The 72,089-nt window shown below is 45.7% G+C and overlaps 1 protein-coding gene and 2 pseudogenes across 1 annotated transcript; all 3 read right to left on the reverse strand.

Moving 5' to 3' along the window:
* Window positions 1-13,269: 13,269 nt before the first annotated feature.
* Window positions 13,270-14,313, reverse strand: LOC147998695 (uncharacterized; annotated as a pseudogene).
* Window positions 14,314-31,623: 17,310 nt separating this feature from the next.
* Window positions 31,624-32,094, reverse strand: LOC147998696 (double homeobox protein 4C-like). The gene has a single exon (XM_087598782.1). The coding sequence runs from the start codon at window positions 32,092-32,094 to the stop codon at window positions 31,624-31,626; it is 471 nt and encodes a 156-aa protein (XP_087454908.1).
* Window positions 32,095-34,470: 2,376 nt separating this feature from the next.
* On the reverse strand, window positions 34,471-35,318 carry LOC147998697 (uncharacterized; annotated as a pseudogene).
* Between the last annotated feature and the right edge of the window lie 36,771 nt (window positions 35,319-72,089).

Here is a 72,089-nt window from a genome sequence, read left to right on the forward strand (position 1 = left end):
TTAGGGTCTGTATGACATCTGTCCAGGATCTTCTGGCCTTCATAGTTTCTGGCAAGAAGTCTGGTGTGATTCTGATAGGTCTGCCTTTATATGTTACTTGACCTTTTTCCCTTACTGCTTTTAATATTCTTTCTTTATTTTGTGCGTTTGGTGTTTTGACTATTATGTGACGGGAGCTGTTTCTTTTCTGGTCCAATCTATTTGGAGTTCTGTAGGCTTCTTGTATGCCTATGGGTATCTCCTTTTTAGGTTAGGGAAGTTTTCTTCTATGATTTTGTTGAAGATATTTACTGGTCCTTTGAGCTGGGAGTCTTCACTCTCTTCTATACCTATTATCCTTAGGTTTGATCTTCTCATTGAGTCCTGGATTTCCTGTATGTTTTGGTCCAGTAGCTTTTTCTGCTTTACATTATCTTTGACAGTTGAGTCAATGATTTCTATGGAATCTTCTGCTCCCGAGATTCTCTCTTCCATCTCTTGTATTCTGTTGGTGAAGCTTGTATCTACAGCTCCTTGTCTTTTCTTTTGATTTTCTGTGTCCAGGGTTGTTTCCATGTGTTCTTTCTTGATTGCTTCTATTTCCATTTTTAATTCCTTCAACTGTTTGATTGTGTTTTCCTGGAATTCTTTCAGGGATTTTTGCGATTCCTCTCTGTAGGCTTCTACTTGTTCTCTAAGGGAGTTCTTTATGTCTTTCTTGAAGTCCTCCAGCATCATGATCAAATATGATTTTGAAACTAGGTCTTGCTTTTCTGGTGTGTTTGGATATTCCGTGTTTGCTTTGGTGGGAGAATTGGACTCCGATGATGCCATGTAGTCCTGGTTTCTGTTGCTTGGGTTCCTGCGCTTGCCTCTCGCCATCAGATTATCTCTAGTGTTACTTTGTTCTGCTATTTCTGACAGTGGCTAGACTGTCCTATAAGCCTGTGTGTCAGGAGTGCTGTAGTCCTGTTTTCCTGTTTTCTTTCAGCCAGTTATGGGGACAGAGTGTTCTGCTTTCGGGCGTGTAGTTTTTCCTCTGTACAGGTCTTCAGCTGTTCCTGTGGGCCTGTGTCTTGAGTTCACCATGCAGGTTTCTTGCAGGGGAAAATTTGGTCCTACCTGTGGTTCCAGGGCTCAAGTTTGCTCGTGGGGTACTGCCTAAGTCCTCCCTGCGGCGGCAGCAACCGGGTAGATCTGTGCTGCTCTTTCCGGGAGCCTCCGTGCACCAGGGTTCCAGATGACGTTTGGTGTTTTCCTCTGGCATCTGGATGTGCACAGAGTGCAGTCTCTTCTGGTTTCCCAGGCGTGTCCGCCTCTCTGAAGGTTCAGCTCTCCCTTCCACGGGATTTGGGTGCAGAGAACTGTTTATCCAGTCTGTTTCCTTCAGGTTCCGGCGGTGTCTCAGGCGCAGGGGTCCTGCCGCTCCCGTGCCCTCCCCTACGGGAACCCAGAGGCCTTATACAGTTTCCTCTTGGTCCAGGGATGTGGACAGGGGTGGGCAGTGTTGGTGGTCTCCTCCGCTCTGCAGCCTCAGGAGTGCCCCTTTTGATGACTTTTAATTGAAAATTGATTTTATTTGTTATTAGAATGGCTACTCCAGCTTGCTTCTTCAGACCATTTGCTTGGAAAGTTCTTTTCCAGCCTTTCACTCTGAGGTAGTGTCTGTCTTTGTCTCTGAGGTGTGTTTCCTGTAGGCAGCAGAATGCAGGGTCCTCGTTGCGTATCCAGTTTGTTAATCTATGTCTTTTTATTGGGGAGTTGAGGCCATTGATGTTGAGAGATATTAAGGAATAGTGATTATTGCTTCCTGTTATATTCATATTTGGATGTGAGGTTATGTTTGTGTGCTTTTCTTCTCTTTGTTTTGTTGCCAAGATGATTAGTTTCTTGCTTCTTCTAGGGTATAGCTTGCCTCCTTATGTTGGGCTTTACCCTTTATTATCCTTTGTAGTGCTGGATTTGTAGAAAGATATTGTGTAAATTTGGTTTTGTCATGGAATATCTTGGTTTCTCCATCTATGTTAATTGAGAGTTTTGCAGGATAAAGTAACCTGGGCTGGCATTTGTGTTCTCTTAGGGTCTGTATGACATCAGTCCAGGATCTTCTGGCCTTCATAGTTTCTGGCAAGAAGTCTGGTGTGATTCTGATAGGTCTGCCTTTATATGTTACTTGACCTTTTTCCCTTACTGCTTTTAATATTCTTTCTTTATTTTGTGTGTTTGGTGTTTTGAAAATTATGTGACGGGAGCTGTTTCTTTTCTGGTCCAATCTATTTGGAGTTCTGTAGGCTTCTTGTATGCCTATGGGTATCTCTTTTTTTTTAGGGTAGGGAAGTTTTCTTCTATGATTTTGTTGAAGATATTTACTGGTCCTTTGAGCTGGGAGTCTTCACTCTCTTCTATACCTATTATCCTTAGGTTTGATCTTCTCATTGAGTACTGGATTTCCTGTATATTTTGGACCAGTACCTTTTTCTGCTTTACATTATCTTTGACAGTTGAGTCAATGATGTCTATGGAATCTTCTGCTCCTGAGATTCTCTCTTCCATCTCTTGTATTCTGTTGGTGAAGCTTGTATCTACAGCTCCTTGTCTCTTCTTTTGGTTTTCTATATCCAGGGTTGTTTCCATGTGTTCTTTCTTGATTGCTTCTATTTCCATTTTTCATTCCTTCAACTGTTTGATTGTGTTTTCCTGGAATTCTTTCAGGGATTTTTGTGTCTCCTCTCTTTGGGCTTCTACTTGTTTATTTATGTTTTCCTGGAATTCTTTCAGGGATTTTTGTGTCTCCTCTCTATGGGCTTCTACTTGTTTATTAATGTTTTCCTGTGTTCCTCTAAGGGAGTTCTTCACATCTTTCTTGAAGTCCTCCAGGATCATGATCAAATATGATTTTGAAACTAGATCTTGCTTTTCTGGTGTGTTTGGATATTCCATGTTTATTTTGTTGGGAGAATTGGGCTCCGATGATGCCATGTAGTCTTGGTTTCTGTTGCTTGGGTTCCTGCACTTGCCTCTTGCCATCAGATTATCTCTAGTGTTACTTTGTTGTGCTATTTCTGACAGTGGCTAGACTGTCCTATAAGCCTGTGTGTCAGGAGTGCTGTAGACCTGTTTTCCTGTTTTCTTTCAGCCAGTTATGGGGACAGAGTGTTCTGCTTTTGGGCGTGTAGTTTTTCCTCTGTACAGGTCTTCAGCTGTTCCTGTGGCCTGTGTCTTGAGTTCACCAGGCAGCTTTCTTGCAGCAGAAAATTTGGTCTTACCTGTGGTCCCGAGGCTCAAGTTCTCTCGTGGGGTGCTGCCCACGGGCTCTCTGCAGCGGCAGCAACCAGGAAGACCTGTGCTGCCCCTTCCAGGAGCTTCAGTGCACCAAGGTTCCAGATGGTCTTTGGCTTTTTCCTCTGGCGTCCGAGATGTGTGTGCAGAGAACAGTCTCTTCTGGTTTCCCAGGCTTGTCTGCCTCTCTGAAGGTTTCACTCTCCCTCACACGGGATTTGGGTGCAGAGAACTGTTTATCCAGTCTCTTTCCTTCAGGTTCCGGCGGTGTCTCAGGCAGCGGTGCTGCCGCTCCTGGGCCCTCCCCCACGGGAGCCCAGAGGCCTTATACAGTTTCCTCTTGGGCCAGGGATGTGGGCAGGGGTGAGCAGTGTTGGTGGTCTCTTCCACTCTGCAGCCTCAGGAGTCCCTCCTTCTCTTTCATTCAGTTATTTATAGATCGTATGTGAAGAAGATGGATTTGAGACTCCTGTTGAAGCTAGGGGAGGAAATAGAATTTATTTATTTCAATATGTTCAGAACCCACAAGAGGATACAACCAGAAAAGTGAAACCATCTAACTTGAGATAGGTAATCATGGAACATGTGAGTAGTAATGTTTTTCAGACTCTTCTAGACACCCCTGCCACTTCCATGTAGAATCTAGGAGTTATCAGTCCTATATTGTCATTTTGGTCGAGATTCCAACGTTACATGCAATGATAGACCTCAAATCTTACCAGCATCCCACCATTCTGCTGTGCAATACATTAGTACACAAGGCTGGGTATAAATCATGGCTGCAAATTTGAAGGACTTTGGGGCAACAATACAGGTGAAAGAGTGAGGCCTCATACCATGCACAATATACAGCTCAAGACTAGAGGGTCTAGAAATATATAACATACAGCAGTGGATAGGGTCTCAGGTAGGTGTACAACAGGACTTGAAATCAAGCAGTATGTTCCAGGCATAAAGAAGGGGATGGAGTGTTTAGGGTGCTAGATAAATAGTAGTGCACAAGGGTATTTTGCAACAAGATTGGAGGGGTCTAATAAAACCTATAGTGGGGGAAGATCCTGATACTGAGATAATTCTATGCAGGATTATCAAAGAGATATTCTGTAGTGTCTTATGAACACAGCAGTGTGTGTTGTGTGACAACTATAGGAGGATGTCTGGTTCCAGGACCACATGACACATAACAATAGCAGTTTATGTGGAACAGTGGTGATGATGTCAATGTTATACAGAGCAATGTGTGTGTGTGTGTGTGTGTGTGTGTGTGTGTGTGTGTGTGTGTGTGTATAACATGCTGACTTGCCTTAACCTGCAGTGAATGTGAAGTCTGGTGTATTGTAGATAGCAGGGCATTTTAGATTACATCAGTGAATTAATTTAGTGTTGTTTATATCCTGATATCAAGAAGTATATCCAAGCTTGGAAAGCAGTTGAATAGACTGTAGTCTGTGTGAATTTAGCTGTGTTTCTATGGAATATGAGCTGTCAAAGCCTGATAACTAGAAATTCATATGTATTTGAAAATACCCACATAAAATGCTAGGTTTCTCACAGCCATATGCATCCAGCACCTGCAATACTACATTCACTAAGTCATAGGCCCTCCATCACAACAAACCACTGCTAACACATAGTGTTCAGTATAAGCTCCATTTGTCATCTCTGGCACCAATGTGGATATATTACATTGTTCCTTGCTGAACAAATGCATCTCACATCTGTAGAACTTCACATGTAATGGAATGTGGGGGACACACTTAGACTGGACCTTCTAGGTCCAGTATTCCCTGCTAGATAAAAGAACATACTGGAAACCACTGGTTGGGACATGTAGGCCCAGACGTAAATAGGTGTCAGTTTTTTCTAGTTGTTCTGTGCCTTAGAGATAAAGCTGCAGATACACTGCAATGGGTCAGGTCATGCTAATGTACCTCCTAAAACCAAGTACTCATACAGGTCTAGGTAGCCAATTTCTCTCTGTCTGCCCCAACTCTAGTTAAAGCCACAAACAAATGACTATCAGGTTATCCTATATGTGCTCCTGTATTCAAAGACTTAGATAAACTTCTAGGTATAAGGTACCTTCCACACAGTAAAACACACACACACACACACACACACACACACACACACACACACACACACACACACAAAGACAACATAGGCATCCCTGGCCTTAGTTCTTCGTACCTACTAGGTAGCCTCTTCTGTCTTACAACAAAAGCCCAAAATGCACATACAATTCTGTGTATAAGATACTGCTACAAGATTTTCCCATCTATCTGAAACCCACATATAAATTATCAATCAGGTGTCAGAACCTTCTAACCCCTTCTTGAATATCATAGCTCTCCAAATTCATACAAGACAAAGGTCAGGTTTTGTTATTTCTTTCCTCCATTTTAAACAAAGCTTCACAGTACGGGCATGGTTCTGTGTTTGTTCCTACACAGTAGCCCATACTCTACATCAAAAAATCTATGATCACATAATAAGCCAGTGTCTAGTCCTACTATGTATCTCCTCAACTACAGTGTACCTCTCACTCACAGATGTGTCTGTTCCAGCTAGGAACATACTTCCCTATTATGGAAGCACATATACAGAAATTCTTATGCAGAAGGAGAGATGCTCTTATTGCAAGCTATCAAGTTGTGCTAGACACAAATTTCCTTGTAAGGACACACATACATACCTAAAGACATGATTACCTTTCTGGTCCTGTTTTGTACAAAGGTTTTCATAGACACACACATACCAACAAACAAACAAGTATACACACATACATATTTACAGGGAGGTATCAGTTACTGCTAGATAGATTCCCATTCAATTAATGTTCCACATTGGCATATAGATGGGGTCTAGGTGTCTATTCCTCTGTATCTAAAAGTCTCATACAATAAATGTCTCTGTCTGCTTCTCTGTAGTGTTTCCTCCATAACAGCCAAAGACACATATAACATATACAGAGTTCAGGTTCAGCTCCTGCTAGTACCCAATTTTCTTACAGGAAATGCCTATATACCATTGCAATCCTAGTTATCCATTCCTGCTTGGTAGTCTCTACTCTACAGCAAAAAAGGTTAAAAATACAAAAAGCAGCGTCCAGTTGTCAAGTCCTGTTAGTTAGCCCCTCTACTATCTGTTCATCCATATTTTATATAAACATCTAATGATCTCTCTCTCTCTTTCTCTCTCTCTCTCTCTCTCTCTCTCTCTCTCTCTCTCTCTCTCTCTGTGTGTGTGTGTGTGTGTGTGTGTGTATGCAGAAAATATAAAATATTTATGGTGTTTTTCTGTGTATGTCTCTGCCACCTGAGTTAGTATAACGTTTTCTTCATGTATCCATTTACTGACAACACTGGATCACAAACTAAGAGGTTTAAATGGCTGAGTGTCTGAAAATAGGCTAAGGATTTGCAGTTAGTGGAGCGTTATAGGACCCATTGTCTTGATTAATGATATGGGAGATACCAGCCCACCTTGAGCGGCTCCAACTCTTAAAGTTGGTCCAGAGTTGTATATTTATATGTAAAGCAACCCAGCCATGAATAGAAAGTGAGAAGCCAGCATTTCCTCTATGTTCTCTGCCTTTCCTCCTGCTTAAATCCCTGGCCCAACATCCATTAATGAAGGCATTGATCACCACAGGTAAGACAAATAAAAATAAAATCTTTAAGCCCCCCATTGATTTTTGTTATGATGTACAGATAAGGACAAACAATACCAGTCTCAATTTGGGAATCCTGTGCTCCAACATATGAGTGCTGGTTTACAGCTATATACTATAGCACTACATATATAAATAGAAATCTGAAGATGAAATAGATGTCCTGGTGAAAAATTAAGGTAAGTCAATTTCTTGGGAGAAAAGATTTACAGGGTGAGTATGCTTCTTTATTTCCATGCATTTTTATTTATGTCCTGATGGTTGTTTTCCCTCCCTTTTCTCCTCTCAATCTTACTTCCAAAATCCCTTCTTACCATGCCTACACACATTCTGTTTCTCTCCACAAAAGGCCAGCTTTCCTATATCAACCTGCCATGACAGGTTTCTGGCACTCCAGACAGAGTCACAGGTGAGCTCCTCCTCATAGCATGGATTTAAAGGTGAACCAGTCAAGGGTTGTTCATTCCCACAATATCTTTACCAACTTTAACCAGCCCATTCTTGTAAGCAAGACAAATTGAGATTGAAGGTTTTATGGCTGGCTTGGTGTTCAATACCTCCACTGCAAATTTTGGCTGGTTACTGGAGATAACCAGTTCAGGGTTTACATACTCATTCCTAAGACTCTTAGACAGAGTTATCCTCATGGATATCTGAGAGTTTCCATTGCCCTAGGATTCAAAATTGTCTCAGAGGTGAGCAAAGCTCCCATTCCAATGGTCTCTTTCAGTACTCTCTCCCTCAGTCCTCCCCACACCTGATCCTTCCTGTTCCCATCCCCAAACCTATACATACGCAGCTCACTTTCCTCATGGACCTGGTCTGTCTATTTTGGTTTCTCTTCTTAGTGAGAATCATGTGTCCCCAGGGGAGTCATCCTTGTTACTTAGGTCCTTTGGGTCTTTGGATAATAATATGGTTATTACTTTAAGGATAATATCCACTTACAAGTGACTAGTACCTTCTTTATTAGTGTTCATTCTTTTGTTGGCAAGTTTCATGTTGGTGTTGTTTTTAACAGTTGACTTATGCATCATTCGGTAAATTTACCATATTCCATTCATCCATCTTTCCATTGAGGGGAAATATAAGTGGTTTCCAGTTTCTGGGTATTATGAATAAAGCTGCTTTGAACAAGGTGAACAAGTGTCCTGATGGTATTGTAGAGTGTTATTTGTGTATATACATAGTAATGGTATACCTGGTCTTGAGGTAAATAAATTCCCAATTTTTTGAGAACATGCCATATTGATTTCCAAAGCGACAAGCACTAACATATATAGGATCCAATTTTTCTTAATATCCATTAGATGGTTTACCAGAGATTATTATCTTATGCGTATTTTGACTCTGTCCTCTTCCTCCAACCATTTTGAATCTTTATGCCCATAAATTTATTGTTTGTTACAAGTGTTCATATTGAAAATTTTGTGAAACAAGTTTCTCCTTATTTTTATTGATATGTGCTATCTCTGACCTTCAAGTTATACCTAATACCAGATGAACTTTGATTGTTTCAATTCCTCATAGCAGTTGTGACTGCTATTATCCGTAAGTCTATTATCCATAAGTTGCTGACTGCTGGACCATTTGCTTTTAACATCACCTCTTTGATTTATCAGCTTTCTGCACAAGGTAGTGTTTCTACACTTAGGTTATTTATAGGAATACTTTCCCATCTTTTTTTTGCTTCAAAATTAAGTGAAAATTCATTTTTAGATGGAGAGGATGCTTGTTACAATAAAAACTTTGATTTAAATATGGAAATGCTCTCAGGTATATTTATTTCCTTCTATTTTAGAAATTTGTAATTATTTGTATTAATGTATTTGTGATATATCACATATTTAATTGGAGTATGAATTATTGATAAGGCATTTTATTCAAAGCAAAATTATACTATGCCCTCAGTATTGTTTTGAAATGTTTCATGTACTTGAGAATTTGGCAGCTTGCTTTGGATACTTTTGAATTTTTTTTACTAAAAGATGCAGAGATAATATTTGTCTCTGATATAGTTGCATCACAATGAATGCAAAATGGAAGATGCAGCAGTACAAGAGTCTATGTCAGAAAATACACAAATAAAGCAGACACAAATGTTGCAGAATACAAGTGTAGTGGTACAGATGCACTTGGGTAGATCTTACAAGGCAATGGACTGTCAACATTTTCTGAGTCTACTTGGAAATAAATATGAACTAAATATCATGAAGATGCATCTATGTATGAACACATGCAGGCTTATGTTTCCCCTGTGAGAATGAAGGAATATCTTCCCCGACTGCACCTTTCTTCCCTTAGGAAAGATATAAGATTCTGACAGATTTGACTGTGAATATATGCAGTTGAATACTTACATAAAAACTTTAATACATACATTTTAAAATCCATCTTGAAGAAATTGAAGGTATTTAAATCACTCTTTTAGCAATGTCTTCCAATCCATTTGCGGTGTTTCTAAAGTCTGATGCTTCATCAAAAAGAGCCTATTAGTATGCAAGAATAAGCAGCACTCACAACAATACACTACCTTTCAAACATTTAATTAGAAGTCTACTTTAGACAAGATAGTTCCTGTCCAGAAGGCTAAAGCTCATACAAGCTTTATAAATAATAGCCAGAAATTGGAAAAAGCCTACATTTCCCCTCAGTGGAAAGATGGATAAAGAAAATGTGCCAAATTTATAGAAAGAAGCATAAGTCAACTGTGAAAAACAACAACAACAAATTTGCCAGCAAAAGAATGGACACAGATAGATAAAGAACATATTAGTCATTTTTAAATGGATATTACCCTTAAAGAAAAGCACAACCATGATTTGTGTGTAGCAGAGAGGGGGCAGACTTCGCCATTTAAGTGTAAATGAATTTGCCATTAAGGGAAGGACTATATTGCTATATGTGATAGGTAGTGCTGTTTGCAGGTGTGTGTTTTACCTATATGGAGGCGATACCAAACCAGTACTCACAACTCCAATCCTAAAGACATATCCCTCAAATACATATATGACTAAGAGTAAGATGTACTAGATAAATCATCCATTACTCTCATCTAGAGTGAGATGCAGCTTGGGAATTGTGTCCATTTGCTACCTTGTATTTCCAGATCCAAAGGACTGGGGCATACTTCTCAACTTGGACTTCAGTCAGCAGCTGAACAGGGAGGGGTGAGGAGGGCCACTGTTGCATGCTTGAATGAGAGGCTGTGTTTAGCCTGGTCTTTTTGACTGTGCTGAGACTATCTGCAGAAAGTGGATGGGTCTCGAGAACTCGAGTTTTCCATGGAAACACAATCCTGGGCACAGGTTGCAAAAGATTTCCTGACACCCTCGTGCTACTTACCACCAGAACTTCCATCCAGATTAAGAGAGAGTGGCTCATGATCCTCCACTTGACCTACTTCCAGCAGTTCATAAAGGAGGAGCTCTGGAGGGACTGAGCGGGTTGCTTGAGTATATGTCTCTGCTTGGCATGGTTCTTCTGGCTGTGCCATTGGGAATGGTGGGATTCTCTGCAGGAGGTGGGCAGTTCACTAGAGCTCGAGTACTCCATGACCATACAACCTACAGCAGCAAGTGGAAACAAGATATCCTGGGCTGCCTCATGATCCCTGCTACTGAGACCTCCAATGCCATATCCTGCACTGCTGAAGCAGGCAGATCTTGATCTAGAGCTCGGACTTGCCGCGCTCTGCTGTTCTGAAACCATATGTGGATCGTGTCCTCAGGCAAACCTATCCTCTCACACAGCTGCTCCATGGTAGCAAAGCCTGCTATCCCCATTGCTTCCAGCTTCCATGCTCCTAAGGATTCGATGCCAGGAGTCCTCAAACTGGAGAATATAGTCAGGACCGCTCCAGAGGAAGCAAAAGCTTCAGCAAATGCCAGGCGTAGGGCTTTGACCCCTGCCCTTAAATACCTCTCTCTCTGCTCCCGGAGCTCCGCCCACTCGAAAGGAGCCGTGGGCTACAGTCGACTCCAGACCCTTGAATCAAGGTCATGCAACGACGCTTTACACCTGCCACACCTCCCACCTGAGAACAGGAGACCCGGAACAAGACCTCAAGAAACCAATCAGACTCAGCAAAGTCTCTCCCAAAGTCTCGCAGTCCATTGCATGCCATTCTGGACACAGAACAAGGAAGCACAATAAATGTCCTAGGATTCAAGAATCCAGCAGACAGATCGTCCAAGGAGGGAGCACCATAGGTCCTTCCTGGCTTTGGGCAGAGTATCCAGGAAATCGTGGAGGTGGTAAGCCGGCTTCAGAAGAGGAAGGCAGAGTGGACTGTGCCTTAGGTGGTATCACTAGCCAAGTTGAATCCGTGCTGATCTCATCCCATCTGGATCCACACAGGTTGGAAAGAGAAGACCCCCCAACTGAGGATCCCAACCACTTGTCCTGAGAACCAAGGATATCACTTCCAGGGGTCATGCAAGTCATGGCACTTCTTTCCTTCTCGTAGGGCTAGGTGGTAGTTGGGAGCAACAGAACTCTATTAAACCGAGAGAAGAGAATAGCACATGCAGAAAGAAAGTCTTTTACACAGGCAAATAGGCCAAAAACCACAATAGTTCATGTAGAGATTCGGGAATGCACATTCATGCATTTCCTGTCAGAACAGTTGGGCCAGATTTTCAGGAATTCTCACCATTAACATGTTAAATGCAAACAAAGGTGCAAACACACACACACACACACACACACACACACACACACACGCAAACACACACACAGACACATACAAATAACACAAATAGAAATAGCACACACACAACAAAGCACACACACGCACACACAAACACACACAGGCACACACAAACACACACACATACACACACAGAGATAACACAAATACAAATAACACACACACAAAACAAGCACACACACACAGACACTCACACATGCACATGCAAACACACACAAATAACAGAAATACAAATAACACACACATACACATACACACTCACACACACACACACACACACACACACAAACACACACGAGCATACACAAAAACCGGGCCAGCAAGTCTGACTTGTGAATGTGGAACAAAAGACCCAAACCTGTGCTGAAAGACCTGTATAAGCCCTATGCTCCTTGAGGCAATGTGGCTGCATGCACCCAAGGACAACTGCCTACCTCTAGGCAATTGCAGTCTTCAGGTGGGTTTGGAGGGACCTCACATTAGGGAATGCAGGGCCGTGCTAGGCTTGGGAAACTCAAGGATAAAAGACGGATACCTGAGAGTGTGGGATACACCTCACTGTGGGAGGAGGAAGGTATTCGGCTTGTCTGATTGAATCAGTGTCAATCCTGGAATGAATTGTTCACGATACTTTGGTTGCACTCCATTTCCAGGATGATGTTCATTTACAGTTTTGTGGCCTTACACACACTCTTCTTTAGGTTGACATTTTCCCTGCTTGTTTGCTTTAGCAAACAGTGCCATGTCTGCATTGAACAATGATCAGCTTTCCTTGTTATTTCCCTTTCAGACCTCTCATCCTGCCTCACTGCCTTCCCAAGTCTTACCACCCTTTGAATTGGAAAGCTCATGCCTAAAGCAAACAGCCAATTCAACCACCCATACAAACACACAAGCAAACAAGCAAGCAAGCAAACAAACAAACAATGCAAACCTTTATTGAATGCAATGGGAAGTAGAACAAAGCAAGACAAAACAAAACAAAAGTAAACTAAACAAATGTGCTAGGAATACATATAAAATGGGTGGTTTGTTAGTCAACTCACAGCTAAGCATAAGGCATTGGTAAGAAGTGCAGCAGTTCTTAGTCCCAAGGAAGAAGTCTTCATAACTCCTTCCTGGTTCAGTGTCCTGAGATGTGTAGCCTATACCTGGTGACCCATGAGATTTCCTGGAGTCTGCTGGAGCCAGTTCAATGGTGTGTTCTGTCAGTTGGGCTTTTCATTAGGCCTCCTTGATGTTTTAGGAGTCCCTGGTGATCTTGCCCTGTGCTCCTTCAGCAGAATCCCATGCTCAGAGCCCGTTTCCTCATCCCAGGGTCCTCATGTAGGCACTGCACATGGAAAACCCACGTGCATTTCCTCCTTCTAGTAAGCAAGATGCCTTCCATCGAAAGCACCCACTGTAATAGGGGTTTTGATGCATTTACTTTTTGGGCTGTCTACATTCTCAAGTGTTGATTGCGGGTGTCTTCTGGATAGGAGCTTCCAGGCTGGGACTCAGAGAATATCCAGCAGAGCCTCATATTCTTCTTGAGAGAGAGGCAGCTCAGGTGTTGCATCCATTTGCTGAACTGCACCTTCCAGATGTACAGGGCCTGGGGAGAGCGTCTCCACTCGAACTTCCATCAGCAGTTGATCCAGGAAGAGTTCCAGAGGGCCCCTGTTGCATCCCTGAGTGAGAGCCTGTTCTTGGCCTTGTCCTTCAGGCTGTGCCCATTGTGGTAGCTGAGACTCTCTGGAGAAATTGGTTGGGTCGCTATAACTTGAGGATTCCTTGGAAACACAGTCCGTGGCAGCCAGTTGCAAGATGGTTTCCTGGACAACCCCGTGCTCCTTGCCACCAGGATTTCCATCCAGATCCACAGGGAATGGCCTGTCACCCTCCACTTGGTCTTCTTCCAGCAGTTCATCAAGGAGGAGTTCCAGAGTTCCTGGCACGTATGCTTGAGTGGCTGTCTGTGATTGGCCTCGTCCTTCGGGCAGTGCCACTTGGGGATGCTGGACTCTTCGTGGAAGTGGGGCTGGTCGCTGGAGCTCGAGTTCTCCATGCCCACACCTCCTGCAGCAGCCATCAATAACAGGTTGTCCGGTGCTGCCTCATCCTTGCCACTGAGACCTCCAGTTGCCACATCCTGCACTTGTGAAGCAGGCACATCTTGATCTGGAGCGCGGGCTTGCCGCGCTCTTCTGTTCTGAAACCATATGTGGATCGTGTCCTCATTCAAACCTGTCCTTTGGCCCAGCTGCTCCCTGGTAGCAAAGCCTGGCAACGGGTTCCTCTCAAAGGCTTGCACTAGGATCCTGCGCTGTTGCAAGTTGAGTCGAGTGCGAGGCCTTTTGCTGTCCGAGGGCATGCTGCTACCTTGTGACCTGGAGCCAAACCCTTCCTCGAGCTCTTGGGAGGCTAGCGGAATGGAGCCTCTGCTGGACCGCTTTGGGCCGTGCCTCACCTCTCCAGTGCGACTTCTTTGGTTCTGAAACCACACTCGGATGCGGGACGCAGGGAGCTGTATTTGCCTGGCCAGTTACTGCCTGTCCCAGAAGCTCGGGTATTTGTTCTTGCTGAAAGCTGATAGCAGGGCCTTCTTTTGCCAGGCCTGCCAAACCGTCTTCCTGCGCCGGGATTCCCGCAGCACACAGCTGCTATCCACATTGCTTCCAGCTTCCATGCTCCTAAGGATTCGATGCCAGGAGTCCTCAAGCTGGAGAATATAGTCAGGACCGCTCCAGATCAAGCGCAAGCTTCAGCAAATGCCACCCTTAGAGCTGGGACCCCTGTCCGTAAATACCTTTGCCTCAGCACCCGGAGCTCTGCCCACTCAAAAGGAGCCGTGGGCTACAGTCGTACTCCAGACCCTTGAATCAAGGTCATGCCACGACCCCTTACACCTGCCACGCCTCCCACCTGAGAACGGGAGACCCGGAACAAGACCTCAAGAAACCTATCAGACTCAGCAAAGTCTCTCCCAAAGTCTCGCAGTCCCTTGCATGCCATTCTGGACACAGAACAAGGAAGCACAATAAATGTCCTAGGAATCAAGAATCCAGCAGACAGATCGTCCAAGGAGGGAGCACCATAGGTCCTTCCTGGCTTTGGGCAGAGTATCCAGGAAATCGTGGAGGTGGTAAGCCGGCTTCAGAAGAGGAAGGCAGAGTGGACTGTGCCTTAGGTGGTATCACTAGCCAAGTTGAATCCGTGCTGATCTCATCCCATCTGGATCCACACAGGTTGGAAAGAGAAGACACCCAACTGAGGATCCCAACCACATGTTCTGAGACCCAAGGACATCACTTCCAGGGGTCATGCAAGTCATGGCACTTCCTTCCTGCTTGTAGGGCTAGGTGGCAGTTGGGAGCAACAGAACAATATTGAACCGAGAGAAGAGAATAGCACATGCAGAAAGAAAGTCTTTTACACAGGCAAATAGGACGAAAACCACAATAGTTCATGTAGAGATACGGGAATGCGTATTCATGTATTTACTGTCAGACCATTTGGGCCAGATTTTCAGGAATTCTCACAATTAACATGTTCCATGAAACACAGGCGCAAACACACACACACACACACACACACACACACAAACAGACACACATATACACACAAATAACACAAATAGAAATAGCACACACACACAACAAAGCACACACACGCACACACAAACACACATACAAACACAGAGATAACACAAATACAAATAACACACACACAAAACAAGCACACACACAGACACTCACACATGCACATGCAAACACACACAAATAACACAAATACAAATAACACACACACACACACACACTCACACACACACACACACACACACACACACACACGAGCATACACAAAAACCGGGCCAGCAAGTCTGACTTGTGAATGTGGAACAAAAGACCCAAAACCTGTGCTGAAATTCCTGTATAAGCCCTATGCTCCTTGAGGCAATGTGGCTGCATGCACCCAAGGACAACTGCCTACCTCTAGGCAATTGCAGTCTTCAGGTGGGTTTGGAGGGACCTCACATTATGGAATGCAGGGCCGTTCTAGGCTTGGGAAACTCAAGGATAAAAGACGGATACCTGAGAGTGTGGGATACACCTCACTGTGGGAGGAGGAAGGTATTCGGCTCGTCTGATTGAATCAGTGTCAATCCTGGAATGAATTGTTCAAGATACTTTGGTTGCACTCCATTTCCAGGATGATGTTCATTTACAGTTTTGTGGCCTTACACACACTCTTCTTTAGGTTGACATTTTCCCTGCTTGTTTGCTTTAGCAAACAGTGCCATGTCTGCATTGAACACTGATCAGCTTTCCTTGTTATTTCCCTTTCAGACCTCTCATCCCACCTCACTGCCTTCCCAAGTCTTACCACACTTTGAATTGGAAAGCTCATGCCTAAACCAAACAGCCAATTCAACCACCCATACAAACACACAAGCAAACAAGCAAGCAAGCAAACAAACAAACAATGCAAAACTTTATTGAATGCAATGGGAAGTAGAACAAAGCAAGACAAAACAAAACAAAAGTAAACTAAACAAATGTGCTAGGAGTACATATAGAATGGGTGGTTTGTTAGTCAACTCACAGCTAAGCATAAGGCATTGGTAAGAAGTGCAGCAGTTCTTAGTCCCAAGGAAGAAGTCTTCATAACTCCTTCCTGGTTCAGTGTCCTGAGATGTGTAGCCTATACCTGGTGACCCATGAGATTTCCTGGAGTCTGCTGGAGCCAGTTCAATGGTGTGTTCTGTCAGTTGGGCTTTTCATTAGGCCTCCTTGATGTTTGAGGAGTCCCTGGTGATCTTGCCCTGTGCTCCTTCAGCAGAATCCCATGCTCAGAGCCCGTTTCCTCATCCCAGGGTCCTCATGTAGGCACTGCACATGGAAAACCCACATGCATTTCCTCCTTCTAGTAAGCAAGATGCCTTCCATCGAAAGCACCCACTGTAATAGGGGTTTTGATGCATATACTTTTTGGGCTGTCTACATTCTCAAGTGTTGATTGCGGGTGTCTTCTGGATAGGAGCTTCCAGGCTGGGACTCAGAGAATATCCAGCAGAGCCTCATATTCTTCTTGAGAGAGAGGCAGCTCAGGTGTTGCATCCATTTGCTGAACTGCACCTTCCAGATGTACAGGGCCTGGGGAGAGCGTCTCCACTCGAACTTCCATCAGCAGTTGATCCAGGAAGAGTTCCAGAGGGCCCCTGTTGCATCCCTGAGTGAGATTCTGTTCTTGGCCTTGTCCTTCAGGCTGTGCCCATTGTGGTAGCTGAGACTCTCTGGAGAAATTGGTTGGGTCGCTATAACTTGAGGATTCCTTGGAAACACAGTCCGTGGCAGCCAGTTGCAAGATGGTTTCCTGGACAACCCCGTGCTCCTTGCCACCAGGATTTCCATCCAGATCCACAGGGAATGGCCTGTCACCCTCCACTTGGTCTTCTTCCAGCAGTTCATCAAGGAGGAGTTCCAGAGTTCCTGGCTCGTATGCTTGAGTGGCTGTCTGTGATTGGCCTCGTCCTTCGGGCAGTGCCACTTGGGGATGCTGGGACTCTTCGTGGAAGTGGGGCTGGTCGCTGGAGCTCGAGTTCTCCATGCCCACACCTCCTGCAGCAGCCATCAATAACAGGTTGTCCGGTGCCTCCTCATCCTTGCCACTGAGACCTCCAGTTGCCACATCCTGCACTTGTGAAGCAGGCACATCTTGATCTGGAGCGCGGGCTTGCCGCGCTCTTCTGTTCTGAAACCATATGTGGATCGTGTCCTCATTCAAACCTGTCCTTTGGCCCAGCTGCTCCCTGGTAGCAAAGCCTGGCAACGGGTTCCTCTCAAAGGCTTGTACTAGGATCCTGCGCTGTTGCAAGTTGAGTCGAGTGCGAGGCCTTCTGCTGTCCGAGGGCATGCTGCTACCTTGTGACCTGGAGCCAAACCCTTCCTCGAGCTCTTGGGAGGCTAGCGGAATGGAGCCTCTGCTGGACCGCTTTGGGCCGTGCCTCACCTCTCTAGTGCGACTTCTTTGGTTCTGAAACCACACTCGGATGCGGGACGCAGGGAGCTGTATTTGCCTGGCCAGTTCCTGCCTGTCCCAGAAGCTCGGGTATTTGTTCTTGCTGAAAGCTGATAGCAGGGCCTTCTTTTGCCAGGCCTGCCAAACCGTTTTCCTGCGCCGGGATTCCCGCAGCACACAGCTGCTATCCACATTGCTTCCAGCTTCCATGCTCCTAAGGATTCGATGCCAGGAGTCCTCAAGCTGGAGAATATAGTCAGGACCGCTCCAGAGCAAGCGCAAGCTTCAGCAAATGCCAGCCGTAGGGCTGGGACCCCTGCCCTTAAGTACCTCTCTCTCTGCTCCCGGAGCTCCGCCCACTCGAAAGGAGCCGTGGGCTACAGTCGTCCTCCTTGAATCAAGGTCATGCCAGGAAGCTCTACACCTGCCAAGCCTCCCACCTGAGAACGGGAGACCCGGAACAAGACCTCAAGAAACCTATCAGACTCAGCAAAGTCTCTCCCAAAGTCTCGCAGTCCCTTGCATGCCATTCTGGACACAGAACAAGGAAGCACAATAAATGTCCTAGGAATCAAGAATCCAGCAGACAGATCGTCCAAGGAGGGAGCACCATAGGTCCTTCCTGGCTTTGGGCAGAGTATCCAGGAAATCGTGGAGGTGGTAAGCCGGCTTCAGAAGAGGAAGGCAGAGTGGACTGTGCCTTAGGTGGTATCACTAGCCAAGTTGAATCCGTGCTGATCTCATCCCATCTGGATCCACACAGGTTGGAAAGAGAAGACACCCAACTGAGGATCCCAACCACATGTTCTGAGACCCAAGGACATCACTTCCAGGGGTCATGCAAGTCATGGCACTTCCTTCCTGCTTGTAGGGCTAGGTGGTAGTTGGGAGCAACAGAACAATATTGAACCGAGAGAAGAGAATAGCACATGCAGAAAGAAAGTCTTTTACACAGGCAAATAGGACGAAAACCACAATAGTTCATGTAGAGATACGGGAAAGCGTATTCATGTATTTACTGTCAGACCAGTTGGGCCAGATTTTCAGGAATTCTCACAATTAACATGTTCCATGAAACACAGGCGCAAACACACACACACACACACACACACAAACAGACACACATATACACGCAAATAACACAAATAGAAATAGCACACACACACAACAAAGCACACACACACGCACACACAAACACACACAGGCACACACAAACACACACACATACACACACAGAGATAACACAAATACAAATAACCCACACACAAAACAAGCACACACACAGACACTCACACATGCACATGCAAACACACAAATAACAGAAATACAAATAACACACACATACACATACACACTCACACACACACACACACACACACACACACACGAGCATACACAAAAACCGGGCCAGCAAGTCTGACTTGTGAATGTGGAACAAAAGACCCAAAACCTGTGCTGAAAGACCTGTATAAGCCCTATGCTCCTTGAGGCAATGTGGCTGCATGCACCCAAGGACAACTGCCTACCTCTAGGCAATTGCAGTCTTCAGGTGGGCTTGGAGGGACCTCACATTAGGGAATGCAGGGCTGTGCTAGGCTTGGGAAACTCAAGGATAAAAGACGGATACCTGAGAGTGTGGGATACACCTCACTGTGGGAGGAGGAAGGTATTCGGCTTGTCTGATTGAATCAGTGTCAATCCTGGAATGAATTGTTCACGATACTTTGGTTGCACTCCATTTCCAGGATGATGTTCATTTACAGTTTTGTGGCCTTACACACACTCTTCTTTAGGTTGACATTTTCCCTGCTTGTTTGCTTTAGCAAACAGTGCCATGTCTGCATTGAACACTGATCAGCTTTCCTTGTTATTTCCCTTTCAGACCTCTCATCCTGCCTCACTGCCTTCCCAAGTCTTACCACCCTTTGAATTGGAAAGCTCATGCCTAAAGCAAACAGCCAATTCAACCACCCATACAAACACACAAGCAAACAAGCAAGCAAGCAAACAAACAAACAATGCAAACCTTTATTGAATGCAATGGGAAGTAGAACAAAGCAAGACAAAACAAAACAAAAGTAAACTAAACAAATGTGCTAGGAGTACATATAGAATGGGTGGTTTGTTAGTCAACTCACAGCTAAGCATAAGGCATTGGTAAGAAGTGCAGCAGTTCTTATTCCCAAGGAAGAAGTCTTCATAACTCCTTCCTGGTTCAGTGTCCTGAGATGTGTAGCCTATACCTGGTGACCCATGAGATTTCCTGGAGTCTGCTGGAGCCAGTTCAATGGTGTGTTCTGTCAGTTGGGCTTTTCATTAGGCCTCCTTGATGTTTTAGGAGTCCCTGGTGATCTTGCCCTGTGCTCCTTCAGCAGAATCCCATGCTCAGAGCCCGTTTCCTCATCCCAGGGTCCTCATGTAGGCACTGCACATGGAAAACCCACGTGCATTTCCTCCTTCTAGTAAGCAAGATGCCTTCCATCGAAAGCACCCACTGTAATAGGGGTTTTGATGCATATACTTTTTGGGCTGTCTACATTCTCAAGTGTTGATTGCGGGTGTCTTCTGGATAGGAGCTTCCAGGCTGGGACTCAGAGAATATCCAGCAGAGCCTCATATTCTTCTTGAGAGAGAGGCAGCTCAGGTGTTGCATCCATTTGCTGAACTGCACCTTCCAGATGTACAGGGCCTGGGGAGAGCGTCTCCACTCGAACTTCCATCAGCAGTTGATCCAGGAAGAGTTCCAGAGGGCCCCTGTTGCATCCCTGAGTGAGAGCCTGTTCTTGGCCTTGTCCTTCAGGCTGTGCCCATTGTGGTAGCTGAGACTCTCTGGAGAAATTGGTTGGGTCGCTACAACTCGAGGATTCCTTGGAAACACAGTCCATGGCAGCCAGTTGCAAGATGGTTTCCTGGACAAACCCGTGCTCCTTGCCACCAGGATTTCCATCCAGATCCACAGGGAATGGCCTGTCACCCTCCACTTGGTCTTCTTCCAGCAGTTCATCAAGGAGGAGTTCCAGAGTTCCTGGCTCGTATGCTTGAGTGGCTGTCTGTGATTGGCCTCGTCCTTCGGGCAGTGCCACTTGGGGATGCTGGGACTCTTCGTGGAAGTGGGGCTGGTCGCTGGAGCTCGAGTTCTCCATGCCCACACCTCCTGCAGCAGCCATCAATAACAGGTTGTCCGGTGCTGCCTCATCCTTGCCACTGAGACCTCCAGTTGCCACATCCTGCACTTGTGAAGCAGGCACATCTTGATCTGGAGCGCGGGCTTGCCGCGCTCTTCTGTTCTGAAACCATATGTGGATCGTGTCCTCATTCAAACCTGTCCTTTGGCCCAGCTGCTCCCTGGTAGCAAAGCCTGGCAACGGGTTCCTCTCAAAGGCTTGCACTAGGATCCTGCGCTGTTGCAAGTTGAGTCGAGTGCGAGGCCTTTTGCTGTCCGAGGGCATGCTGCTACCTTGTGACCTGGAGCCAAACCCTTCCTCGAGCTCTTGGGAGGCTAGCGGAATGGAGCCTCTGCTGGACCGCTTTGGGCCGTGCCTCACCTCTCCAGTGCGACTTCTTTGGTTCTGAAACCACACTCGGATGCGGGACGCAGGGAGCTGTATTTTCCTGGCCAGTTCCTGCCTGTCCCAGAAGCTCGGGTATTTGTTCTTGCTGAAAGCTGATAGCAGGGCCTTCCTTTGCCAGGCCTGCCAAACCGTCTTCCTGCGCCGGGATTCCCGCAGCACACAGCTGCTATCCACATTGCTTCCAGCTTCCATGCTCCTAAGCATTGGATGCCAGGAGTCCTCAAGCTGGAGAATATAGTCAGGACCGCTCCAGAGCAAGCGCAAGCTTCAGCAAATGCCAGCCGTAGGGCTGGGACCCCTGCCCTTAAGTACCTCTCTCTCTGCTCCCGGAGCTCCGCCCACTCGAAAGGAGCCGTGGGCTACAGTCGTCCTCCTTGAATCAAGGTCATGCCCGGAAGCTCTACACCTGCCAAGCCTCCCACCTGAGAACGGGAGACCCGGAACAAGACCTCAAGAAACCTATCAGACTCAGCAAAGTCTCTCCCAAAGTCTCGCAGTCCCTTGCATGCCATTCTGGACACAGAACAAGGAAGCACAATAAATGTCCTAGGAATCAAGAATCCAGCAGACAGATCGTCCAAGGAGGGAGCACCATAGGTCCTTCCTGGCTTTGGGCAGAGTATCCAGGAAATCGTGGAGGTGGTAAGCAGGCTTCAGAAGAGGAAGGCAGAGTGGACTGTGCCTTAGGTGGTATCACTAGCCAAGTTGAATCCGTGCTGATCTCATCCCATCTGGATCCACACAGGTTGGAAAGAGAAGACCCCCCAACTGAGGATCCCAACCACTTGTCCTGAGAACCAAGGATATCACTTCCAGGGGTCATGCAAGTCATGGCACTTCTTTCCTTCTTGTAGGGCTAGGTGGTAGTTGGGAGCAACAGAACTCTATTAAACCGAGAGAAGAGAATAGCACATGCAGAAAGAAAGTCTTTTACACAGGCAAATAGGCCAAAAACCACAATAGTTCATGTAGAGATTCGGGAATGCGCATTCATGCATTTCCTGTCAGAACAGTTGGGCCAGATTTTCAGGAATTCTCACCATTAACATGTTAAATGCAAACAAAGGAGCAAACACACACACACACACACACACACACACGCAAATACACACACAGACACATACAAATAACACAAATAGAAATAGCACACACACAACAAAGCACACACACACGCACACACAAACACACACAGGCACACACAAACACACACACATACACACACAGAGATAACACAAATACAAATAACCCACACACAAAACAAGCACACACACAGACACTCACACATGCACATGCAAACACACAAATAACAGAAATACAAATAACACACACATACACATACACACACACACACACACACACACACACACACACACACACGAGCATACACAAAAACCGGGCCAGCAAGTCTGACTTGTGAATGTGGAACAAAAGACCCAAAACCTGTGCTGAAAGACCTGTATAAGCCCTATGCTCCTTGAGGCAATGTGGCTGCATGCACCCAAGGACAACTGCCTACCTCTAGGCAATTGCAGTCTTCAGGTGGGCTTGGAGGGACCTCACATTATGGAATGCAGGGCCGTGCTAGGCTTGGGAAACTCAAGGATAAAAGACGGATACCTGAGAGTGTGGGATACACCTCACTGTGGGAGGAGGAAGGTATTCGGCTTGTCTGATTGAATCAGTGTCAATCCTGGAATGAATTGTTCACGATACTTTGGTTGCACTCCATTTCCAGGATGATGTTCATTTACAGTTTTGTGGCCTTACACACACTCTTCTTTAGGTTGACATTTTCCCTGCTTGTTTGCTTTAGCAAACAGTGCCATGTCTGCATTGAACACTGATCAGCTTTCCTTGTTATTTCCCTTTCAGACCTCTCATCCTGCCTCACTGCCTTCCCAAGTCTTACCACCCTTTGAATTGGAAAGCTCATGCCTAAAGCAAACAGCCAATTCAACCACCCATACAAACACACAAGCAAACAAGCAAGCAAGCAAACAAACAAACAATGCAAAACTTTATTGAATGCAATGGGAAGTAGAACAAAGCAAGACAAAACAAAACAAAAGTAAATTAAACAAATGTGCTAGGAGTACATATAGAATGGTTGGTTTGTTAGTCAACTCACAGCTAAGCATAAGGCATTGGTAAGAAGTGCTGCAGTTCTTAGTCCCAAGGAAGAAGTCTTCATAACTCCTTCCTGGTTCAGTGTCCTGAGATGTGTAGCCTATACCTGATGACCCATGAGATTTCCTGGAGTCTAATGGAGCCCACTCAATGGTGTGTTCTGTCAGTTGGGCTTTTCATTAGGCCTCCTTGATGTTTTAGGAGTCCCTGGTGATCTTGCCCTGTGCTCCTTCAGCAGAATCCCATGCTCAGAGCCCGTTTCCTCATCCCAGGGTCCTCATGTAGGCACTGCACATGGAAAACCCACATGCATTTCCTCCTTCTAGTAAGCAAGATGCCTTCCATCGAAAGCACCCACTGTAATAGGGGTTTTGATGCATATACTTTTTGGGCTGTCTACATTCTCAAGTGTTGATTGCGGGTGTCTTCTGGATAGGAGCTTCCAGGCTGGGACTCAGAGAATATCCAGCAGAGCCTCATATTCTTCTTGAGAGAGAGGCAGCTCAGGTGTTGCATCCATTTGCTGAACTGCACCTTCCAGATGTACAGGGCCTGGGGAGAGCGTCTCCACTCGAACTTCCATCAGCAGTTGATCCAGGAAGAGTTCCAGAGGGCCCCTGTTGCATCCCTGAGTGAGATTCTGTTCTTGGCCTTGTCCTTCAGGCTGTGCCCATTGTGGTAGCTGAGACTCTCTGGAGAAATTGGTTGGGTCGCTATAACTTGAGGATTCCTTGGAAACACAGTCCGTGGCAGCCAGTTGCAAGATGGTTTCCTGGACAACCCCGTGCTCCTTGCCACCAGGATTTCCATCCAGATCCACAGGGAATGGCCTGTCACCCTCCACTTGGTCTTCTTCCAGCAGTTCATCAAGGAGGAGTTCCAGAGTTCCTGGCTCGTATGCTTGAGTGGCTGTCTGTGATTGGCCTCGTCCTTCGGGCAGTGCCACTTGGGGATGCTGGGACTCTTCGTGGAAGTGGGGCTGGTCGCTGGAGCTCGAGTTCTCCATGCCCACACCTCCTGCAGCAGCCATCAATAACAGGTTGTCCGGTGCTGCCTCATCCTTGCCACTGAGACCTCCAGTTGCCACATCCTGCACTTGTGAAGCAGGCACATCTTGATCTGGAGCGCGGGCTTGCCGCGCTCTTCTGTTCTGAAACCATATGTGGATCGTGTCCTCATTCAAACCTGTCCTTTGGCCCAGCTGCTCCCTGGTAGCAAAGCCTGGCAACGGGTTCCTCTCAAAGGCTTGTACTAGGATCCTGTGCTGTTGCAAGTTGAGTCGAGTGCGAGGCCTTCTGCTGTCCGAGGGCATGCTGCTACCTTGTGACCTGGAGCCAAACCCTTCCTCGAGCTCTTGGGAGGCTAGCGGAATGGAGCCTCTGCTGGACCGCTTTGGGCCGTGCCTCACCTCTCTAGTGCGACTTCTTTGGTTCTGAAACCACACTCGGATGCGGGACGCAGGGAGCTGTATTTGCCTGGCCAGTTCCTGCCTGTCCCAGAAGCTCGGGTATTTGTTCTTGCTGAAAGCTGATAGCAGGGCCTTCTTTTGCCAGGCCTGCCAAACCGTCTTCCTGCGCCGGGATTCCCGCAGCACACAGCTGCTATCCACATTGCTTCCAGCTTCCATGCTCCTAAGGATTCGATGCCAGGAGTCCTCAAGCTGGAGAATATAGTCAGGACCGCTCCAGAGCAAGCGCAAGCTTCAGCAAATGCCAGCCGTAGGGCTGGGACCCCTGCCCTTAAGTACCTCTCTCTCTGCTCCCGGAGCTCCGCCCACTCGAAAGGAGCCGTGGGCTACAGTCGTCCTCCTTGAATCAAGGTCATGCCAGGAAGCTCTACACCTGCCAAGCCTCCCACCTGAGAACGGGAGACCCGGAACAAGACCTCAAGAAACCTATCAGACTCAGCAAAGTCTCTCCCAAAGTCTCGCAGTCCCTTGCATGCCATTCTGGACACAGAACAAGGAAGCACAATAAATGTCCTAGGAATCAAGAATCCAGCAGACAGATCGTCCAAGGAGGGAGCACCATAGGTCCTTCCTGGCTTTGGGCAGAGTATCCAGGAAATCGTGGAGGTGGTAAGCCGGCTTCAGAAGAGGAAGGCAGAGTGGACTGTGCCTTAGGTGGTATCACTAGCCAAGTTGAATCCGTGCTGATCTCATCCCATCTGGATCCACACAGGTTGGAAAGAGAAGACACCCAACTGAGGATCCCAACCACATGTTCTGAGACCCAAGGACATCACTTCCAGGGGTCATGCAAGTCATGGCACTTCCTTCCTGCTTGTAGGGCTAGGTGGTAGTTGGGAGCAACAGAACAATATTGAACCGAGAGAAGAGAATAGCACATGCAGAAAGAAAGTCTTTTACACAGGCAAATAGGACGAAAACCACAATAGTTCATGTAGAGATACGGGAAAGCGTATTCATGTATTTACTGTCAGACCAGTTGGGCCAGATTTTCAGGAATTCTCACAATTAACATGTTCCATGAAACACAGGCGCAAACACACACACACACACAAACAGACACACATATACACGCAAATAACACAAATAGAAATAGCACACACACACAACAAAGCACACACACACGCACACACAAACACACACAGGCACACACAAACACACACACATACACACACAGAGATAACACAAATACAAATAACCCACACACAAAACAAGCACACACACAGACACTCACACATGCACATGCAAACACACAAATAACAGAAATACAAATAACACACACATACACATACACACTCACACACACACACACACACACACACACACACGAGCATACACAAAAACCGGGCCAGCAAGTCTGACTTGTGAATGTGGAACAAAAGACCCAAAACCTGTGCTGAAAGACCTGTATAAGCCCTATGCTCCTTGAGGCAATGTGGCTGCATGCACCCAAGGACAACTGCCTACCTCTAGGCAATTGCAGTCTTCAGGTGGGCTTGGAGGGACCTCACATTAGGGAATGCAGGGCTGTGCTAGGCTTGGGAAACTCAAGGATAAAAGACGGATACCTGAGAGTGTGGGATACACCTCACTGTGGGAGGAGGAAGGTATTCGGCTTGTCTGATTGAATCAGTGTCAATCCTGGAATGAATTGTTCACGATATTTTGGTTGCACTCCATTTCCAGGATGATGTTCATTTACAGTTTTGTGGCCTTACACACACTCTTCTTTAGGTTGACATTTTCCCTGCTTGTTTGCTTTAGCAAACAGTGCCATGTCTGCATTGAACACTGATCAGCTTTCCTTGTTATTTCCCTTTCAGACCTCTCATCCTGCCTCACTGCCTTCCCAAGTCTTACCACCCTTTGAATTGGAAAGCTCATGCCTAAAGCAAACAGCCAATTCAACCACCCATACAAACACACAAGCAAACAAGCAAGCAAGCAAACAAACAAACAATGCAAACCTTTATTGAATGCAATGGGAAGTAGAACAAAGCAAGACAAAACAAAACAAAAGTAAACTAAACAAATGTGCTAGGAGTACATATAGAATGGGTGGTTTGTTAGTCAACTCACAGCTAAGCATAAGGCATTGGTAAGAAGTGCAGCAGTTCTTATTCCCAAGGAAGAAGTCTTCATAACTCCTTCCTGGTTCAGTGTCCTGAGATGTGTAGCCTATACCTGGTGACCCATGAGATTTCCTGGAGTCTGCTGGAGCCAGTTCAATGGTGTGTTCTGTCAGTTGGGCTTTTCATTAGGCCTCCTTGATGTTTTAGGAGTCCCTGGTGATCTTGCCCTGTGCTCCTTCAGCAGAATCCCATGCTCAGAGCCCGTTTCCTCATCCCAGGGTCCTCATGTAGGCACTGCACATGGAAAACCCACGTGCATTTCCTCCTTCTAGTAAGCAAGATGCCTTCCATCGAAAGCACCCACTGTAATAGGGGTTTTGATGCATATACTTTTTGGGCTGTCTACATTCTCAAGTGTTGATTGCGGGTGTCTTCTGGATAGGAGCTTCCAGGCTGGGACTCAGAGAATATCCAGCAGAGCCTCATATTCTTCTTGAGAGAGAGGCAGCTCAGGTGTTGCATCCATTTGCTGAACTGCACCTTCCAGATGTACAGGGCCTGGGGAGAGCGTCTCCACTCGAACTTCCATCAGCAGTTGATCCAGGAAGAGTTCCAGAGGGCCCCTGTTGCATCCCTGAGTGAGAGCCTGTTCTTGGCCTTGTCCTTCAGGCTGTGCCCATTGTGGTAGCTGAGACTCTCTGGAGAAATTGGTTGGGTCGCTACAACTCGAGGATTCCTTGGAAACACAGTCCATGGCAGCCAGTTGCAAGATGGTTTCCTGGACAACCCCGTGCTCCTTGCCACCAGGATTTCCATCCAGATCCACAGGGAATGGCCTGTCACCCTCCACTTGGTCTTCTTCCAGCAGTTCATCAAGGAGGAGTTCCAGAGTTCCTGGCTCGTATGCTTGAGTGGCTGTCTGTGATTGGCCTCGTCCTTCGGGCAGTGCCACTTGGGGATGCTGGGACTCTTCGTGGAAGTGGGGCTGGTCGCTGGAGCTCGAGTTCTCCATGCCCACACCTCCTGCAGCAGCCATCAATAACAGGTTGTCCGGTGCTGCCTCATCCTTGCCACTGAGACCTCCAGTTGCCACATCCTGCACTTGTGAAGCAGGCACATCTTGATCTGGAGCGCGGGCTTGCCGCGCTCTTCTGTTCTGAAACCATATGTGGATCGTGTCCTCATTCAAACCTGTCCTTTGGCCCAGCTGCTCCCTGGTAGCAAAGCCTGGCAACGGGTTCCTCTCAAAGGCTTGCACTAGGATCCTGCGCTGTTGCAAGTTGAGTCGAGTGCGAGGCCTTTTGCTGTCCGAGGGCATGCTGCTACCTTGTGACCTGGAGCCAAACCCTTCCTCGAGCTCTTGGGAGGCTAGCGGAATGGAGCCTCTGCTGGACCGCTTTGGGCCGTGCCTCACCTCTCCAGTGCGACTTCTTTGGTTCTGAAACCACACTCGGATGCGGGACGCAGGGAGCTGTATTTGCCTGGCCAGTTCCTGCCTGTCCCAGAAGCTCGGGTATTTGTTCTTGCTGAAAGCTGATAGCAGGGCCTTCCTTTGCCAGGCCTGCCAAACCGTCTTCCTGCGCCGGGATTCCCGCAGCACACAGCTGCTATCCACATTGCTTCCAGCTTCCATGCTCCTAAGCATTCGATGCCAGGAGTCCTCAAGCTGGAGAATATAGTCAGGACCGCTCCAGAGCAAGCGCAAGCTTGAGCAAATGCCAGCCGTAGGGCTGGGACCCCTGCCCTTAAGTACCTCTCTCTCTGCTCCCGGAGCTCCGCCCACTCGAAAGGAGCCGTGGGCTACAGTCGTCCTCCTTGAATCAAGGTCATGCCCGGAAGCTCTACACCTGCCAAGCCTCCCACCTGAGAACGGGAGACCCGGAACAAGACCTCAAGAAACCTATCAGACTCAGCAAAGTCTCTCCCAAAGTCTCGCAGTCCCTTGCATGCCATTCTGGACACAGAACAAGGAAGCACAATAAATGTCCTAGGAATCAAGAATCCAGCAGACAGATCGTCCAAGGAGGGAGCACCATAGGTCCTTCCTGGCTTTGGGCAGAGTATCCAGGAAATCGTGGAGGTGGTAAGCAGGCTTCAGAAGAGGAAGGCAGAGTGGACTGTGCCTTAGGTGGTATCACTAGCCAAGTTGAATCCGTGCTGATCTCATCCCATCTGGATCCACACAGGTTGGAAAGAGAAGACCCCCCAACTGAGGATCCCAACCACTTGTCCTGAGAACCAAGGATATCACTTCCAGGGGTCATGCAAGTCATGGCACTTCTTTCCTTCTTGTAGGGCTAGGTGGTAGTTGGGAGCAACAGAACTCTATTAAACCGAGAGAAGAGAATAGCACATGCAGAAAGAAAGTCTTTTACACAGGCAAATAGGCCAAAAACCACAATAGTTCATGTAGAGATTCGGGAATGCGCATTCATGCATTTCCTGTCAGAACAGTTGGGCCAGATTTTCAGGAATTCTCACCATTAACATGTTAAATGCAAACAAAGGAGCAAACACACACACACACACACACACACACACACACACGCAAATACACACACAGACACATACAAATAACACAAATAGAAATAGCACACACACAACAAAGCACACACACACGCACACACAAACACACACAGGCACACACAAACACACACACATACACACACAGAGATAACACAAATACAAATAACACACACACAAAACAAGCAAACACACACACAGGCACTCACACACAAACATGCAAACAAACACACATATAACACAAATACAAATAACACACACATACACATACACACACACACACAAACACACACACTAACACATACACACACACAAGCATACACAAAAACCCGGCCAGCAAGTCTGACCTGTGAATGTGGAACAAAAGACCGAAAACCTGTGTTGAAAGAATTGTATAAGCCCTATGCTCCTTGAGGAAATGTGGCTGCATGCACCCAAGGCCAACTGCCTACTTCTAGGCAATTGCAGTCTTCAGGTGGGTTTGGAGGGACCTCACATTAGGGAATGCAGGGCCGTGCTAGGCTTTGGAAACTCAAGGTTAAAAGACAGATACGGGAGATTGTGGGAAACACCTCACTGTGGGAGGAGGAAGGTATTTGGCTTGTCTGATTGAATCAGTGTCAATCCTGGAATGAATTGTTCACGATACTTTGGTTGCACTCCATTTCCAGGATGATGTTTATTTACAGATTTGTGGCCTTACACACATTCTTCTTTAAGTTGACATTTTCCCCGCTTGTTTGCTATAGCAAACACTGCCATGTCTGCATTGAACACTGATCAGCTTTCCTTGTTATTTACTTTCAGACCTCTCATCCCGCCTCACTGCCTTCCAAAGTCTTACCACCTTTTGAATGGGAAAGCTCATGCCTAAACCAAACAGCAATTCAACCAACTTTACAAACTCACAAGCAAGGAAGCAAGCAAACAAACAAACAAACAATGCAAATCTTTATTGAATGCAATGGGAAGTAGAACAAAGCAAGAAAAAGTAAAACAAAAGTAAACTAAACAAATGTGCTAGGAGTACATATAGAATGGGTGGTTTGTTAGTCATCTCACAGCTAAGCATAAAGCACTGGTAAGAAGAGCAGCAGTTCTTAGTCCCAAGTTAGAAGTCTTCATAACTCCTTCCTGGTTTAGTGTCCTGAGATGTGTAGCCTATACCTGGTGACCCATGAGATTTCCTGGAGTCTGCTGGAGCCAGTCCAATGGTGTGTTCTGTCAGTTGGGCTTTTCATTAGGCCTCCTTGTTGTTTTAGGAGTCCCTGGTGATCTTGCCCTCTGCCCCTTCAGTAGAATCCCATTCTCAGAGCTCATTTCCTCGTCTCAGGTCCCTCACTAAGGCACTCCACATGGAAAACCCACGTGCATTTCCTCCTTCTAATAAGCAAGATGCCTTCCATCGAAAGCAGCCACTGTAATAGGGGTTTTGATGCATATACTTTTTGGGCTGTCTACATTCTCATGTAGATTGCGGGTGTCTTCTGGATAGGAGCTTCCAGGCTGGGACTCAGAGAATATCCAGCAGAGCCTCATATTCTTCTTGAGAGAGAGGCAGCTCAGGTGTTGCATCCATTTTTCTGAACTGCACCTTCCAGATGTACAGGGCCTGGGGAGAGCGTCTCCACTCGAACTTCCATCAGCAGTTGATCCAGGAAGAGTTCCAGAGGTCCCGTGTTGCATCCCTGAGTGAGAGCCTGTTCTTGGCCTTGTCCTTCAGGCTGTGCCCATTGTGGTAGCTGCGACTCTCTGGAGAAATTGGTTGGGTCGCTATAACTCGAGGATTCCTTGGAAACACAGTCCGTGGCAGCCAGTTGCAAGATGGTTTCCTGGACAACCCCGTGCTCCTTGCCACCAGGATTTCCATCCAGATCCACAGGGAATGGCCTGTCACCCTCCACTTGGTCTTCTTCCAGCAGTTCATCAAGGAGGAGTTCCAGAGTTCCTGGCTCGTATGCTTGAGTGGCTGTCTGTGATTGGCCTCGTCCTTCGGGCAGTGCCACTTGGGGATGCTGGGACTCTTCGTGGAAGTGGGGCTGGTCGCTGGAGCTCGAGTTCTCCATGCCCACACCTCCTGAGATAGCCATCGATAACAGGTTGTCCTGTGCTGCTTCATCCCTGCCACTGAGACCTCCAGTTGCCACATCCTGCACTTGTGAAGCAGGCACATCTTGATCTGGAGCGCGGGCTTGCCCCGCTCTTCTGTTCTGAAATCATATGTGGATTGTGTCCTCAGACAAACCTGTCCTCTGGCCCAGCTGCTCCCTGGTAGCAAAGCCTGGCAACGGATTCCTCTCAAAGGCTTGCACTAGGATACTGCGCTGTTCCAAGGTGAGTCGAGTGCGAGGCCTTCTGCTGTCCGAGGGCATGCTGCTACCTTGTGACCTGGAGCCAAACCCTTCCTCGAGCTGTTGGGAGGCTAGCGGAATGGAGCCTCTGCTGGACCGCTTTGGGCCGTTCCTCACCTCTCCAGTGCGACTTCTTCGGTTCTGAAACCACACTCGGATGCGGGACGCAGGGAGCTGTATTTGCCAGGCCAGTTCCTGCCTGTCCCAGAAGCTCGGGTATTGGTTCTTGCTGAAAGCTGATAGCAGGGCCTTCTTTTGCCAGGCCTGCCAAACCGTCTTCTTGCGCCGGGATTCCCGCAGCACACAGCTGCTATCCACATTGCTTCCAGCTTCCATGCTCCTAAGGATTCGATGCCAGGAGTCCTCAAGCTGGAGACTATAGTCAGGACCGCTCCAGAGCAAGCTCAAGCTTCAGCAAATGCCAGCCGTAGGGCTGGGTCCCCTGCCCTTAAATACCTCTGCCTCTGCTCCCGGAGCTCTTCCCACTCGAAAGGTGCGGTGGGCTACAGTCGTACTGCAGACCCTTGAATCAAGGTCATGCCACGATGCTTTACACCTGCCACGCCTCCCACCTGAGAATAGGAGACCCGGAACAAGACCTCAAGAAACCTATCAGACTCAGCGATGTATCCCCCAAAGTCTCGCAGTCCCTTGCATGCCATTCTGGACACAGAACAAGGAAGCACAAAAAACGTCCTAGGAATCAACAATCCAGGAGACAAATCGTCCAAGGAGGGAGCACCATAGGTCCTTCCTGGCTTTGGACAGAGTATCCAGGAAATCGTGGAGGTGGTAAGCAGGCTTCAGAAGAGGAAGGCAGAGTGGAGTGTGCCTTAGGTGGTATCACTAGCCAAGTTGAATCCGTGCTGATCTCATCCCATCTGGATCCACACAGGCTGGAAAGAGAAGACCCCCCAACTGAGGATCCCAACCACTTGTCCTGAGACCCAAGGACATCACTTCCAGGAGTCATGCAAGTCATGGCACTTCTTTCATGCTTGTAGGGCTAGCTGGTAGTTGGGAGCAACAGAACTCTATTAAACTGAGGGAAGAATATAGCACATGCAGAAAGAAAGTCTTTTACATAGGCAAATAGCCCAAAAACCACAATAGTTCATGTAGAGATTGGCAAACGCACATTCATGCATTTCCTGTCAGAACAGTTGAGCCAGATTTTCAGGAATTCTCACAATTAACATGGTCCATGCAAAAACAGGCACAAACACACACAGACACACAGACACACACACACACACACACAGACACACACACACCCATACAAATAACACAAATAGAAATACCACACACACAACAAAGCACACACACAGACACAAACAAACATACACACATACACACAAATAACACAAATAAAAATAACACACACAACACAAGCACACACACACAGGCACTCACACACGAACATGCAAACACACACACATATAACACGAATACAAATAACACACACATACACACACACAAACAAACACACACACTAACACATACACACACACAAGCATACACAAAAACCCGGCCAGCAAGTCTGACCTGTGAATGTGGAACAAAAGACCGAAAACCTGTGTTGAAAGAATTGTATAAGCCCTATGCTCCTTGAGGAAACGTGGCTGCATGCACCCAAGGCCAACTGCCTACCTCTAGGCAATTGCAGTCTTCAGGTGGGTGCAGAGGGACCTCACATTAGGGAATGCAGGGCCGTGCTAGGCTTGGGAAACTCAAGGTTAAAACACGGATACGGGAGATTGTGGGAAACACCGCACTGTGGGAGGAGGAAGGTATTTGGCTTGTCTGATTGAATCAGTGTCAATCCTGGAATGAATTGTTCACGATACTTTGGTTGCACTCCATTTCCAGGATGATGTTTATTTACAGTTTTGTGGCCTTAACACATTCTTCTTTAAGTTGACAATTTCCCCGCTTGCTTGCTTTAGCAAACACTGCCATGTCGGCATCGAACACTGATCAGCTTTCCTTGTTATTTCCCTTTCAGACCTCTCATCCTGCCTCACTGCCTTCCAAAGTCTTACCACCCTTTCAATTGGAAAGCTCATGCCTAAACCAAACAGCCTTTCAACCACCCATACAAACACACAAGCAAACAAGCAAGCAAGCAAACAAACCAACAATGCAAATCTTTATTGAATACAATGGTAAGTAGAACAGAGCAAGACAAAACAAAACAAAAGTAAACTAAACAAATGTGCCAGGAGTACATATAGAATTGGTGGATTGTTAGTCATCTCACAGCTAAGCATAAGGCATTGGTAAGAAGAGCAATAGTTCTTAGTCCCAAGGAAGAAGTGTTCATAACTCCTTCCTGGTTTAGTGTCCTGAGATGTGTAGCCTATACCTGGTGACCCATGAGATTTCCTGGAATCTGATGGAGCCAGTCCAATGTTTTGTTCTGTCAGTTGGGCTTTTCATTAGGCCTCCTTGTTGTTTTAGGAGTCCCTGGTGATCTGCCCTCTGCCCCTTCAGCAGAAACCCATTCTGAGAGCCCATTTCCTCGTCTCAGGGCCCTCAGATAGGCACTCCACATGGAAAACCCCCGTGCATTTCCTCCTTCTAGTAAGCAAGATGCTTTGCATTGAAATCAGCCACTGTCATAGGGGTTTTGATGCATATACTTTTTGGGCTGTCAACATTCTCAAATGTGGATTGCAGGTGTCTTCTGGATAGGAGCTTCCAGGCTGGGACTCAGAGAATATCCAGCAGAGCCTCATATTCCTCTTGAGAGAGAGGCAGCTCAGGTGTTGCATCCATTTGCTGCCCTGCACCTTCCAGATGTACAGGGCCTGGGGAGTGCGTCTCCACTCGAACTTCCATCAGCAGTTGATCCAGGAAGAATTCCAGGGTGCCCGTGTTGCATCCCTGAGTGAGAGCCTGTTCTTGGCCTTGTCCTTCAGGCTGTGCCCATTGTGGTAGCTGAGGCTCTCTGGAGAAATTGGTTGGGTCACTATAACTCGAGGATTCCTTGGAAACACAGTCCGTGGCAGCCAGTTGCAAGATGGTTTCCTGGACAAACTCGTGTTCCTTGCCACCAGAATTTCCATCAAGATCCACAGGGAATGGCCTGCCACCCTCCACTTGATCTTCTTCCAGCAGTTCATCAAGGAGGAGTTCCAGAGGTCCTGCCTCGTATGCTTGAGTCGCTGTCTGTGATTGGCCTCGTCCTTCGGGCAGTGCCATTTGGGGTTGCTGGGACTCTTTGTGGAAGTAGGGCTGGTCGCTGGAGCTCGAGTTCTCCATGCCCACACCTCCTGAGATAGCAGGTTGTCCTGTGCTGCTTCATCCCTGCCACTGAGACCTCCAGTTGCCACATCCTGCACTTGTGAAGCAGGCACATCTTGATCTGGAGCGCGGGCTTGCCGCGCTCTTCTGTTCTGAAATCATATGTGGATCGTGTCCTCAGACAAACCTGTCCTCTGCCCCAGCTGCTCCCTGGTAGCAAAGCCTGGCAACGGATTCCTCTCAAAGGCTTGCACTAGGATACTGCGCTGTTCCAAGGTGAGTCGAGTGCGAGGCCTCCTGCTGTCCGAGGGCATGCTGCTACCTTGTGACCTGGAGCCAAACCCTTCCTCGAGCTGTTGGGAGGCTAGCGGAATGGAGCCTCTGCTGGACCGCTTTGGGCCGTGCCTCACCTCTCCAGTGCAACTCCTTCGGTTCTGAAACCACACTCGGATGCGGGACGAAGGGAGCTGTATTTGCCTGGCCAGTTCCTGCCTGTCCCAGAGCTCGGGTATTGGTTCTTGCCTAAAGCTGATAGCAGGGCCTTCTTTTGCCAGGCCTGCCAAACCGTCTTCCTGCGCCGGGATTCCCCCAGCATACAGCTGTTATCCACATTGCTTCCAGATTCCATGCTCCTAAGGATTCGATGCCAGGAGACCTAAAGCTGGAGAATATAGTCAGGACCGCTCCAGATCAAGCGCAAGCTTCAGCAAATGCCACCCTTAGAGCTGGGACACCTGTCCGTAAATACCTTTGCCTCAGCACCCGAAGCTCTGCCCACTCAAAAGGAGCCGTGGGCTACAGTCGTACTCCAGACCCTTGAATCAAGGTCATGCCACGACCCCTTACACCTGCCACGCCTCCCACCTGAGAACAGGAGACCCGGAACAAGACCTCAAGAAACCTATCAGACTCAGCAAAGTATCTCCCAAAGTCTCGCAGTCCCTTGCATGCCATTCTGGACACAGAACAAGGAAGCACAAAAAATGTCCTAGGAATCAACCATCCAGCAGACAGATCGTCCAAGGAGGGAGCACCATAGGTCCTTCCTGGCTTTGGGCAGAGTATCCAGGAAATCGTGGAGGTGGTAAGCAGGCTTCAGAAGAGGAAGGCAGAGTGGAGTGTGCCTTAGGTGGTATCAATAGCCAAGTTGAATCCGTGCTGATCTCATCCCATCTGGATCCACACAGGTTGGAATGAGAAGACCCCCCAACTGAGGATCCCAACCACTTGTCCTGAGACCCAAGGACATCACTTCCAGGAGTCATGCAAGTCATGGCACTTCTTTCATGCTTGTAGGGCTAGCTGGTAGTTGGGAGCAACAGAACTCTATTAAACTGAGGGAAGAATATAGCACATGCAGAAAGAAAGTCTTTTACATAGGCAAATAGCCCAAAAACCACAATAGTTCATGTAGAGATTCGGGAACGCACATTCATGCATTTCCTGTCAGAACAGTTGAGCCAGATTTTCAGGAATTCTCACAATTAACATGGTCCATGCAAAAACAGGCACAAACACACACAGACACACAGACACACACACACACACACACGCAAACACACACACATACCCATACAAATAACACAAATAGAAATACCACACACACAACAAAGCACACACACAGACACACACACACACACACATACCCATACAAATAACACAAATAGAAATACCACACACACAACAAAGCACACACACAGACACACACAAACATACACACATACACACACAAATAACACAAATACAAATAAAACAAACAACACAAGCACACACACAGGCACTCACACACAAACATGCAAACACACACACATATAACACAAATACAAATAACACACACACATACACACACACACACAAACACACACACTAACACATACACACACACAAGCATACACAAAAACCCAGCCAGCAAGTCTGACCTGTGAATGTGGAACAAAAGACCGAAAACCTGTGTTGAAAGAATTGTATAAGCCCTATGCTCCTTGAGGAAATGTGGCTGCATGCACCCAAGGCCAACTGCCTACCTCTAGGCAATTGCAGTCTTCAGGTGGGTTCAGATGGACCTCACATTAGGGAATGCAGGGCCGTGCTAGGCTTTGGAAACTCAAGGTTAAAAGACAGATACGGGAGATTGTGGGAAACACCTCACTGTGGGAGGAGGAAGGTATTTGGCTTGTCTGATTGAATCAGTGTCAATCCTGGAATGAATTGTTCACGATACTTTGGTTGCACTCCATTTCCAGGATGATGTTTATTTACAGATTTGTGGCCTTACACACATTCTTCTTTAAGTTGACATTTTCCCCGCTTGTTTGCTATAGCAAACACTGCCATGTCTGCATTGAACACTGATCAGCTTTCCTTGTTATTTCCCTTTCAGACCTCTCATCCCGACTCACTGCCTTCCAAAGTCTTACCACCCTTTGAATGGGAAAGCTCATGCCTAAACCAAACAGCCAATTCAACCACCTTTACAAACACACAAGCAAGGAAGCAAGCAAACAAACAAACAAACAATGCAAATCTTTATTGAATGCAATGGGAAGTAGAACAAAGCAAGAAAAAGTAAAACAAAAGTAAACTAAACAAATGTGCTAGGAGTACATATAGAATGGGTGGTTTGTTAGTCATCTCACAGCTAAGCATAAGGCACTGGTAAGAAGAGCAGCAGTTCTTAGTCCCAAGTTAGAAGTCTTCATAACTCCTTCCTGGTTTAGTGTCCTGAGATGTGTAGCCTATACCTGGTGACCCATGAGATTTCCTGGAGTCTGATGGAGCCAGTCCAATGGTGTGTTCTGTCAGTTGGGCTTTTCATTAGGCCTCCTTGTTGTTTTAGGAGTCCCTGGTGATCTTGCCCTCTGCCCCTTCAGTAGAATCCCATTCTCAGAGCTCATTTCCTCGTCTCAGGACCCTCACTAAGGCACTCCACATGGAAAACCCACGTGCATTTCCTCCTTCTAATAAGCAAGATGCCTTCCATCGAAAGCAGCCACTGTAATAGGGGTTTTGATGCATATACTTTTTGGGCTGTCTACATTCTCATGTAGATTGCGGGTGTCTTCTGGATAGGAGCTTCCAGGCTGGGACTCAGAGAATATCCAGCAGAGCCTCATATTCTTCTTGAGAGAGAGGCAGCTCAGGTGTTGCATCCATTTGCTGCCCTCCACCTTCCAGATGTACAGGGCCTGGGGAGAGCGTCTCCACTCGAACTTCCATCAGCAGTTGATCCAGGAAGAGTTCAAGAGGTCCCGTGTTGCATCCCTGAGTGAGAGCCTGTTCTTGGACTTGTCCTTCAGGCTGTGCCCATTGTGGTAGCTGCGACTCTCTGGAGAAAATGGTTGGGTCGCTATAACTCGAGGATTCCTTGGAAACACAGTCCGTGGCAGCCAGTTGCAAGATGGTTTCCTGGACACCCACGTGCTCCTTGCCACGAGAATTTCCATCCAAATCCACAGGGAATGGCCTGTCACCCTCCACTTGGTCTTATTCCAGCTGTTTATCAAGGAGGAGTTCCAGAGGTCCTGCCTCGTATGCTTGAGTGGCTGTCTGTGATTGGCCTCGTCCTTCGGGCAGTGCCACTTGGGGATGCTGAGACTTTTTGTGGAAGTGGGGCTGGTCGCTGGAGCTCGAGTTCTCCATGCCCACACCTCCTGCAGCAGCCATCGGTAACATGTTGTCCTGTACTGCCTCATCCCTGCCACTGAGTCCTCCAGTTGCCACATCCTGCACTTGTGAAGCAGGCACATCTTGATCTGGAGCGAGGGCTTGCCTCGATCTTCTGTTCTGAAACCATATGTGGATCGTGTCCTCAGACAAACCTGTCCTCTGGCCCTGCTGCTCCCTGTTAGCAAAGCCTGGCAACGGGTTCCTCTCAAAGGCTTGCACTAGAATCCTGAGCTGTTGCAAGTTGAGTCAAGTGCGAGGCCTTCTGCTGTCCGAGGGCATGCTGCTACCCTGTGACCTGGAGCCAAACACTTCCTCGAGCTGTTGGGAGGCTAGCGGAATGGAGTCTCTGCTGGACGGCTTTGGGCCGTGCATCACCTCTCCAGTGCGACTTCTTTGGTTCTGAAATCACACTAGGATGCGGGACGCAGGGAGCTGTATTTGCCTGGCCAGTTCCTGCCTGTCCCAGAAGCTCGGGTATTGGTTCTTGCTGAAAGCTGTTAGCAGGGCCTGCTTTTGCCAGGCCTGCCAAACGGTCTTCCTGCGGCGGGATTCCCGCAGCACACAGCTGCTATCCACATTGCTTCCAGCTTCCATGCTCCTAAGGATTCGATGCCAGGAGTCCTCATGCTGGAGAATATAGTCAGGACCGCTCCAGAGCAAGCACAAGCTTGAGCAAATGCCAGCCGTAGGGCTGGGACCCCTGCCCTTCAATACCTCTGCCTCTGCTCCCGGAGCTCTGCCCACTCGGAAGGAGCTGTGGGCTACAGTCGTCCTCCAGATCCTTGAATCAAGGTCATGCCACGAAGCTCTACTCCTGCAACGCCTCCCACCTGAGAATAGGAGACCCGGAACAAGACCTCAAGAAACCTATCAGACTCAGCAAACTCTCTCTCAAAGTCTCGCAGTCCCTTGCATGCCATTCTGGACACAGAACAAGGAAGCACAAAAAATGTCCTAGGATTCAAGCATCCAGCAGACAGATGGTCCAAGGACAGAGCACCATAGGTCCTTCCTGGCTTTGGACAGAGTATCCAGGAAATCGTGGAGGTGGTAAGCAGGCTTCAGAAGAGGAAGGCAGAGTGGAGTGTGCCTTAGGTGGTATCACAAGCCAAGTGGAATACGTGCTGATCTCATCCCATCTGGATCCACACAGGTTGGAAAGAGAAGACCCCCCAACTGAGGATCCCAACCACTTGGCCTGAGACCCAAGGACATCACTTCCAGCGGTCATGCATGTCATGGCACTTCTTTTCTGCTTGTAGTGCAAAGTGGTAGTTGGGAGCAACAGAACTCTATTAAACCTAGAGACGAAAATAGCACATGCAGAAAGAAAGTCTTTTACATAGGCAAATAGGCCAAAACCCACAATAGTTCATGTAGAGATTCGGGACTGTGCATTTATGCATTTCCTGTCAGAACAGTTGGGCCAGATTTTCAGGAATTCTCACAATTAACATGTTCCATGCAAACACAGGCGCAAACACGCACACGCACACACACACACATACACACACAAGCAAACACACACACATTCACATACAAATAACACAAATAGAAATAGCACACACACAACGAAGCACACACACACACAAATAACACAAATCAAATAACACACACACAACACAAGCACACACACACAGACACTCACACACTGACATGCAAACACACACCACACATATAACACAAATACAAATAACACACACACATACACACACACACATACACACATACACACACACAAGCATACACAAAAACCCGGCCAGCAAGTCTGACCTGTGAATGTGGAACAAAAGACCCAATACTTGTGCTGAAAGAACTGTATAAGCCCTATGCTCCTTGAGGAAATGGGGCTGCATGCACCCAAAGCCAACTGCCTACCTCTAGGCAATTGCAGTCTTCATGTGGGTTCAGTGGGACCTCACATTAGGGAATGCAGGGCCGTGCTAGGCTTGGGAAACTCAAGGTTAAAAGACGGATAGGGGAGAGTGTGGGAAATACCTAACTGTGGGAGGAGGAAGGTATTCGGCTTGTCTGATTGAATCAGTGTCAATCCTGGAATGAATTATTCACGATAATTTGGTTGCACTCCATTTCCAGGATGATGTTTATTTACAGTTTTGTGGCCTTACACACATTCTTCTTTAAGTTGACATTTTCCCTGCTTGTTTGCTTTAAAAACACTGCCATGTCTGCATTGAACACTGATCAGCTTTCCTTGTTATTTCCCTTTCAGACCTCTCATCCCGACTCACTGCCTTCCAAAGTCTTACCACCCTTTGAATGGGAAAGCTCATGCCTAAACCAAACAGCCAATTCAACCACCTTTACAAACACACAAGCAAGGAAGCAAGCAAACAAACAAACAAACAATGCAAATCTTTATTGAACGCAATGGGAAGTAGAACGAAGCAAGAAAAAGTAAAACAAAAGTAAACTAAACAAATGTGCTAGGAGTACATATAGAATGGGTGGTTTGTTAGTCATCTCACAGCTAAGCATAAGGCACTGGTAAGAAGAGCAGCAGTTCTTAGTCCCAAGTTAGAAGTCTTCATAACTCCTTCCTGGTTTAGTGTCCTGAGATGTGTAGCCTATACCTGGTGACCCATGAGATTTCCTGGAGTCTGATGGAGCCAGTCCAATGGTGTGTTCTGTCAGTTGGGCTTTTCATTAGGCCTCCTTGTTGTTTTAGGAGTCCCTGGTGATCTTGCCCTCTGCCCCTTCAGTAGAATCCCATTCTCAGAGCTCATTTCCTCGTCTCAGGATCCTCACTAAGGCACTCCACATGGAAAAACCACGTGCATTTCCTCCTTCTAATAAGCAATATGCCCACCATCGAAAGCAGCCACTGTAATAGGGGTTTTGATGCATATACTTTTTGGGCTGTCTACATTCTCATGTAGATTGCGGGTGTCTTCTGGATAGGAGCTTCCAGGCTGGGACTCATAGAATATCCAGCAGAGCCTCATATTCTTCTTGAGAGAGAGGCAGCTCAGGTGTTGCATCCATTTGCTGCCCTCCACCTTCCAGATGTACAGGGCCTGAGGAGTGCTTCTCCACTCGAACCTCCATCAGCAGTTGATCCAGGAAGAGTTCAAGAGGTCCCGTGTTGCATCCCTGAGTGAGAGCCTGTTCTTGGCCTTGTCCTTCAGGCTGTGCCCATTGTGGTAGCTGAGACTCTCTGGAGAAATTGGTTGGGTCGCTATAACTCGAGGATTCCTTGGAAACACAGTCTGTGGCAGCCAGTTGCAAGATGGTTTCCTGGACACCCACGTGCTCCTTGCCACGAGAATTTCCATCCAGATCCCCAGGGAATGGCCTGTCACCCTCCACTTGGTCTTATTCCAGCAGTTTATCAAGGAGGAGTTCCAGAGGTCCTGCCTCGTATGCTTGAGTGGCTGTCTGTGATTGGCCTCGTCCTTCGGGCAGTGCCACTTGGGGATGCTGAGACTTTTTGTGGAAGTGGGGCTGGGCGCTGGAGCTCGAGTTCTCCATGCCCACACCTCCTGCAACAGCCATCGGTAACAGGTTGTCCTGTACTGCCTCATCCCTGCCACTGAGTCCTCCAGTTGCCACAATCTCCACTTGTGAAGCAGGCACATCTTGATCTGGAGCGAGGGCTTGCCTCGATCTTCTGTTCTGAAACCATATGTGGATCGTGTCCTCAGACAAACCTGTCCTCTGGCCCTGCTGCTCCCTGGTAGCAAAGCCTGGCAACGGGTTCCTCTCAAAGGCTTGCACTAGAATCCTGAGCTGTTGCAAGTTGAGTCAAGTGCGAGGCCTTCTGCTGTCCGAGGGCATGCTGCTACCCTGTGACCTGGAGCCAAACACTTCCTCGAGCTGTTGGGAGGCTAGCGGAATGGAGCCTCTGCTGGACCGCTTTGCGCCGTGCCTCACCTCTGCAGTGCGACTTCTCCGGTTCTGAAACCACATTCGGATGCGGGACGCAGGGAGCTGTATTTGCCTGGCCAGTTCCTGCCTGTCCCAGAAGTCTTTTACATAGGCACATAGGCGGAAAACCACAATAGTTCATGTAGAGATTCAGGAATGCATATTCATGCATTTCCTGTCAATCTTCAACACCCAATTTTCGTCAATAGACAGATCATAGAAACAGAAACTAAACAGAGACACAGTACAACTAACCACAGTTATGAACCAAATGGCCTTAATAGATTCTTATAGAACATTTCATCTTAAAACAAAAGAATATACCTTCTTTTCAGTACCTCATGTTTCCTTCTCCAAAACTGGCCATATAATCAGTCATAAAACCGGCTTCAACAGATACAAGAAGATGGAAATAATCCCATGCATCCTATCAGATCACCATAGACTTCAATAACAGCAAAAATCACATAGAGCACACATACACATGGAAGTTGAACAACTCTTTACTCAATGCTAACGTGGTCAAGGAACAAATAAAGAAAGAAATTAAAGACTTTTTAGAATGTAATGAAAATGAAGGCACAACATAACCAATCTTATGGGACACAATGAAAGCAGTGCTAAGTGGAAAACTCATAGTTCTGAGTGCTTCGAAAAAGAAACCAGAGAGAACATACACTACTATCTTAACAGCATACCTAAAAGCTCTAGAACAAAAGATGCAAATACATCCAAGAGGAGTAGATCGCAGGATATAATCAAACTCATGGCTGAATTCAACCAAGTAGAAACAAAAAGATCTATACAAAGTTCTTTGTTGATTAACAAAACCAGGAACTGGTTCTTTGAGAAAATCAACAAGATAGGTAAACCCTTAGCCCGTCTAACCAGAGGGCATAGAGTATCTAAATTAGAGAAATTAGAAATGAAAAGGGAGACATACCAACAGATTCTGAGGAAATTAGTGCAAAAGCCTATATTCAGCAAAACTGGAAAATCTGGAAGAAATGTACAATTTTCTAGACAGATACCAGATTTCCAAGTTAAATCAGGATCAGATAAACCATCTAAACAGCCGCATAACTCCTAAAGAAATAGAAGCTGTTCTTAAAAGTCTCCCAAACAACAAAAGCACAGTAACAGATCAGTTTAGTGAAGAATTATATTAGACCTTCGTAGAAGACCTAGTACTAATAGTGTCCAAAGTTTTTCACAAAGTAGAAACAGAAGAAACACTACCAAATTCCTCCTATAAAGTCACAATTCAGCTTGTACCAGACCATACAAAAAAGAGAACTTCAGGCCATTGTGCCAAAAACAAACTACAGATTCGTTGCAATCTCCATCAAAATTCCAATTCTTCATGGCGTGAGAGCAATTTGCAAATTCATATGGAATAACACAAAAGCCAGGAGAGTGAAAACTATCCTCAAAAATAAAAGAACTTCTGGTGGAATCACTATCCCTGACCTCAAGCATTATTGCAGAGCAATAGTGATAAAACCGGTATGGCAACGGTACAGAGACAGGCAGGAAGATCAATTGGATAAAATTGTAGACCCAGAAATGAATCCGCACACCTATGGTCACTTGATCTTCGAGCTAAAACCATCTAGTGGAAAAAAGATAGCATTTTCAAGTAATGGAGCTGGTTCAACTGGAGGTCTGCAGGTAGAAGAATGCAAATGGATCCACTCTTGATATTTTTTTTGGAGCTGGGGACCGAACCCAGGGCCTTGTGCTTGCTAGGCAAGCGCTCTACCACTGAGCTAAATCCCCAACCCTTGGATCCATTCTTATTGCCTCATACAAGTGCAAGTGCAAGTGGATCAAGGACATTCACATAAAACCAGATACAGTGATACTAGTAAAAGAGAAAGTGGGGGAAAAGCCTAAAACACATGGGCACAGGGGAAGTTTTCCTGAAGAGAACATGAATGGCTTAAGGTCAAGAATTGACAAATATGTCCCCCTAAAATTACAAAGTTTCTGGAAGGCAAAGGACACTGGCATTAGGACAAAATGGCAACCAGAAGATTGAGAAAAGATCTTTACCCATGCTACACCAATAGAGGGCTAATATCCAATATGTACATAGAACTCAAGAAGTTAGACTCCAGAAAATCACATAACCCTATTAAAAATGAGGTACCGAACTGAACAAAGAATTCTCAGCTGAGGAATATCAAATGACTGAGAAGCACCTAAGGAAATGCTCAACATCCTTAGTCAAAAGTGAAATGCAAATCAAAACAACCCCGAGATTACACCTCATGTAAGTCAGAATGACTAAGATAAAAACTCAGGTGACAACAGATGCTGGTGAGGATGTGAAGAAAGAGGAATACTCCTCCATTGTTGGTGGGATTACAAGCTGGTACAACCACTCTGGAAGTCAGTCTGGAGGTTCCTCAGAAAACTCAACATCGTAGTACCTGAGTAACCAGCTATTTCACTCCTGGGCATATAACCAAGATATGCTCCAACATATAACAAGGTCACATGTTCCACTATGTTCATAGCAGCCTTATTTATAATAGCCAGAACCTGGAAAGAACCCAGATGCCCTTCAACAAAGGAATTAATACAGAAAATGTGATATATCTACATAATGGAGTACTATTCAGCTATTAAAAACAATGACTTCATGAGATTTTTAGGTAAATGGATAGAACTAGAAAATATACTGAGTGAGGTAATCCAATCACAAAGACACATGGAATACACTCACTGATAAATAGATATTAGTTCAAAACCTCAAATTACCCAAGATACAATCCCCAGACCACATCAAGCTCAAGAAGAAGGATGACCAAAGTTTTGATTCTTCAGTCCTTCTTAAAAGGGGGAATAAAATATTTGTAGGAGGAGATATGGGACAAAGTTTGGACTAGAGACCAAAGGAATGGCCCTTCAGAGCCTGCTCCACCTGGGATTCCAACACATATACATACAGCCACCAAACTCAGAAAATATTGTTGATGCCAAGAAATGCATGCTGAAAGGAGCCTGATATAGCTGTCTCCTGAGAGGCTCTACGAGAGCATGACAAATACAGGGGCGAATGTTCACAGCCAATCATTAAACTGAGAATGGGGTCCCTATTGGAGGAGTTACAGAAAGGATTGAAGGAGCTGAAAGGGTTTGCAATGCCATAAGTACAACAATACCAACCAACCAGAGATCCCAGGGCCTAAACCACCATCCAAAGTGTACACACGAATAGATCCATGGCTCCAGCATATGTAGTAGATGATGATCTTGTTGGGCACCAAGGGGAGGAGAAGCCCTTGGTCCTGCTAAGGCTGGAGACCCCCCTACCCCCAGTGTAGGGGAATGTCAGGGCAGACAGTTGGGAAGGGGTGGGTGGTTGGGTGGGGAACACCCTCATAGAGGAAGGTGAGAAAGGGTTGGAATAGGGGGGTTATGGATCAGAAATCAGGAAAGGGGATAACATTTAAAATACAAATAAATAATATCCAATAAAAATTAGGGTTAAGTTAGTTATGTTCAGGGTTAGTTTTGTATTAATATTTTTAATAAATCCTAGCATGGATTTGTTTCCAGTTTTAATGATTCATGTTCCCAAATAAAAAACACATATTCAGGGTTTATATTTAATATGCCTTATGTATCACAATAGCTGGGAAACTGCCAAGCTTCCATGTTGCTAGAATCTATCTACTACTAATAATTTGAAGTTATTACTTACTAATGTCTATGCCCCATCTTGGCTGCTTCTGGCACAGTCGAGCAGCCATCTGTGCTGCACTCTCCTGGGCCCTTTTCATCGGGGCTCTATGTCTCTGTTCTGCATGTTCCTTAGGCATGGTGCCTCTCCTTTCTGTCCTCTCCCTCATGTTCCCAAACCAAGGAACCCTAAATCTTGCCACTCTCTTTCCTCCCCAGCTATTGGCTGTTGGCATCTTTATTTATGAATCAGAATTTGCAGGTTCCCATATAGCAGACCCTCTTGTGAAAAATAATTTGTTAGATCCAATTGCATTAGAAAACAAGCAGCTTCTTTTTGTCCAATTAAAAAGGCTCTTTACTCTCATATATACATTGAACACAGTTATAATAATTATACAAATTGTAAGGTATGATAGAACTTATAACATCTAATTCATGATGTCTGACAATTTAAATAAAATGTTCATCATCTATTCTAACCTAAAGAGTTTATAATTTTGTACCTCAGTTATGTTTAATTTTTAACTTACATTACCATCCTTTCAAATCTGGAACACCTTCCTTAATTTTAAACAGCTTAAGTTAAATTATGAGATTACAATTAGTCTTAAACCCCATCAAAGATCTGAGAGAATTAAATATTGCTTGAAAATGTAGGGAGTACAAAAACAAAGCTTGCAAAACTTGTACAGTTTGTAGAGATAGCTGACTTCCTGGAGAGTTCCCAATATTCCTGATACCGTTGAAGCATCTGTCTTCAACCTCTGGCCCATAATGATCTGACATACCTTAAGAGAAGCAGGAATTCTGAAGGACTAGATGACCCTGTATTGGCAGAGCTTAGCATGTATCCTTTAGTTTTTTTCTAAAACAGTATTTTGTCCAAAGATGAAATTAGGGTATTTCTTACCCAGTGGCTTGCTTCCACAATTTAAACAACTCCACCTGGAGGTAATGTTACTCAATATCTTCTTTGAAGTGGGATGGGGGTACTGGCAGGAGGAGACATATCTCCTAATCAACAGATATGTTAATAATAAAATGTTTTTAAAAGTCATATTTTGTGGCTCTCTGATGTTTTTGAAGACTGTCCGTAGATATATAGTATAACTAAATTGTTAAATATTGATTATTCTTAGCTATTTACTATATGAATAATCTTGAAAACATTTTATTGTAATTAATTCAGATTCTAATATGATCATGAGTTTATTATCTGAACATTAGCTTTATTTAATTATTCCAAATAGTTTTTAATAGCAGCTATTAGAAGGACTGGGTATAAGCTTTGTATTCTTTTTTTTAAAATTTATTTAATACTTAATAATAATTCTTTGGTTTCCGGGCAAACATCCCCCTCCCCCTCCCCTTCCTTAAGGGTGTTCCCCTCCCAACCCTCCCCCCATTGCCACCCTCCCCCCAACAGTCTAGTTCACTGGGGGTTCAATCTTAGCAGGACCCAGAGCTTCCCCTTCCACTGGTGCTCATACTAGGATATTCATTGCTACCTATGAGGTCAGATTCCAGGGTCAGTCCATGTATAGTCTTTAGGTAGTGGCTTAGTCCCTGGAAGCTCTGGTTGCTTGGCATTGTTGTACATATGGGGTCTCGAGCCCCTTCAACCTCTTCCAGTTCTTTCTCTGATTCCTTCAACGGGGGTCCTATTCTCAGTTCAGTGGTTTGCTGCTGGCATTCGCCTCTGTATTTGCTGTATTCTGGCTGTGTCTCTCAGGAGCGATTTACATCCGGCTCCTGTCGGTCTGCACTTCTTTGCTTCATCCATATTGTCTAATTGGGTGGCTGTATATGTATGGGCCACATGTGGGGCAGGCTCTGAATGGGTGTTCCTTCAGTCTCTGTTTTAATCTTTGCCTCTCACTTCCCTGCCAAGGGTATTCTTGTTCCCCTTTTAGAGAAGGAGTGAAGCATTCACATTTTGATTATCCGTCTTGAGTTTCATTTGTTCTAGGCATCTAGGGTAATTCAAGCATTTGGGCTAATAGCCACTTATCAGTGAGTGCATACCATGTATGTATTTCTGTGATTGGGTTAGCTCACTCAGGATGATATTTCTAGTTCCAACCATTTGCCTACGAATTTCATAAAGCCGTTGTTTTTGATAGCTGAGTAATATTCCATTGTGTAGATGTACCACATTTTCTGTATCCATTCCTCTGTTGAAGGGCATCTGGGTTCTTTCCAGCTTCTGGCTATTATAAATAAGGCTGCAATGAACATAGTGGAGCACGTGTCTTTTTTATATGTTGGGACATCTTTTGGGTATATGCCGAAGAGAGGTATAGCTGGATCCTCAGGCAGTTCAATGTCAAATTTTCTGAGGAACCTCCAGACTGATTTCCAGAATGGTTGTACCAGTCTGCAATCCCACCAACAATGGAGGAGTGTTCCTCTTTCTCCAAATCCTCGCCAGCATCTGCTGTCACCTGAGTTTTTCATCTTAGCCATTCTCACTGGTGTGAGGGGAAATCTCAGGGTTGTTTTGATTTGCATTTCCCTTATGACTAAAGATGTTCAACATTTCTTTAGGTGTTTCTCAGCCATTCGGCATTCCTCAGCTGTGAACTGTTTGTTTAGCCCTGAGCCCCATTTTTTAATAGGGTTATTTGTCTCCCTGCGGTCTAACTTCTTGAGTTCTTTGTATATTTTGGATATAAGGCCTCTATCTGTTGTAGGATTGGTAAAGATCTTTTCCCAATCTGTTGGTTGCCGTTTTGTCCTAACCACAGTGTCCTTTGCCTTACAGAAGCTTTGCAGTTTTATGAGATCCCATTTGTCGATTCTTGATCTTAGAGCATAAGCCATTGGTGTTTTCTTCAGGAAATTTTTTCCAGTGCCCATGTGTTCCAGATGCTTCCCTAGTTTTTCTTCTATTAGTTTGAGTGTGTCTGGTTTGATGTGGAGGTCCTTGATCCACTTGGACTTAAGCTTTGTACAGGGTGATAAGCATGGATCGATCTGCATTCTTCTACATGTTGACCTCCAGTTGAACCAGCACCATGTGCTGAAAATGCTATCTTTTTTCCATTGGATGGTTTTGGCTCCTTTGTCAAAAATCAAGTGACCATAGGTGTGTGGGTTCATTTCTGGGTCTTCAATTCTATTCCATTGGTCTATCTGTCTGTCTCTGTACCAATACCATGCAGTTTTTATCACTATTGCTCTGTAATACTGCTTGAGTTCAGGGATAGTGATTCCCCCTGAAGTCCTTTTATTGTTGAGGATAGTTTTAGCTCTCCTGGGTTTTTTGTTATTCCAGATGAATTTGCAAATTGTTCTGTCTAACTCTTTGAAGAATTGGATTGGTATTTTGATGGGGATTGCATTGAATCTGTAGATCGCTTTTGGTAAAATGGCCATTTTTACTATATTAATCCTGCCAATCCATGAGCATGTGAGATCTTTCCATCTTCTGAGGTCTTCTTCAATTTCTTTCTTCAGTGTCTTGAAGTTCTTATTATACAGATCTTTTACTTGCTTGGTTAAAGTCACACCGAGGTACTTTATATTATTTGGGTCTATTATGAAGGGTGTCATTTCCCTAATTTCTTTCTCGGCTTGTTTCTCTTTTGTGTAGAGGAAGGCTACTGATTTATTTGAGTTAATTTTATACCCAGGCACTTTGCTGAAGTTGTTTATCAGCTTTTGTAGTTCTCTTGTGGAACTTTTGGGATCACTTAAATAAACTATCATATCATCTGCAAATAGTGATATTTTGACTTCTTCTTTTCTGATCTGTATCCCCTTGACCTCCTTTTGTTGTCTGATTGCTCTGGCTAGAACTTCAAGAACTATATTGAATAAGTAGGGAGAGAGTGGGCAGCCTTGTCTAGTCCCTGATTTTAGTGGGATTGCTTCAAGTTTCTCTCCATTTAGTTTAATGTTAGCAACTGGTTTGTTGTATATGGCTTTTACTATGTTTAGGTATGGGCCTTGAATTCCTGTTCTTTCCAGGACTTTTATCATGAAGGGGTGTTGAATTTTGTCAAATGTTTTCTCAGCATCTAATGAAATGATCATGTGGTTTTGTTCTTTCAGTTTGTTTATATAATGGATCACGTTGATGGTTTTCCGTATATTAAACCATCCCTGCATGCCTGGGATGAAGCCTACTTGATCTTGGTGGATGATTGTTTTGATGTGCTCTTGGATTCGGTTTGCCAGAATTTTATTGAGTATTTTTGCGTCGATATTCATAAGGGAAATTGGCCTGAAGTTCTCTTTCTTTGTTGGGTGTTTGTGTGGTTTAGGTATAAGAGTAATTGTGGCTTCATAGAAGGAATTCGGGAGTGATCCATCTGTTTCAATTTTGTGGAATAGTTTGGATAATATTGGTATGAGGTCTTCTATGAAGGTTTGATAGAATTCTGCACTAAACCCGTCTGGACCTGGGCTCTTTTTGGTTGGGAGACCTTTAATGACTGCTTCTATTTCCTTAGGAGTTATGGGGTTGTTTAACTGGTTTATCTGTTCCTGATTTAACTTCGGTACCTGGTATCTGTCTAGGAAATTGTCCATTTCCTGTAGATTTTCAAGTTTTGTTGAATATAGGCTTTTATAATAAGATCTGATGATTTTTTGAATTTCCTCTGAATCTGTAGTTATGTCTTCCTTTTCATTTCTGATTTTGTTAATTTGGACACACTCTCTGGGTCCTCTCGTTAGTCTGGCTAAGGGTTTATCTATCTTGTTGATTTTCTCAAAGAACCAACTTTTGTTTCTGTTGATTCTTTCTATGGTCCTTTTTGTTTCTACTTGGTTGATTTCAGCTCTGAGTTTGATTATTTCCTGCCTTCTACTCCTCCTGGGTGTATTTGCTTCTTTTTGCTCTAGAGCTTTTAGGTGTGCTGTCAAGCAGCTGACATATGCTCTTTCCTGATTCTTTTTGCAGGCACACAGCGCTATGAGTTTTCCTCTTAGCACAGCTTTCATTGTGTCCCATAAGTTTGGGTATGTTGTACCTTCATTTTCAATAAATTCTAAAAAGTTTTTAATTTCATTCTTTATTTCTTCCTTGACTAGGTTATCATTGAGTAGAGCATTGTTCAATTTCCACGTATATGTGGGCATTCTTCCCTTATTGTTATTGAAGACCAGTTTTAGGCCGTGGTGGTCTGATAGCATGCATGGGATTATTTCTATCTTTCTGTACCTGTTGAGGCCCGTTTTTTGACCAATTATATGGCCAATTTTGGAGAAAGTACCATGAGGAGCTGAGAAGAAGGTATATTCTTTTGCTTTAGGATAGAATGTTCTATAAATATCCGTTAAGTCCATTTGGCACATGACTTCTCTTAGTCTGTCTATGTCTCTGTTTAATTTCTGTTTCCATGATCTGTCCATTGATGAGAGTGGGGTGTTGAAATCTCCCACTATTATTGTGTGAGGTGCAATGTGTGTTTTGAGCTTTAGTAAGGTTTCTTTTACGTATTTAGTTGCCCTTGTATTTGGGGCATAGATATTTAGGATTGAGAGTTCATCTTGGTGGATTTTTCCTTTGATGAATATGAAGTGTCCTTCCTTATTTTTTTTTGATGACTTTTTTTTTTAAGCTTTGGACCACAATCAAACACAGCATCCTTTTCAACAGAAGCAGAAGCTCATCTGAATATGCTCATGGATGCTGACATCAACATTTAATCATCTCCTCACTCATCCAGGAAGAAGGGGAGATCAGTTACTACTGTACTTTATTGTGTTCAACCAAATCACCATGTTACAAAAATAGCAAGCTGCCATAATAAAAAATAAGACTCCTCTATCCAGAACCAGAGAGCATCATTTTACTTTCAAGGCTAGAAATTGCACACTTGTATATAAACCAACCGAAGATGAGGATTGAGAGTTCATCTTGGTGGATTTTTCCTTTGATGAATATGAAGTGTCCTTCTTTATCTTTTTTGATGACTTTTAATTGAAAATTGATTTTATTTGATATTAGAATGGCTACTCCAGCTTGCTTCTTCAGACCATTTGCTTGGAAAGTTCTTTTCCAGCCTTTCACTCTGAGGTAGTGTCTGTCTTTGTCTCTGAGGTGTGTTTCCTGTAGGCAGCAGAATGCAGGGTCCTCATTGCGTATCCAGTTTGTTAATCTATGTCTTTTTATTGGGGAGTTGAGGCCATTGATGTTGAGAGATATTAAGGAATAGTGATTATTGCTTCCTGTTATATTCATATTTGGATGTGAGGTTATGTTTGTGTGCTTTTCTTCTCTTTGTTTTGTTGCCAAGATGATTAGTTTCTTGCTTCTTCTAGGGTATAGCTTGCCTCCTTATGTTGGGCTTTACCCTTTATTATCCTTTGTAGTGCTGGATTTGTAGAAAGATATTGTGTAAATTTGGTTTTGTCATGGAATATCTTCGTTTCTCCATCTATGTTAGTTGAGAGTTTTGCAGGATACAGTAACCTGGGCTGGCATTTGTGTTCTCTTAGGGTCTGTATGACATCAGTCCAGGATCTTCTGGCCTTCATAGTTTCTGGCGAGAAGTCTGGTGTGATTCTGATAGGTCTCCCTTTATATGTTACTTGACCTTTTTCCCTTACTGCTTTTAATATTCTTTCTTTATTTTGTGCGTTTGGTGTTTTGACAATTATGTGACGGGAGCTGTTTCTTTTCTGGTCCAATCTATTTGGAGTTCTGTAGGCTTCTTGAATGCCTATGGGTATCTCTTTTTTTTAGGTTAGGGAAGTTTTCTTCTATGATTTTGTTGAAGATATTTACTGGTCCTTTGAGCTGGGAGTCTTCACTCTCTTCTATACCTATTTTCCTTAGGTTTGTTCTTCTCATTGAGTCCTGGATTTCCTGTATGTTTTGGACCAGTACCTTTTTCTGCTTTACATTATCTTTGACAGTTGAGTCAATGATGTCTATGGAATCTTCTGCTCCCGAGATTCTCTCTTCCATCTCTTGTATTCTGTTGGTGAAGCTTGTATCTACAGCTCCTTGTCTCTTCTTTTGGTTTTCTATATCCAGGGTTGTTTCCATGTGTTCTTTCTTGATTGCTTCTATTTCCATTTTTCATTCCTTCAACTGTTTGATTGTGTTTTCCTGGAATTCTTTCAGGGATTTTTGTGTCTCCTCTCTTTGGGCTTCTACTTGTTTATTTATGTTTTCCTGGAATTCTTTCAGGGATTTTTGTGTCTCCTCTCTATGGGCTTCTACTTGTTTATTAATGTTTTCCTGTGTTCCTCTAAGGGAGTTCTTCACATCTTTCTTGAAGTCCTCCAGCATCATGATCAAATATGATTTTGAAACTAGATCTTGCTTTTCTGGTGTGTTTGGATATTCCATGTTTATTTTGTTGGGAGAATTGGGCTCCGATGATGCCATGTAGTCTTGGTTTCTGTTGCTTGGGTTCCTGCACTTGCCTCTTGCCATCAGATTATCTCTAGTGTTACTTTGTTGTGCTATTTCTGACAGTGGCTAGACTGTCCTATAAGCCTGTGTGTCAGGAGTGCTGTAGACCTGTTTTCCTGTTTTCTTTCAGCCAGTTATGGGGACAGAGTGTTCTGCTTTCGGGCGTGTAGTTTTTCCTCTGTACAGGTCTTCAGCTGTTCCTGTGGGCCTGTGTCTTGAGTTCACCAGGCAGCTTTCTTGCAGCAGAAAATTTGGTCTTACCTGTGGTCCCGAGGCTCAAGTTCTCTCGTGGGCGCTGCCCACGGGCTCTCTGCAGCGGCAGCAACCAGGAAGACCTGTGCCGCCCCTTCCAGGAGCTTCAGTGCACCAAGGTTCCAGATGGTCTTTGGCTTTTTCCTCTGGCGTCCGAGATGTGTGTGCAGAGAACAGTCTCTTCTGGTTTCCCAGGCTTGTCTGCCTCTCTGAAGGTTTCGCTCTCCCTCACACGGGATTTGGGTGCAGAGAACTGTTTATCCAGTCTCTTTCCTTCAGCTTCCGGCGGTGTCTAAGGCAGCGGTGCTGCCGCTCCTGGGCCCTCCCCCACGGGAGCCCAGAGGCCTTATACAGTTTCCTCTTGGGCCAGGGATGTGGGCAGGGGTAAGCAGTGTTGGTGGTCTCTTCCACTCAGCAGCCTCAGGAGTCCCTCCTTCTCTTTCATTCAGTTATTTATAGATCGTATGTGAAGAAGATGGATTTGAGACTCCTGTTGAAGCTAGGGGAGGAAATAGAATTTATTTATTTCAATATGTTCAGACCCCACAAGAGGATACAACCAGAAAAGTGAAACCATCTAACTTGAGATAGGTAATCATGGAACATGTGAGTAGTAATGTTTTTCAGACTCTTCTAGACACCCCTGCCACTTCCATGTAGAATCTAGGAGTTATCAGTCCTATATTGTCATTTTGGTCGAGATTCCAACGTTACATGCAATGATAGACCTCAAATCTTACCAGCATCCCACCATTCTGCTGTGCAATACATTAGTACACAAGGCTGGGTATAAATCATGGCTGCAAATTTGAAGGACTTTGGGGCAACAATACAGGTGAAAGAGTGAGGCCTCATACCATGCACAATATACAGCTCAAGAATAGAGGGTCTAGAAATATATAACATACAGCAGTGGATAGGGTCTCAGGTAGGTGTACAACAGGACTTGAAATCAAGCAGTATGTTCCAGGCATAAAGAAGGGGATGGAGTGTTTAGGGTGCTAGATAAATAGTAGTGCACAAGGGTATTTTGCAACAAGATTGGAGGGGTCTAATAAAACCTATAGTGGGGGAAGATCCTGATACTGAGATAATTCTATGCAGGATTATCAAAGAGATATTCTGTAGTGTCTTATGAACACAGCAGTGTGTGTTGTGTGACAACTATAGGAGGATGTCTGGTTCCAGGACCACATGACACATAACAATAGCAGTTTATGTGGAACAGTGGTGATGATGTCAATGTTATACAGAGCAATGTGTGTGTGTGTGTGTGTGTGTGTGTGTGTGTGTGTGTGTGTGTGTGTATAACATGCTGACTTGCCTTAACCTGCAGTGAATGTGAAGTCTGGTGTATTGTAGATAGCAGGGCATTTTAGATTACATCAGTGAATTAATTTAGTGTTGTTTATATCCTGATATCAAGAAGTATATCCAAGCTTGGAAAGCAGTTGAATAGACTGTAGTCTGTGTGAATTTAGCTGTGTTTCTATGGAATATGAGCTGTCAAAGCCTGATAACTAGAAATTCATATGTATTTGAAAATACCCACATAAAATGCTAGGTTTCTCACAGCCATATGCATCCAGCACCTGCAATACTACATTCACTAAGTCATAGGCCCTCCATCACAACAAACCACTGCTAACACATAGTGTTCAGTATAAGCTCCATTTGTCATCTCTGGCACCAATGTGGATATATTACATTGTTCCTTGCTGAACAAATGCATCTCACATCTGTAGAACTTCACATGTAATGGAATGTGGGGGACACACTTAGACTGGACCTTCTAGGTCCAGTATTCCCTGCTAGATAAAAGAACATACTGGAAACCACTGGTTGGGACATGTAGGCCCAGACGTAAATAGGTGTCAGTTTTTTCTAGTTGTTCTGTGCCTTAGAGATAAAGCTGCAGATACACTGCAATGGGTCAGGTCATGCTAATGTACCTCCTAAAACCAAGTACTCATACAGGTCTAGGTAGCCAATTTCTCTCTGTCTGCCCCAACTCTAGTTAAAGCCACAAACAAATGACTATCAGGTTATCCTATATGTGCTCCTGTATTCAAAGACTTAGATAAACTTCTAGGTATAAGGTACCTTCCACACAGTAAAACACACACACACACACACACACACACACACACTCACACACACACACACACACAAAGACAACATAGGCATCCCTGGCCTTAGTTCTTCGTACCTACTAGGTAGCCTCTTCTGTCTTACAACAAAAGCCCAAAATGCACATACAATTCTGTGTATAAGATACTGCTACAAGATTTTCCCATCTATCTGAAACCCACATATAAATTATCAATCAGGTGTGAGAACCTTCTAACCCCTTCTTGAATATCATAGCTCTCCAAATTCATACAAGACAAAGGTCAGGTTTTGTTATTTCTTTCCTCCATTTTAAACAAAGCTTCACAGTACGGGCATGGTTCTGTGTTTGTTCCTACACAGTAGCCCATACTCTACATCAAAAAATCTATGATCACATAATAAGCCAGTGTCTAGTCCTACTATGTATCTCCTCAACTACAGTGTACCTCTCACTCACAGATGTGTCTGTTCCAGCTAGGAACATACTTCCCTATTATGGAAGCACATATACAGAAATTCTTATGCAGAAGGAGAGATGCTCTTATTGCAAGCTATCAGGTTGTGCTAGACACAAATTTCCTTGTAAGGACACACATACATACCTAAAGACATGATTACCTTTCTGGTCCTGTTTTGTACAAAGGTTTTCATAGACACACACACATACCAACAAACAAACAAGTATACACACATACATATTTACAGGGAGGTATCAGTTACTGCTAGATAGATTCCCATTCAATTAATGTTCCACATTGGCATATAGATGGGGTCTAGGTGTCTATTCCTCTGTATCTAAAAGTCTCATACAATAAATGTCTCTGTCTGCTTCTCTGTAGTGTTTCCTCCATAACAGCCAAAGACACATATAACATATACAGAGTTCAGGTTCAGCTCCTGCTAGTACCCAATTTTCTTACAGGAAATGCCTATATACCATTGCAATCCTAGTTATCCATTCCTGCTTGGTAGTCTCTACTCTACAGCAAAAAAGGTTAAAAATACAAAAAGCAGCGTCCAGTTGTCAAGTCCTGTTAGTTAGCCCCTCTACTATCTGTTCATCCATATATTATATAAACATCTAATGATTGCTCTCTCTCTCTCTCTCTCTCTCTCTCTCTCTCTCTCTCTCTCTCTCTCTCTGTGTGTGTGTGTGTGTGTGTGTGTATGCAGAAAATATAAAATATTTATGGTGTTTTTCTGTGTATGTCTCTGCCACCTGAGTTAGTATAACGTTTTCCTCACGTATCCATTTACTGACAACCCTGGCTCACAAACTAAGAGGTTTAATTGGCTGAGTGTCTGAAAATAGGCTAAGAATTTGCAGTTAGTGGAGCGTTATAGGACCCATTGTCTTGATTAATGATATGGGAGATACCAGCCAACCTTGAGTGGCTCCAACTCTTAAAGTTGGTCCAGAGTTGTATATTTATATGTAAAGCAACCCAGCCATGAATAGAAAGTGAGAAGCCAGCATTTCCTCTATGTTCTCTGCCTTTCCTCCTGCTTAAATCCCTGGCCCAACATCCATTAATGAAGGCATTGATCACCACAGGTAAGACAAATAAAAATAAAATCTTTAAGCCCCCCATTGATTTTTGTTATGATGTACAGATAAGGACAAACAATACCAGTCTCAATTTGGGAATCCTGTGCTCCAACATATGAGTGCTGGTTTACAGCTATATACTATAGCACTACATATATAAATAGAAATCTGAAGATGAAATAGATGTCCTGGTGAAAAATTAAGGTAAGTCAATTTCTTGGGAGAAAAGATTTACAGGGTGAGTATGCTTCTTTATTTCCATGCATTTTTATTTATGTCCTGATGGTTGTTTTCCCTCCCTTTTCTCCTCTCAATCTTACTTCCAAAATCCCTTCTTACCATGCCTACACACATTCTGTTTCTCTCCACAAAAGGCCAGCTTTCCTATATCAACCTGCCATGACAGGTTTCTGGCACTCCAGACAGAGTCACAGGTGAGCTCCCCCTCATAGCATGGATTTAAAGGTGAACCAGTCAAGGGTTGTTCATTCCCACAATATCTTTACCAACTTTAACCAGCACATTCTTGTAAGCAAGACAAATTGAAGATTGAAGGTTTTATGGCTGGCTTGGTGTTCAATACATCCACTGCAAATTTTGGCTGGTTACTGGAGATAACCAGTTCAGGGCTTACAGACTCATTCCTAAGACTCTTAGACAGAGTTACCCTCATGGATATCTGAGAGTTTCCATTGCCCTAGGATTCAAAATTGTCTCAGAGGTGAGCAAAGCTCCCATTCCAATGGTCTCTTTCAGTACTCTCTCCCTCAGTCCTCCCCACACCTGATCCTTCCTGTTCCCATCCCCAAACCTATACATACGCAGCTCACTTTCCTCATGGACCTGGTCTGTCTATTTTGGTTTCTCTTCTTAGTGAGAATCATGTGTCCCCAGGGGAGTCATCCTTGTTACTTAGGTCCTTTGGGTCTTTGGATAATAATATGGTTATTACTTTAAGGATAATATCCACTTACAAGTGACTAATACCTTCTTTATTAGTGTTCTTTCTTTTGCTGGCAAGTTTCATGTTGGTGTTGTTTTTAACAGTTGACTTATGCATCATTCGGTAAATTTACCATATTTCATTCATCCATCTTTCCATTGAGGGGAAATATAAGTGGTTTCCAGTTTCTGGGTATTATGAATAAAGCTGCTTTGAACAAGGTGAACAAGTGTCCTGATGGTATTGTAGAGTGTTATTTGTGTATATACATAGTAATGGTATACCTGGTCTTGAGGTAAATAAATTCCCAATTTTTTGAGAACATGCCATATTGATTTCCAAAGCGACAAGCACTAACATATATAGGATCCAATTTTTCTTAATATCCATTAGATGGTTTACCAGAGATTATTATCTTATGCGTATTTTGACTCTGTCCTCTTCCTCCAACCATTTTGAATCTTTATGCCCATAAATTTATTGTTTGTTACAAGTGTTCATATTGAAAATTTTGTGAAACCAGTTTCTCCTTATTTCTATTGATATGTGCTATCTCTGACCTTCAAGTTATACCTAATGCCAGATGAACTTTGATTGTTTCAATTCCTCATAGCAGTTGTGACTGCTATTATCCGTAAGTCTATTATCCATAAGTTGCTGACTGCTGGACCATTTGCTTTTAACATCACCTCTTTGATTTATCAGCTTTCTGCACAAGGTAGTGTTTCTACACTTAGGTTATTTATAGGAATACTTTCCCAACTTTTTTTTGCTTCAAATTAAGTGAAAATTCATTTTTAGATTGAGAGGATGCTTGTTACAATAAAAACTTTGATTTAAATATGGAAATGCTCTCAGGTATATTTATTTCCTTCTATTTTAGAAATTGGTAATTATTTGTATTAATGTATTTGTGATATATCACATATTTAATTGGAGTATGAATTATTGATAAGGCATTTTATTCAAAGCAAAATTATACTATGCCCTCAGTATTGTTTTGAAATGTTTCATGTACTTGAGAATTTGGCAGCTTGCTTTGGATACTTTTGAATTTTTTTTACTAAAAGATGCAGAGATAATATTTGTCTCTGATATAGTTGCATCACAATGAATGCAAAATGGAAGATGCAGCAGTACAAGAGTCTATGTCAGAAAATACACAAATAAAGCAGACACAAATGTTGCAGAATACAAGTGTAGTGGTACAGATGCACTTGGGTAGATCTTACAAGGCAATGGACTGTCAACATTTTCTGAGTCTACTGGGAAATAAATATGAACTAAATATCATGAAGATGCATCTATGTATGAACACATTCAGGCTTATGTTTCCCCTGTGAGAATGAAGGAATATCTTCCCCGACTGTACCTTTCTTCCCTTAGGAAAGATATAAGATTCTGACAGATTTGACTGTGAATATCTGCAGTTGAATACTTACATAAAAACTTTAATACATACATTTTAAAATCCATCTTGAAAAAATTGAAGGTATTTAAATCACTCTTTTAGCAATGTCTTCCAATCCATTTGCGGTGTTTCTAAAGTCTGATGCTTCATCAACAAGAGCCTATTAGTATGCAAGAATAAGCAGCACTCACAACAATACACTACCTTTCAAACATTTAATTAGAAGTCTACTTTAGACAAGATAGTTCCTGTCCAGAAGGCTAAAGCTCATACAAGCTTTATAAATAATAGCCAGAAATTGGAAAAAGCCTACATTTCCCCTCAGTGGAAAGATGGATAAAGAAAATGTGCCAAATTTATAGAAAGAAGCATAAGTCAACTGTGAAAAACAACAACAACAAATTTGCCAGCAAAAGAATGGACACAGATAGATAAAGAACATATTAGTCATTTTTAAATGGATATTACCCTTAAAGAAAAGCACAACCATGATTTGTGTGTAGCAGAGAGGGGGCAGACTTCGCCATTTAAGTGTAAATGAATTTGCCATTAAGGGAAGGACTATATTGCTATATGTGATAGGTAGTGCTGTTTGCAGGTGTGTGTTTTACCTATATGGAGGCGATACCAAACCAGTGCTCACAACTCCAAACCTAAAGACATATCCCTCAAATACATATATGACTAAGAGTAAGATGTACTAGATAAATCATCCATTACTCTCATCTAGAGTGAGATGCAGCTTGGGTATTGTGTCCATTTGCTACCTTGTATTTCCAGATCCAAAGGACTGGGGCATACTTCTCAACTTGGACTTCAGTCAGCAGCTGAACAGGGAGGGGTGAGGAGGGCCACTGTTGCATGCTTGAGTGAGAGGCTGTGTTTAGCCTGGTCTTTTTGACTGTGCTGAGACTATCTGCAGAAAGTGGATGGGTCGCGAGAACTCGAGTTTTCCATGGAAACACAATCCTGGGCACAGGTTGCAAAAGATTTCCTGACACCCTCGTGCTACTTGCCACCAGAACTTCCATCCAGATTAAGAGAGAGTGGCTCATGATCCTCCACTTGACCTACTTCCAGCAGTTCATAAAGGAGGAGCTCTGGAGGGACTGAGCGGGTTGCTTGAGTATATGTCTCTGCTTGGCATGGTTCTTCTGGCTGTGCCATTGGGAATGGTGGGATTCTCTGCAGGAGGTGGGCAGTTCACTAGAGCTCGAGTACTCCATGACCATACAACCTACAGCAGCAAGTGGAAACAAGATATCCTGGGCTGCCTCATGATCCCTGCTACTGAGACCTCCAATGCCATATCCTGCACTGCTGAAGCAGGCAGATCTTGATCTAGAGCTCGGACTTGCCGCGCTCTGCTGTTCTGAAACCATATGTGGATCGTGTCCTCAGGCAAACCTATCCTCTCACACAGCTGCTCCCTGGTAGCAAAGCCTGCTATCCCCATTGCTTCCAGCTTCCATGCTCCTAAGGATTCGATGCCAGGAGTCCTCAAACTGGAGAATATAGTCAGGACCGCTCCAGAGCAAGCACAAGCTTCAGCAAATGCCAGCCGTAGGGCTGGGACCCCTGCCCTTAAATAACTTTGCCTCAGCTCCCGGAGCTCTGCCCACTCGAAAGGAGCCGTGGGCTACAGTCGACTCCAGACCCTTGAATCAAGGTCATGCCACGACGCTTTACACCTGCCACACCTCCCACCTGAGAACAGGAGACCCGGAACAAGACCTCAAGAAACCTATCAGACTCAGCAAAGTATCTCCCAAAGTCTCGCAGTCCCTTGCATGCCATTCTGGACACAGAACAAGGAAGCACAAAAAATGTCCTAGGAATCAACCATCCAGCAGACAGATCGTCCAAGGAGGGAGCACCATAGGTCCTTCCTGGCTTTGGGCAGAGTATCCAGGAAACCGTGGAGGTGGTAAGCAGGCTTCAGAAGAGGAAGGCAGAGTGGACTGTGCCTTAGGTGGTATCACTAGCCAAGTTGAATCCGTGCTGATCTCATCCCATCTGGATCCACACAGGTTGGAAAGAGAAGACCCCCCAACTGAGGATCCCAACCACTTGTCCTGAGAACCAAGGACATCACTTCCAGGGGTCATGCAAGTGATGGCACTTCTTTCCTTCTTGTAGGGCTAGGTGGTAGTTGGGAGCAACAGAACTCTATTAAACCGAGAGAAGAGAATAGCACATGCAGAAAGAAAGTCTTTTACACAGGCAAATAGGCCAAAAACCACAATAGTTCATGTAGAGATTCGGGAATGCGCATTCATGCATTTCCTGTCAGAACAGTTGGGCCAGATTTTCTGGAATTCTCACCATTAACATGTTAAATGCAAACAAAGGCGCAAACACACACACACACACACACACACACGCAAACACACACACAGACACATACAAATAACACAAATAGAAATAGCACACACACAACAAAGCACACACACACGCACACACAAACACACACAAGCACACACAAACACACACACATACACACACAGAGATAACACAAATACAAATAACACACACACAAAACAAGCACACACACAGACACTCACACATGCACATGCAAACACACACAAATAACACAAATACAAATAACACACACATACACACACACACTCACACACACACACACACACACACACACACACGAGCATACACAAAAACCGGGCCAGCAAGTCTGACTTGTAAATGTGGAACAAAAGACCCAAAACCTGTGCTGAAAGACCTGTATAAGCCCTATGCTCCTTGAGGCAATGTGGCTGCATGCACCCAAGGACAACTGCCTACCTCTAGGCAATTGCAGTCTTCAGGTGGGTTCGGAGGGACCTCACATTAGGGAATGCAGGGCCGTGCTAGGCTTGGGAAACTCAAGGATAAAAGACGGATACCTGAGAGTGTGGGATACACCTCACTGTGGGAGGAGGAAGGTATTCGGCTTGTCTGATTGAATCAGTGTCAATCCTGGAATGAATTGTTCACGATACTTTGGTTGCACTCCATTTCCAGGATGATGTTCATTTACAATTTTGTGGCCTTATCACACTCTTCTTTAAGTTGACATTTTCCCCGCTTGTTTGCTTTAGCAAACAGTGCCATGTCTGCATTGAACACTGATCAGCTTTCCTTGTTATTTCCCTTTCAGACCTCTCATCCCGCCTCACTGCCTTCCCAAGTCTTACCACCCTTTGAATTGGAAAGCTCATGCCTAAACCAAACAGCCAATTCAACCACCCATACAAACCCACAAGCAAACAAGCAAGCAAGCAAACAAACAAACAATGCAAACCTTTATTGAATGCAATGGGAAGTAGAACAAAGCAAGACAAAACAAAACAAAAGTAAACTAAACAAATGTGCTAGGAGTACATATAGAATGGGTGGTTTGTTAGTCAACTCACTGCTAAGCATAAGGCATTGGTAAGAAGTGCAGCAGTTCTTAGTCCCAAGGAAGAAGTCTTCATAACTCCTTCCTGGTTCAGTGTCCTGAGATGTGTAGCCTATACCTGGTGACCCATGAGATTTCCTGGAGTCTGATGGAGCCAGTTCAATGGTGTGTTCTGTCAGTTGGCCTTTTCATTAGGCCTCCTTGCTGTTTTAGGAGTCCCTGGTGATCTTGCCCTCTGCCCCTTCAGCAGAATCCCATGCTCAGAGCCCGTTTCCTCGTCCCAGGGTCCTCATGTAGGCACTGCACATGGAAAACCCACGTGCATTTCCTCCTTCTAGTAAGCAAGATGCCTTCCATCGAAAGCACCCACTGTAATAGGGGTTTTGATGCATATACTTTTTGGGCTGTCTATATTCTCAAGTGTTGATTGCGGGTGTCTTCTGGATAGGAGCTTCCAGGCTGGGACTCAGAGAATATCCAGCAGAGCCTCATATTCTTCTTGAGAGAGAGACAGCTAAGGTGTTGCATCCATTTACTGCCCTGCACCTTAAAGATGTACAGGGCCTGGGGAGAGCGTCTCCACTCGAACTTCCATCAGCAGTTGATCCAGGAAGAGTTCCAGAGGGCCCCTGTTGCATCCCTGAGTGAGAGCCTGTTCTTGGCCTTGTTCTTCAGGCTGTGCCCATTGTGGTAGCTGAGACTCTCTGGAGAAATTGGTTGGGTCGCTAAAACTTGAGGATTCCTTGGAAACACAGTCCGTGGCAGCCAGTTGCAAGGTGGTTTCCTGGACAACCCCGTGCTCCTTGCCACCAGGATTTCCATCCAGATCCACAGGGAATGGCCTGTCACCCTCCACTTGGTCTTCTTCCAGCAGTTCATCAAGGAGGAGTTCCAGAGTTCCTGGCTCGTATGCTTGAGTGGCTGTCTGTGATTGGCCTCGTCCTTCGGGCAGTGCCACTTGGGGATGCTGGGACTCTTCGTGGAAGTGGGGCTGGTCGCTGGAGCTCGAGTTCTCCATGCCCACACCTCTTGCAGCAGCCATCAGTAACAGGTTGTCCGGTGCTGCCTCATCCTTGCCACTGAGACCTCCAGTTGCCACATCCTGCACTTGGGAAGCAGGCACATCTTGATCTGGAGCGCGGGCTTGCCGCGCTCTTCTGTTCTGAAACCATATGTGGATCGTGTCCTCATTCAAACCTGTCCTTTGGCCCAGCTGCTCCCTGGTAGCAAAGCCTGGCAACGGGTTCCTCTCAAAGGCTTGTACTAGGATCCTGCGCTGTTGCAAGTTGAGTCGAGTGCGAGGCCTTCTGCTGTCCGAGGGCATGCTGCTACCTTCTGACCAGGAGCCAAACCCTTCCTCGAGCTGTTGGGAGGCTAGCGGAATGGAGCCTCTGCTGGACCGCTTTGGGCCGTGCCTCACCTCTCCAGTGCGACTTCTTTGGTTCTGAAACCACACTCGGATGCGGGACGCAGGGAGCTGTATTTGCCTGGCCAGTTCCTGCCTGTCCCAGAAGCTCGGGTATTGGTTCTTGCTGAAAGCTGATAGCATGGCCTTCTTTTGCCAGGGCTGCCAAACCGTCTTCCTGCGCCGGGATTCCCGCAGCACACAGCTGCTATCCACATTGCTTCCAGCTTCCATGCTCCTAAGGATTCGATGCCAGGAGTCCTCAAGCTGGAGAATATAGTCAGGACCGCTCCAGAGCAAGCGCAAGCTTCAGCAAATGCCAGCCGTAGGGCTGGGACGCCTGCCCTTAAATACCTCTCTCTCTGCTCCCGGAGCTCCGCCCACTCGAAAGGAGCCGTGGGCTACAGTCGACTCCAGACCCTTGAATCAAGGTCATGCCACGACGCTTTACACCTGCCACACCTCCCACCTGAGAACAGGAGACCCGGAACAAGACCTCCAGAAACCTATCAGACTCAGCAAAGTCTCTCCCAAAGTCTCGCAGTCCCTTGCATGCCATTCTGGACACAGAACAAGGAAGCACAAAAAATGTCCTAGGAATCAAGAATCCAGCAGACAGATCGTCCAAGGAGGGAGCACCATAGGTCCTTCCTGGCTTTGGGCAGAGTATCCAGGAAACCGTGGAGGTGGTAAGCAGGCTTCAGAAGAGGAAGGCAGAGTGGACTGTGCCTTAGGTGGTATCACTAGCCAAGTTGAATCCGTGCTGATCTCATCCCATCTGGATCCACACAGGTTGGAAAGAGAAGACCCCCCAACTGAGGATCCCAACCACTTGTCCTGAGAACCAAGGACATCACTTCCAGGGGTCATGCAAGTGATGGCACTTCTTTCCTTCTTGTAGGGCTAGGTGGTAGTTGGGAGCAACAGAACTCTATTAAACCGAGAGAAGAGAATAGCACATGCAGAAAGAAAGTCTTTTACACAGGCAAATAGGCCAAAAACCACAATAGTTCATGTAGAGATTCGGGAATGCGCATTCATGCATTTCCTGTCAGAACAGTTGGGCCAGATTTTCTGGAATTCTCACCATTAACATGTTAAATGCAAACAAAGGCGCAAACACACACACACACACACACACACACACACGCAAACACACACACAGACACATACAAATAACACAAATAGAAATAGCACACACACAACAAAGCACACACACACGCACACACAAACACACACAGGCACACACAAACACACACACATACACACACAGAGATAACACAAATACAAATAACACACACACAAAACAAGCACACACACAGACACTCACACATGCACATGCAAACACACACAAATTACACAAATACAAATAACACACACATACACACACACACTCACACACACACACACACACACACACACACACGAGCATACACAAAAACCGGGCCAGCAAGTCTGACTTGTAAATGTGGAACAAAAGACCCAAAACCTGTGCTGAAAGACCTGTATAAGCCCTATGCTCCTTGAGGCAATGTGGCTGCATGCACCCAAGGACAACTGCCTACCTCTAGGCAATTGCAGTCTTCAGGTGGGTTCGGAGGGACCTCACATTAGGGAATGCAGGGCCGTGCTAGGCTTGGGAAACTCAAGGATAAAAGACGGATACCTGAGAGTGTGGGATACACCTCACTGTGGGAGGAGGAAGGTATTCGGCTTGTCTGATTGAATCAGTGTCAATCCTGGAATGAATTGTTCACGATACTTTGGTTGCACTCCATTTCCAGGATGATGTTCATTTACAATTTTGTGGCCTTATCACACTCTTCTTTAAGTTGACATTTTCCCCGCTTGTTTGCTTTAGCAAACAGTGCCATGTCTGCATTGAACACTGATCAGCTTTCCTTGTTATTTCCCTTTCAGACCTCTCATCCCGCCTCACTGCCTTCCCAAGTCTTACCACCCTTTGAATTGGAAAGCTCATGCCTAAACCAAACAGCCAATTCAACCACCCATACAAACCCACAAGCAAACAAGCAAGCAAGCAAACAAACAAACAATGCAAACCTTTATTGAATGCAATGGGAAGTAGAACAAAGCAAGACAAAACAAAACAAAAGTAAACTAAACAAATGTGCTAGGAGTACATATAGAATGGGTGGTTTGTTAGTCAACTCACTGCTAAGCATAAGGCATTGGTAAGAAGTGCAGCAGTTCTTAGTCCCAAGGAAGAAGTCTTCATAACTCCTTCCTGGTTCAGTGTCCTGAGATGTGTAGCCTATACCTGGTGACCCATGAGATTTCCTGGAGTCTGATGGAGCCAGTTCAATGGTGTGTTCTGTCAGTTGGCCTTTTCATTAGGCCTCCTTGCTGTTTTAGGAGTCCCTGGTGATCTTGCCCTCTGCCCCTTCAGCAGAATCCCATGCTCAGAGCCCGTTTCCTCGTCCCAGGGTCCTCATGTAGGCACTGCACATGGAAAACCCACGTGCATTTCCTCCTTCTAGTAAGCAAGATGCCTTCCATCGAAAGCACCCACTGTAATAGGGGTTTTGATGCATATACTTTTTGGGCTGTCTATATTCTCAAGTGTTGATTGCGGGTGTCTTCTGGATAGGAGCTTCCAGGCTGGGACTCAGAGAATATCCAGCAGAGCCTCATATTCTTCTTGAGAGAGAGACAGCTAAGGTGTTGCATCCATTTACTGCCCTGCACCTTAAAGATGTACAGGGCCTGGGGAGAGCGTCTCCACTCGAACTTCCATCAGCAGTTGATCCAGGAAGAGTTCCAGAGGGCCCCTGTTGCATCCCTGAGTGAGAGCCTGTTCTTGGCCTTGTTCTTCAGGCTGTGCCCATTGTGGTAGCTGAGACTCTCTGGAGAAATTGGTTGGGTCGCTAAAACTTGAGGATTCCTTGGAAACACAGTCCGTGGCAGCCAGTTGCAAGGTGGTTTCCTGGACAACCCCGTGCTCCTTGCCACCAGGATTTCCATCCAGATCCACAGGGAATGGCCTGTCACCCTCCACTTGGTCTTCTTCCAGCAGTTCATCAAGGAGGAGTTCCAGAGTTCCTGGCTCGTATGCTTGAGTGGCTGTCTGTGATTGGCCTCGTCCTTCGGGCAGTGCCACTTGGGGATGCTGGGACTCTTCGTGGAAGTGGGGCTGGTCGCTGGAGCTCGAGTTCTCCATGCCCACACCTCTTGCAGCAGCCATCAGTAACAGGTTGTCCGGTGCTGCCTCATCCTTGCCACTGAGACCTCCAGTTGCCACATCCTGCACTTGGGAAGCAGGCACATCTTGATCTGGAGCGCGGGCTTGCCGCGCTCTTCTGTTCTGAAACCATATGTGGATCGTGTCCTCATTCAAACCTGTCCTTTGGCCCAGCTGCTCCCTGGTAGCAAAGCCTGGCAACGGGTTCCTCTCAAAGGCTTGTACTAGGATCCTGCGCTGTTGCAAGTTGAGTCGAGTGCGAGGCCTTCTGCTGTCCGAGGGCATGCTGCTACCTTCTGACCAGGAGCCAAACCCTTCCTCGAGCTGTTGGGAGGCTAGCGGAATGGAGCCTCTGCTGGACCGCTTTGGGCCGTGCCTCACCTCTCCAGTGCGACTTCTTTGGTTCTGAAACCACACTCGGATGCGGGACGCAGGGAGCTGTATTTGCCTGGCCAGTTCCTGCCTGTCCCAGAAGCTCGGGTATTGGTTCTTGCTGAAAGCTGATAGCATGGCCTTCTTTTGCCAGGGCTGCCAAACCGTCTTCCTGCGCCGGGATTCCCGCAGCACACAGCTGCTATCCACATTGCTTCCAGCTTCCATGCTCCTAAGGATTCGATGCCAGGAGTCCTCAAGCTGGAGAATATAGTCAGGACCGCTCCAGAGCAAGCGCAAGCTTCAGCAAATGCCAGCCGTAGGGCTGGGACGCCTGCCCTTAAATACCTCTCTCTCTGCTCCCGGAGCTCCGCCCACTCGAAAGGAGCCGTGGGCTACAGTCGACTCCAGACCCTTGAATCAAGGTCATGCCACGACGCTTTACACCTGCCACACCTCCCACCTGAGAACAGGAGACCCGGAACAAGACCTCCAGAAACCTATCAGACTCAGCAAAGTCTCTCCCAAAGTCTCGCAGTCCCTTGCATGCCATTCTGGACACAGAACAAGGAAGCACAAAAAATGTCCTAGGAATCAAGAATCCAGCAGACAGATCGTCCAAGGAGGGAGCACCATAGGTCCTTCCTGGCTTTGGGCAGAGTATCCAGGAAACCGTGGAGGTGGTAAGCAGGCTTCAGAAGAGGAAGGCAGAGTGGACTGTGCCTTAGGTGGTATCACTAGCCAAGTTGAATCCGTGCTGATCTCATCCCATCTGGATCCACACAGGTTGGAAAGAGAAGACCCCCCAACTGAGGATCCCAACCACTTGTCCTGAGAACCAAGGACATCACTTCCAGGGGTCATGCAAGTGATGGCACTTCTTTCCTTCTTGTAGGGCTAGGTGGTAGTTGGGAGCAACAGAACTCTATTAAACCGAGAGAAGAGAATAGCACATGCAGAAAGAAAGTCTTTTACACAGGCAAATAGGCCAAAAACCACAATAGTTCATGTAGAGATTCGGGAATGCGCATTCATGCATTTCCTGTCAGAACAGTTGGGCCAGATTTTCTGGAATTCTCACCATTAACATGTTAAATGCAAACAAAGGCGCAAACACACACACACACACACACACACACACACACACGCAAACACACACACAGACACATACAAATAACACAAATAGAAATAGCACACACACAACAAAGCACACACACACGCACACACAAACACACACAGGCACACACAAACACACACACATACACACACAGAGATAACACAAATACAAATAACACACACACAAAACAAGCACACACACAGACACTCACACATGCACATGCAAACACACACAAATTACACAAATACAAATAACACACACATACACACACACACTCACACACACACACACACACACACACACACACACACGAGCATACACAAAAACCGGGCCAGCAAGTCTGACTTGTAAATGTGGAACAAAAGACCCAAAACCTGTGCTGAAAGACCTGTATAAGCCCTATGCTCCTTGAGGCAATGTGGCTGCATGCACCCAAGGACAACTGCCTACCTCTAGGCAATTGCAGTCTTCAGGTGGGTTCGGAGGGACCTCACATTAGGGAATGCAGGGCCGTGCTAGGCTTGGGAAACTCAAGGATAAAAGACGGATACCTGAGAGTGTGGGATACACCTCACTGTGGGAGGAGGAAGGTATTCGGCTTGTCTGATTGAATCAGTGTCAATCCTGGAATGAATTGTTCACGATACTTTGGTTGCACTCCATTTCCAGGATGATGTTCATTTACAATTTTGTGGCCTTATCACACTCTTCTTTAAGTTGACATTTTCCCCGCTTGTTTGCTTTAGCAAACAGTGCCATGTCTGCATTGAACACTGATCAGCTTTCCTTGTTATTTCCCTTTCAGACCTCTCATCCCGCCTCACTGCCTTCCCAAGTCTTACCACCCTTTGAATTGGAAAGCTCATGCCTAAACCAAACAGCCAATTCAACCACCCATACAAACCCACAAGCAAACAAGCAAGCAAGCAAACAAACAAACAATGCAAACCTTTATTGAATGCAATGGGAAGTAGAACAAAGCAAGACAAAACAAAACAAAAGTAAACTAAACAAATGTGCTAGGAGTACATATAGAATGGGTGGTTTGTTAGTCAACTCACTGCTAAGCATAAGGCATTGGTAAGAAGTGCAGCAGTTCTTAGTCCCAAGGAAGAAGTCTTCATAACTCCTTCCTGGTTCAGTGTCCTGAGATGTGTAGCCTATACCTGGTGACCCATGAGATTTCCTGGAGTCTGATGGAGCCAGTTCAATGGTGTGTTCTGTCAGTTGGCCTTTTCATTAGGCCTCCTTGCTGTTTTAGGAGTCCCTGGTGATCTTGCCCTCTGCCCCTTCAGCAGAATCCCATGCTCAGAGCCCGTTTCCTCGTCCCAGGGTCCTCATGTAGGCACTGCACATGGAAAACCCACGTGCATTTCCTCCTTCTAGTAAGCAAGATGCCTTCCATCGAAAGCACCCACTGTAATAGGGGTTTTGATGCATATACTTTTTGGGCTGTCTATATTCTCAAGTGTTGATTGCGGGTGTCTTCTGGATAGGAGCTTCCAGGCTGGGACTCAGAGAATATCCAGCAGAGCCTCATATTCTTCTTGAGAGAGAGACAGCTAAGGTGTTGCATCCATTTACTGCCCTGCACCTTAAAGATGTACAGGGCCTGGGGAGAGCGTCTCCACTCGAACTTCCATCAGCAGTTGATCCAGGAAGAGTTCCAGAGGGCCCCTGTTGCATCCCTGAGTGAGAGCCTGTTCTTGGCCTTGTTCTTCAGGCTGTGCCCATTGTGGTAGCTGAGACTCTCTGGAGAAATTGGTTGGGTCGCTAAAACTTGAGGATTCCTTGGAAACACAGTCCGTGGCAGCCAGTTGCAAGGTGGTTTCCTGGACAACCCCGTGCTCCTTGCCACCAGGATTTCCATCCAGATCCACAGGGAATGGCCTGTCACCCTCCACTTGGTCTTCTTCCAGCAGTTCATCAAGGAGGAGTTCCAGAGTTCCTGGCTCGTATGCTTGAGTGGCTGTCTGTGATTGGCCTCGTCCTTCGGGCAGTGCCACTTGGGGATGCTGGGACTCTTCGTGGAAGTGGGGCTGGTCGCTGGAGCTCGAGTTCTCCATGCCCACACCTCTTGCAGCAGCCATCAGTAACAGGTTGTCCGGTGCTGCCTCATCCTTGCCACTGAGAACTCCAGTTGCCACATCCTGCACTTGGGAAGCAGGCACATCTTGATCTGGAGCGCGGGCTTGCCGCGCTCTTCTGTTCTGAAACCATATGTGGATCGTGTCCTCATTCAAACCTGTCCTTTGGCCCAGCTGCTCCCTGGTAGCAAAGCCTGGCAACGGGTTCCTCTCAAAGGCTTGTACTAGGATCCTGCGCTGTTGCAAGTTGAGTCGAGTGCGAGGCCTTCTGCTGTCCGAGGGCATGCTGCTACCTTCTGACCAGGAGCCAAACCCTTCCTCGAGCTGTTGGGAGGCTAGCGGAATGGAGCCTCTGCTGGACCGCTTTGGGCCGTGCCTCACCTCTCCAGTGCGACTTCATTGGTTCTGAAACCACACTCGGATGCGGGACGCAGGGAGCTGTATTTGCCTGGCCAGTTCCTGCCTGTCCCAGAAGCTCAGGTATTGGTTCTTGCTGAAAGCTGATAGCAGGGCCTTCTTTTGCCAGGCCTGCCAAACCGTCTTCCTGCGCCGGGATTCCCGCAGCACACAGCTGCTATCCACATTGCTTCCAGCTTCCATGCTCCTAAGGATTCGA

The sequence above is a fragment of the Rattus norvegicus genome, chromosome 20, assembly GCF_021556685.1.
Source record: "Rattus norvegicus strain SHRSP/BbbUtx chromosome 20, alternate assembly SHRSP_T2T, whole genome shotgun sequence".
Classification (NCBI taxonomy): Eukaryota; Metazoa; Chordata; class Mammalia; order Rodentia; family Muridae; genus Rattus; species Rattus norvegicus.

What these genes read in the sequence shown, in the direction of transcription:
- LOC147998696 (XM_087598782.1), bottom strand. Translation starts at nt 32,094, where the DNA reads ATGGAAGCTGGAAGCAATGTGGATAGCAGCTGTGTGCTGCGGGAATCC.